The sequence below is a fragment of the Mytilus galloprovincialis genome, chromosome 10 (assembly GCF_965363235.1).
Source record: "Mytilus galloprovincialis chromosome 10, xbMytGall1.hap1.1, whole genome shotgun sequence".
Classification (NCBI taxonomy): Eukaryota; Metazoa; Mollusca; class Bivalvia; order Mytilida; family Mytilidae; genus Mytilus; species Mytilus galloprovincialis.
In genome coordinates, this window is record NC_134847.1 from 31,514,877 (window position 1) to 31,586,965 (window position 72,089).

The 72,089-nt window shown below is 32.4% G+C and overlaps 2 long non-coding RNA genes across 3 annotated transcripts; one reads left to right on the forward strand and one right to left on the reverse strand.

Annotated features, from left to right (window-relative positions):
* The first annotated feature begins 3,521 nt into the window (after positions 1-3,521).
* On the forward strand, positions 3,522-28,885 carry LOC143047377 (uncharacterized). Its single transcript, XR_012969531.1, has 2 exons — positions 3,522-3,611; positions 19,632-28,885. It is a non-coding gene; the product is annotated as an uncharacterized LOC143047377 (long non-coding RNA).
* Positions 28,886-38,029: 9,144 nt separating this feature from the next.
* On the reverse strand, positions 38,030-42,336 carry LOC143047378 (uncharacterized). Of its 2 annotated transcripts, none has more exons than XR_012969532.1 (3): positions 41,891-42,336; positions 39,692-39,903; positions 38,030-38,491 (listed from the first exon to the last, which is right to left on the reverse strand). It is a non-coding gene; the product is annotated as an uncharacterized LOC143047378 (long non-coding RNA). The 2 variants fall into 2 exon arrangements; XR_012969533.1 differs by having other exon boundaries at positions 41,862-42,336.
* Positions 42,337-72,089: the final 29,753 nt, after the last annotated feature.

Below are 72,089 nucleotides of genomic sequence, written 5' to 3' on the forward strand. Positions count from 1 at the left end.
TAAATCTGACAATGTATATGTAGTAGACCGTCTACGTTTTCTGAATTTCAGATCAATTTAAATTGATCAAATATTAAAAAAATTGTTAAACCCGATTTGAACTGGTTTATTATATAATAAAAATATTTTTTATTATTATTACCGACATGTCTATAGAAATGCGGATTATCGAAAATAATTTCAGGAAGTTTCAATACGATTATTATACATTCTGATGTTACACAAACATATATACTGGTCATTTCGATGTAAATATCAAATAAAAAGGGAAATCGAAACAAAAGTTCATTATCATTTAACTAGGAACTGAGATTAACAATGTTCATTGACCCTTAACTTGTTTGTGTTGTTGGTTTGAAATGAAATATAACTATTTTTATACATAAGATTTGTTCAAATTTTCAATTTATGATAATTAAAAGACTTCGCAAAAGAAGACCGGAATCAAGAAACTTGAGAAAACCAATTTATTATAAATTATATTGATTTGAATACTTTGAAAATAAATTTACTAGTTTCTGATAGTAGTAAAGATACGTATTTTGCAGATGGGGTTTAGAACATTAGATTCAAGAGCCATTGTCAAATACAAGGACTTAATTATCATTTTCGTAGAAACTTAGTCAGGTTTTTATTTATATAGAAGGAAATGTTTAATCAACATATAAGATTGGTATAATTACATATAAGAGCAGGCTTCGGCAAAATTAAAACAAAAACATTACTAATTTTAATGTGATACAAACTATCCTGTTTTCGATTTTTTTTAGTGTATTCATTGTTGATCTGTTCTCATCCTGGTCATGCCTGAATTTTATGACACTGAACCTTTAGCAACCAACAAAACATTAATCAATCGTGTATTGTTTTGGACATAAATCAGTCCGTTAGTTTTCTCGTTTGATTTGTATTATATTTGTCATGTCGGGGTCTTTTTTATCTTACTAGCTATGTGATATGGGTTTTTACTCATTATTGCAGGCCGTATGATGACCTATAGTTATTAACTTTTCTGTCATTTGATCTCGGATGACGTCAGAGTTGTCTCATTGGCAATCATTTAATGCACATCGTCTTTTCTTTAAACTAATTATCGAAATCAAATTACTTTAAAGTATTTCTTAACATATATTTTATGATGATGTCGTTTAAAGACACACACACTGAAAAATGCTATATTCAAAATGTCTCAACAACAAGGTCAGAATTTCTTCCGATGATCTGACAATATCAAAAAACTTATCCAATATATATATATATTATATAACAAGCACGTACCGTACCTATCATGACCACCGTTTTCGAAGACTTCAGACGAATGTCAAAGAGCTGATGATAATGGAAGTTTTTGACATAGAGCTAGATATCGATCCTACATCTATACCCCAATGATAGCCATACCATTCTTGAAGGTGGGGTGGTCTTCCAACGCGACTCACTACTCGTATTAACGTTTCCTTTGAAACACCATTCACATTTGACCAAATATATTTTTATGTTTTATGTTTTACTACAGTATATACAAAAACATAAATTCAACCGAACTGTAACTATGATAAACGATCTATCTTTTAACATACAATATCTACACTGCTGTTTTTTAATCTTGAGCGGCAATATCCAACCAGCAACCATAGCTAGCTTCCTGTAGAAGGGAAATCATTATGTTGATAGTTGCATTATACAAGTACAAAGGGTACGGTAAGTACGCACGTTAACTGGTTTTACTCCGTCAGTGTGTTAGTAGTACCACTCGGTCAATATATCTACTGGTGAACTGTTATCGTGAAGGGTAGTATAAGCCGATCTAAATACCTATACTTCGGGACTGGAATGAAAATACGAATAGTGTGTAGTTGATTTTTGTTGTTACAAAATTTGTGAAATTATCTTAAATATAAAATTATACAAATCTCTAATTCATTACATACCTTTGACATTGTTTAGGTTTTTAAATAGTTAGGCCTAAAAGACATTTTTATGCTCATCTGGTGCAGTAAAATGTTTAGATCTAGAGTTTATTTTATGTTATAAAGGAAGATTTCTTGGTTTGAAAACTTCAACGATAAATAATAACATACATTTATAAGTGTTGTTCCTCATTGCCTATTTCCCCTTAAACAATTGACATGGTTTATTTGATAATCTCAATTAGTCACTAAAAGCTTGTTGATAAACTTAAATCTCTCTGCTGACACTATTAACATACGACGATACTAGTTGTCTCATTGCCAATCCCACAACATCTCTTTATTATTTCTATCTCTCAGAGATACAAAATTAACTAGCAATAGCCTCATACTTTGCAGCTATCATGATGTATATATGCATCTTATCTTACTAAATCAATTTAATTAGCTTGGTGGATAGGGTGTATTTTGAGGGAATCTCATTTCGCCTTGAATTTCAGTCCTGTACATTTCACTGAAAATATGCAATCCTTCTTATATACGGACTTCTTAAATAGAAATTCATCCCTGCTAAAATCTGCTCCAATTCATGTATTTTCTGAAATTAATCGATAAACGTTTTGCTAAAATAATATAATAACAGCGTTATTTTTGCCCTTAAGTGATTTGGAAATTAAATTCAATGTTATAGAAAATTAAATTGCGTCCAAAATCGTAAATATTGCTGAATTCCTACAATCAAATGTCTAAACATGCATTAAAATACAAATGTGTGCTACCGTAAACATGTGTACGTAAGATGCATGCATGATCCGTCATCAATGACCTGTAAATAATAAAACCAATAGTGATCGTGTTTCTCCGACTAATACACACATGTGCTCTGATCAACGGTCTCCCCTGAAAAGATTTCGTGTAAAGACGCCATAAACTGTCAGGGGACAACATGACCTTATGCAATGGCAAGATACAGGTATTGACAAATCGTAGATCAATGAATTTGTATATGTTATTAATAACATACAAAAAATATTTAGTTTGCTTTTCATTTGCTGATAACGAAATCAATATTTATACCAATAAAAAAAAGTATTCAATGATCAAAGTACAGGGTCGAATTGGTAACCTTTTACATTAAGTTTATAAAAAGGATCGACAAGTTTACCAGGATCTGTCAAAAGTTGCATTTAGTTAAGTTCTGTTAAACATTCAAAAGTGTTAAAAAAAATAAAGATACTCCATTTCGCCGTACAATTTGTAAATTAACTGTGTACCAAACTTTCATTTTTTGAAATGCTTAGGCTTTTCTACCTCATGAGTAGATTACCTCAGCTGTATTTGGCAAAATGTTTAGGAATGGTTGGTCCTCAATGCTCTTTACTTTCGTACGTTATTTGGCTTTTTTTTTAAATTTGTTTTGTCCAGCGTCACTTACAAGTCTTTTGTAGAAGAAACGCGGGTCTGGCACAAATACAAAATTTCAATCCTGGTATCTATGATGAGTTTATTTATTGTTTAAATATAGAATCTCACGGCGTTACCAATTATATGCACTTCCTTTAATGATGACATCACATCATTTCTAAGAGCATCAGCCGGATGCTATGTTAATTGTTGTCACATAGATTTTAAAATCCATAGAAATTACTTTTTGCAATACACAGTTAGAATGAGATCCATCGGATAAGGATATAACATTAGGTAAGTTTGTGTTTTTCAGAAATGTGAAAAGAATGCATGTTGAAATTGACATAACTGGTATACCAACTGATATCAAACTACATGTACAAAAATATATACTGCAATTTATGATTATAAACTAATGCTTCATTCCCCAAGAGATATCATGGGCAAGAATATTAATATTACGTTTGAAATTATTTTTCATGTTATTATTCTCAAAATCGTGTGCATAATTTTTACTTTCAAATCTGAGAGTTTAAATATTATACCGTTTTATAACTAAGAAACACGAAAATTAGAGAAAAAAAATTGTGTTTTTCTATCAGTACGAACCAAAAAGATATTGAGTAATACATTAAAAAAATATAAAATTTTGGAAAGTCAAAGTAGTTTTAAGCATCGACCCCTCAGTCGTTCAACTTCTATCAAAAGTATTAGAAAGTAAACACTAATACTTAGAAACATTGAAAAACATAACACTTAATGTAATGACAACAAAAACAATGTCAAAAGACGATTTTTACTCGATTGTACCGTGTGCTAGCAGTTACCGGAATCAATATACCTCACTCCTTGTCTCAAGCTATGACCTAGAATAGGTTAGTCTAGTATGTTTTTTTAACTTTTGGTTCATTTATTTGTTGCGGAATTTATAGTGTGACGTCCATTTTCACTTAACTACAACAGATTTTTGCCAACTGAAGCCCGCCTCCGTCAAAGTTATTTTATATTTTATTCAGAAAAAATGTGTCATTGTTCGGCTTTCTTAATCAATATACAATACCAATCTTATAATGTTTTTTGCAGTTTTATCAGTAAGCAAACAGTCATATCTTGATGAAAATGAAAAAAAAAATGTTATCTCTACACTACAAACACTGACGATATTATATCTTAAACTTAATATAAGAGATTGCATTTTTCTAAATTCTAAACACTTTGTAAGGTAGCCAAAAATCAAAACAAAGAAAGTTAACAGTACACTTTCTAAATGTAATAAGGAAGTTAAGAATGCGAGAACATTTAGGTAAATCTGACAATGTATATGTAGTAGACCGTCTACGTTTTCTGAATTTCAGATCAATTTAAATAGAACAAATATTCAAAATTTGTTACACCCGATTTAAACTGGTTTATTATATAGTAAAAGCATTTTTTTTATTATTACCGACATGTCTATAGAAATGCGGATTAAAGACATTAATTTCAGGAAGTTTCAATACAATTATTATAAATTCTGATGTTACATTAACATATATACTTGTCATTTCGATGTAAATATCAAATAGAGAGGGAAACCGAAAGTTCATTATCATTTAACTGGGAACAGAGATTATTACATGTTTATTGACCATAAAATCGTTTGTTTTGTTAGTTTAAAATGAAAAATGACAACTTTTAGACATACGATTTGTTCAAATTTTCAATTTATGATAATTAAAAACTTCGCAAAAGAAGACCCGACACAAACAACTTGAGAAAACCAATTTATTATAAATTATATTGATTTGAATACTTTGAAAATAAATTTATCAGTTTCTGATAAGAGTAAAGAAACGTATCCTGCGGATGGGGTTTAGACAATTAGATTCAAGAGCCATTGTCAAATACAAGGAAATAATGTTTTTTTTTTTGTTTTTTTTTGGCTTTAGTTGATATAGAAGGAAATGTTTAATCAACTTATAAAATTGATAATTACATATAAGAGCAGGCTTCGGCAAAATTAAAAAAAAGTATTACTCATTTTAATGTGATACAAACTTTCCTGTTTTCGATTTTTTTTATTGTATTCATTGCTGATCTGTTCTCATCCTGGTCAGGCCTGAATTATATGACACTGAACCTTTATCAATCAATCATGTATTGTTTTGGACATAAATCAGTCCGTTAGTTTTCTCGTTTGATTTGCATTACATTTGTCATGTCGGGGACTTTTATATCTTACTAGCTATGTGACATGGGTTTATACTCATTATTGCAGGTCGTATGAAGACATATATTTATTAACCTTCCTGTAGAATGGAAATCATTATGTTGGTAGCTGCATTGTACAAGTAAAAAGGGTACGGTTAGAACGCACGTTAACTGGTTTTACTCCGTGTGTTTTAGTAGTACCACTCGGTCGATATATTTAATGGTGAACTGTGATCGTGAAGGGTATTATAAGCCGAAAAGCCTTTACCTCGGGACTGGCATGACAATATGAATATTGTGTAGTTGATTTTTGTTGTTACAAAATTTTCGAAATTATCTTAAATATAAATATAAAATTACAAATCTCTAGTGCATTACATAACTTTGACATTGTTTAGGTTTTAAAATAGTTAGGACTAAAAACATTTTTTGTCGAAATGCTTATCTGGTGCAGTAAAATGTTAAGATCTAGCGTTTATTTTATGTAATAAAAGAAGCTTTCTGGGTTTGAAAACTACAACGATAAAAAATAACATACATTTATAAGCATTGTTTCTGATTGCCTATTTCCCCTTAAACAATTGACATGGTTACCTTGATAATCTCAATTTGCCACTAAAAGTTTGTTTGATAGTCTTGAATCTTCTGTTGAAACTATTAACATACGAAGATACTAGTTGTTTCATTGCCAATCACACAACATCTCTATATTATCTCTACCTCTCTCTCTCTGTCCCTAATCAAAATTAATTAGGCCTTTCCACGTTTTCCAAGTAAAATGGTTCGTCTTAGCAGGGTGAAATGCAAAAGCGCATGAACTATACGAAACAATACGAGAAATATCTAAGAAACAAACATTATCTTAAGAACAAAATTTGGCAGAAGAAGAAAAAAAATAAAAATAATAATTGTAAGAATTATATTTGTTTATATTCTTATTTTTAATATTTGATAGAAGATACATTTATATATAAGCACTAATAGTGTATAGATCGTCACTTGGCTGTCACTTTTTAATCTATAGGTAAGCTTTTTGTAAAAGCTATTTTTTCTTTGTAATAATTGACGTTTACGGCGCTAAATATATTTGCTGTATTTGCCGTCCGTCTTTATGACGTTATGTTTTCCTATGAATGTTATTTCAATTTGTTTACGGCAGTTTATTATTTGGATTTTATTTGGACACACAAGATGTTTTTTATAAGAGAGCATAATCGGTAAGAATATATTTAATCCGACTTTATCATTCATTTCTTTAGCAAGAATTGTAACAATGTTCCGTAAATGAAATATATTGATTTAATCATTTGTGCAAACTTTGTACTTTTATCAGGAAACATGTTTCTTTATATTTTTATGATTGAGAAGTAATTAATGCGCTGTATATTATTTTTATGGATAACGGAATTTAGTTTCACTGTTATTTATGATTTATAATTTATGTATTTGCAGAGAATCGTATCGTATACAACGAAATTAAAGAACTGATTTGATACGCATACTTGACTTTGTTTTTGATTTACTGTGTGGTCCAAACAATTCTCGATTATGCTCTCTTATAAAAAACATCTTGTGTGTCCAAATAAAATCCAAATAATCCAAGTACAGCCGTATCGCTTCTCTTAATCCTGTACTCGATAATGAGCTTATCCGAGCAAAAGGACGCTTAAGTACCTCAAACCATGATGAATACCCCATAATCCTACCAGATAACCATCATGTTACTTCGTTAATTGTTCGTTTCTATCACGAAAATCAGGGTCACGTAGGAAGACAACAGGTGCTTGCAGCCACACGTATGAAATACTGGATTTTAAAAGGACCTAGTCTTGTTAAGAAAGTAATCGGATGCTGTATTCCATGTAAACGTCAACACCGTCCACTTTGCGTACAACAGATGGCACCTCTTCTTGATGAACAGATAATTGCTGACAAACCCCCGTTTACATTTGTCGGAATCGACTATTTTGGACCCCTTTTGGTAAAGTTAGGTCGTTCACATGTAAAAAGATATGGTTGCCTATTTACATGTCTCACAACAAGAGCAGTTCATCTAGAAGTGGCCCACACCTTAACCATGGAGTCGTTTTTATCCGCTTTTCAACGCTTCATAAGCCGACGAGGTGTACCAACAAAGATGTACAGCGACAATGGAACTAACCTTGTAAGCGGAGACATTGAACTACGTAAATCAATTAAAGAATGGAACCAATCAAAAATTGGAAGACACATGTTACAACAGGAGATTGAATGGCATTTTAATCCACCTTTAGCAAGTCACATGGGTGGTTCATGGGAGCGTTTAATTCGGTCCACTCGTACAATTTTGAAAGCGTTAGTAAAGGAACAGCTTTTAAATGATGAACAGCTTTTAACGTTGATGGCTGAGGTTGAAAAAATTTTGAATGACAGACCTATTACGCCAGTGAGCGATGATCCCAACGACCCATCTGTACTTACACCAAATATGTTACTATTAATGAAGTCAAATTCCTGTATTCCTAGTGGTATCTTCAAAAAGACAGATATTTATGCTAGACGATGGTGGAAACAGGTCCAATATCTCGCAAACGTGTTCTGGAGAAGATGGATTCGCGAGTATCTTCCAACATTGCAGATGCGCCCAAAATGGCAAAGACCGAACACTGATATACGAAAAGGCGATATCGTACTTGTAGCTGAGGTTAATGTGCAAAGAGGACAATGGCCGTTGGGCAGAGTTACCGAGGTTAAAGTGGGTCGGGATGGGCATGTACGTAGCTGTGTTGTCAAAACTCACAAATCAGAATTAGTAAGACCAATAACAAAACTATGTTTACTAGAAGGTTCAGATTTATAGATTGTATATATATTTTGTTTGTGTGTGTTAATATTTTTTTTTATGAAATTATAGAATTTCATGGTGAGGAGTGTAAGAATTATATTTGTTTATATTCTTATTTTTAATATTTGATAGAAGATACATTTATATATAAGCACTAATAGTGTATAGATCGTCACTTGGCTGTCACTTTTTAATCTATAGGTAAGCTTTTTGTAAAAGCTATTTTTTCTTTGTAATAATTGACGTTTACGGCGCTAAATATATTTGCTGTATTTGCCGTCCGTCTTTATGACGTTATGTTTTCCTATGAATGTTATTTCAATTTGTTTACGGCAGTTTATTATTTGGATTTTATTTGGACACACAAGATATTTTTTATAAGAGAGCATAATCGGTAAGAATATATTTAATCCGACTTTATCATTCATTTCTTTAGCAAGAATTGTAACAATGTTCCGTAAATGAAATATATTGATTTAATCATTTGTGCAAACTTTGTACTTTTATCAGGAAACATGTTTCTTTATATTTTTATGATTGAGAAGTAATTAATGCGCTGTATATTATTTTTATGGATAACGGAATTTAGTTTCACTGTTATTTATGATTTATAATTTATGTATTTGCAGAGAATCGTATCGTATACAACGAAATTAAAGAACTGATTTGATACGCATACTTGACTTTGTTTTTGATTTACTGTGTGGTCCAAACAATAATAATAATCAGAACAAATACAATAGGTCTTTCCACAGAAAAGTGGAAAGACCTGATAATAATCAGAAAGAATACAATAAGTCTTTCCACAGAAAAGTGGAAAGACTAATTAATCAGACGAAATACAACAGGTCTTTCCACAGAAAGTGAAAAGACCTAATAATAATAATTATTATAATCAGTACAAATACAATAGGTCTTTCCAAAGAAAAGTTGAAAGACCTAATAATCAGAAGAAATACAATAGGTCTTTCCATAGAAAAGTGGAAAGACCTGATAATCAGAAGAAATACAATAAGTCTTTCCACAGAAAAGTGCAAACACTTAATAATAATAATAACAATCCGAACAAATACAATAGGTCTTTCCAAAGAAAAGTGGAAAGATCTAATTAAAACCCAATTGTTCAGAGAACAATTGAAGGTCTTTCCACATCAAAGATATGTTTAAAAAGAAGCTAGTTGCTTCATACTGATGAGATGAATAAATGGTTTCGATATACTTTTAAGTGAAATAAGGAAGATAATCTGCTACTTCCGGTGAAGCCAATGTCACTTCCGGTCTCATATAATAATTTTTTCACACTGATTCCAGAAATATATAGTTTCTATATACTTTTGCCTGTAAACAAGGAGATAATTGGTCACGTCCGGTTTATCGAGAATCACTTCTAGTCGTAAGTGATAAGATTATGTATCTGAATTACAGAATACATTGATTCCGAGTACTTTTTCTTGAAAAAAAGTGCAAAAAGGCTACTTCCTGTTTTATCAAGGTTACTTCCGGTTGTCAATTTTCAAGGTCATATGTCACCAAACCTAGTGTTAAAAGTCATATGGCTTCATAATTATATAATGAACCAAGTTGAAGTAATAATCAATAAATCTTATAATAAGACATTTCAGGGGCAATTACTCCTATAAGATGCCATTAGATGGTATCAGACCAAATGTATCATATCTCCATATAATATATATACTTATGTGATGAATAAATGGTTTTGATTTATAATGTAAGAGAAATGAGGGCGAAAATTAGGTACTTCCGGTGAAGTAAATGTCACTTCCGGTCTCACTCCTTTCACACTTATTTAAAAAATATATAGTTTCTATATACTTTTGCCTGTTAACCAAGAGATAATTGGCCACGGTTTATCAAAAGTAATTTCTAGTCTTAAGTGATAAGTTAATGCATCAAAATTATAAAATATATGGATTCCGAATACTTTTTTATGAAAAATTGCAAAAAAGGCTACTTTCAGTTTTCTTAAGGTCACTTCCGGTGTTCATTTTTCAAGGTTCTATGTCATCCAACCTTTTGTTAAAGGTCATATGGCTAAATAATGAACTAAGTTGAAGTTATAATCAATTAACCTTATAATTAGACATTTCAAGGGCACTAACTCCTATAAGATGCCATTAGATTGTATCAAACCAAATGTAACATATCTTCATGACGATCCAGCAATCATTTTGCAATTGTTCTTTTATACATATCTTTTAAAGTGTGGGAAAAAATGCAAAAACCCTGAAAAGTCAAAATTGAGAACTTGATCTTGACCTTTGATATTGACCTCATTTTCTAAGTTAGGACCTAGGGGCCTCAAATAAAAACATGCTAGGGTTATACGGTTAACGATTTATCATTTTAAATTACATGCCGACAAATTTATTTGATAAAGGTAGATAACTGTTATAAAATTTTATCGAATTGCTTCGATCCAAATCAGCAAAAAATTTCTGAGAATTGAACGAACAATTTAGAAAAAGAATGTTTTCAATATCTTGTTTTGTTACCAAGGAGATGCACACACTTGATAAACAGTGAATAGGGAGATAACTCTTACAATGAAAACTGTTTGAATTGGAATGGGTGAAAATAAAAAGCGCATAAACTGTATGATACTATATATAAGAAATATCTAAGCGACATATTGCGAAACAAAAATATTATGTGATAATAAAATTTGGCGGAAGAAAAAAAAAAGCAATTAAAAACCAATTGTTCGGAGAACAATTGAGGTCTTCCCACATGAATTTTCAACGTTATTGAAAAAAAGCTAGTTCCTGTTTACTCAAAACTAAAATTGGCATGCAATCATCTTTTTCTTTATTCTGATGCGAAAAACAAGTGTTTTCTATATCAGGTGGAGTAAATGTCACTTCTGGTCTCATATGATAGCTTCTTTTACAGTGATTCAAAAAATATATAGTTTCTATATACTACTGTCTGGAAACAAGGAAAAAATGGCTACTTCCATTTATCAAAAATTACTTCTAGCCTTAAGTGATATGTAAATGTTTTTAAATTACAAAAATATGGATTCCTAGTACTTTTCCATGAAAAAGTGCAAAAATGGCTACTTTCGGATTCCCAAAGATCACTTCCGGTTGTCATTTTTCAAGGTCATATGTCATCCAACCTTTTGTAAAAAGTCAAATGGCTTTATAATGTTCCAAGTTGAAGTAATAATCAATTAACCTTATAATGAGACATTTCAGGGCACTAACTCCTATAAGATGTCATTAGATAGTTTCGAAACAAATGTAGCATATCTTTATAACTATAAGGCAAACATTTTTCACTTGTTCTTTTATATAAATCTCTTAAAGTGTTGGAGAAAGTTCCAAAAAAGGGAAAATCAATTTTGACTACTTGACCTTGACCTTTGACCTTTGTCCTCATTTTCTCAGTTAGGACCTCTGGGCCTCAAATAAAAACATTCCAGGGTTATACGGTTTACAGTTTATGAGTTAAAAAAACATACAGACAAATTTATTTGGTGATGGTAGATAACTCCTTTTAAAGTTCATTATATCGCTTCGATCCAAATAAGCCAAAAATTTCTGAGGAATTATGAACAATTTGTAAAAAGAATTTTGTCGATATCTTTTTTTTATTACGAAGACGATGCACACATTTGATAAACAGTGAAAAGGGAGATAACTCTTACAAAGAAATCTGTTTGTCTAAGCAGGGTGAAATTTGAAAGCGCACAAACTGTATGATACAATATAAGAAATATCTAAGCGACAAATTGCGATTCAAAAATTTGAAGATGTGGCAGAAAAAAAAATAATAATTAAAAACCAATTGTTCAAAGAACGATTGAAGGTCTTTCCACCAAAAACATGTATTCAAATATGAAAGAAGAAAAATTAGGGTTTTAAATGTCATTTCTATCGTCAAATAATAGCTTATTGCACACTGATTAAAAAAATATATGGTTTCTTTTCAATATGGTTTTTAAATAAGGGAGATAATTTGTTACTTCCGGTTTGAAAAATGTTACTTCCAATACTATTTGAATATTTCCTTGACACTGATTCCAAAAATCTCTGATTCTATATACTTTTATTTTGATAAGGTATGAAAAATAGCTACTTCCGGTTTACACAAGGTCACTTCCGGTTGTTTTTTCAAGGCTAATTAGGAACGCTATTGCAAAAAGTCCCATGACTTTATCATGTATACATATGAGATAAAAGCAAAGGTCAAAATCCAGAACGTCAAATCAATATATGACCTTGAGGTCAATTTCAAGTTTATAAACCAAGGATCTCAAATCAAAAGGTCTTAATTATATTTGGTTTATGAGTTATATCACACAACGTGTATTTTTAAATACAAGAGGGGAGAAAACTCCCTTTTGAGTTCAACATACTCTTGCAATAAAAATTTACATGTTAAGACATGTCGCAACTAACAATAAAGTAAAAATAATTTGTCGATATCTTATACAGTTTTTGGATGAAGGTGAAAATAAGCCAAAATCAAAATGGAGACTATGACCTTGACCTTTGACCTTGAACTAATTTTCATTTTTTTTTACCAAAGACCTCAAATCCATCGACCCTAGGTCTATATCACCTATGGTTCACCAGTTAGAAAAATGTAAATCACTTACTATGGTTTAAAAGATAGAAAGGCATATCACTTATATCAAATGCATCAGGGGAAATAACGCTCATATGGAATGTTCATATCGCTTTGATCAAAATAAAACAAATCATGCCAAAGAGATGAAATAAATTTGTCGTAATCTTTTACGGTTGCAAAGGGGTAGTTGACATAAGAAAAACTCCTACAAAGAAAAGTATTCGGTTACGCAGGGTAAATGCCAAGGCGCATACACTGTTCGATATCATATAACAAATATCTAAGCGATATATTGCGAAATAAAATTAGGCCGAAGGAAAAAATAATCAGAAAAAAACAATAGGTCTTTCCACAGAAAAGTGGAAAGACCTAAAAATCAGAAGAAATACAATAGGTCTGTCCACAGAAAAGTGGAAAGACCTAATAATAATAATCAGAACAAATACAATAGGTCTTTCCACAGAAAAGTAGAAAGACCTAATAAATAAAAACCAATTGTTCAGAAGACAATTAAAGGTCTTTCTACATCAAATAAATTTTGAAAAGAAGCTAAATTCTTCAGACTAATGCAACATGTGCAATATAAAAAAAATGTTTTTGATAGGCTTCAAAGTGAACTAAAGAAGATAATGTGTTACTTCCGGTTAGGTAAATATTTCTGCCGGTCTCATATGATAGCTTCGTTCACACTGATTCCAAAAATATGTAGGTACAATATATTTTTGCCTGTCAACCTGCATATAATTGACCACTTCCGGTTTACAGAAAGTCTTGAGTGATAAGTTAATGTATTTTAATTAGAAAATATATGGATTTTCTGAGTACTTTTATTAGACAAAAGTGCAAAAATAGCTACTTCCGGTTTTCTCAAAATGTCATTTCCGGTTATCATTTTGCAAGGTCATATGTCACCTTACCTTTTGTACAATGTCACATGGCTTTATAATGAACTTAGTTGAAGTTATAATCATACAACATTATAATAGGACATTTAAGGGGCACTAACTCCTGTAAGATGGCAATACATTGTATTAGACCAAATGTAACATACATTCATTACTATAGAGCAAACATTTTGCACTTGTTTTTTTATACCTATCATTAAAAGTGTTGGAGAAAATGCAAAAACAAGGAAAAGTCAAAATTAAGGACGTGACCTCGACCTTTGACCTTGACCTAATTTTCTTATTTTTGGACCAAGAACTTCAAATCAAAAGATCCTAGGTCTCTATCACTTATGGTTTACATGATAGAAAAAGATATTACTTATATCACACGCATAAGGGAAAATTATTCTCATATGGAGTGTTCATATTGCTTCGTCAAAATAGTGGAAGGTAAAAGCAAGCAAAATCGAGAGAATTGTGCAAATGATGATACAAGCATGAAAATTAGCACGAAGTATCATTATTATATACATTTTAGGAAAAAATCGCTGGCCATAAAAAAATCATGTTTTCAAGATGGCCACCACCTTTTCTAAAATGGCTGTTATTCAAGGTTTAAAATCTTATTTTTCTGGCAAATGTTTTCTATTACCTTCTTTTAGAATAAAGTATTATCAAATTTGGTAGCTACCTTCTTTACATGTGACATATATACTAGAAATGAATATTTGACATGTTCTCGTAGCTGCTCTACTTTTCTGCCATGCATTTTATGGATGTTACACTGTGTCGGCATTTCATGGTAAAGCGAAGAGGTAAGTTTGGCACCCATGGAAAGTATTCCCAGATGTAATGGACGTTTTTACCTTACTTCAGTATGTAAACACAGACACATACATTGACAACATAGAAACATTTGCTAACGAGGCACGATTTGAATCGTTTGCAAGAAAGCAGCGGCGGCTTAATTATGCTTTTCTGCCTACCAGAGGTTCTCTTCCGGATTACATCAAAAGAGAAGCATATCAAGGTCGACATGTTTGAGTTCATTTGGATTTATGCATAAGACAGGTCTTTGTACCAAGTCATAAACACTCGAGTTGGATGAACGAAAGCAGTGGCGTAGCTTGCATGTATGCTCAGATGCTCAAGCATCCACATCATTTTGACCAAAAAAAAAATACAATAGCAGCAGTTTAACTCGGAATTGTCCAAATGTAACAAGGCTGAGGATATGGGGATAACGTCCAGTCATTTTCGAAGCAGCATGCCCGGTCTTTCATTTAGGATAATTTAGTTTATGTAAACAAGATAGTTGAATCGCAATATAGTGTTTCAAGTTACATGTAGCTTTTGTTCGTAAAAAAAAAGTCATCGGCTAAGGCAAGCGGAGAGGACTGATACGCAGACCCGTGGTCATGTTTCATCTGAAATTGAACCTAATGGAGAGATGGCTTCTCATTTGACTATAGCAACTAACAACTAAAAAACCATATCCTGATATCGTTTCTTGCGATATGGTAAACGACGTGATAAAAAAAATAAATTTGTAACAGATCGTGATAAGTCCTAGGCTTATGAATTCCCGTTTCTATCTGGGTTCAAATACTAATTTTATTTTCAATCAGTAAAGAACAACGATTGAATGTTCCCCGCCATGCACAATTACATGTCATATTTTATCTATCAAAGGGCAAGGAACAAGAGAATCACTTTTTTTTCTTTATCCTTTTTATTTTCAATATCTTAAGAGAAATAAATGCATCACAGAAAATGGGATTTTCATTACAATTTATATTTCAAAGGGTCATAACTGGTTAACAATATTTGATTACGACTTATTTTCCAAATTATCAAAGACATTGCTTATGATATGAGTTTCACTTAATCTGACAAGAATTGTACACATGAGAGATACAATGTAACAAGACCGAACGATCGGATGCCCGGTATTTTCATGTCTCCTGCAACGCGTTTAGTTCAGTAATCAAAAATCAAAAACCCAAGGTTGTAGACTCAAATTCCTGGAAAGAGAAAGCACATCAGTTCCTATATTCCGAAGTTCCTAAATTATACAGAAGTGCCGCTGTAATGGGATCCGTTTTTGATATGTCAAATATGAGATTGGGTGGGAAACTTTACATCAAATGTTTATGAATTGAATGATGGTAGTTTCTAGGAAACAATAAAATTTGGTTAACAATAAAAATATATGAACTGGTGCCCGTGGGTATTTTGAATTTAAACAAAAATCTAACTAGTGTCGGATTCTGGGGGAGTACATGTGCTTAAATAAAAAATAATTTTCTGCATAAAAAGGTCCAAAATATTTTTCGCCTCGCTCCGCTCGGCGAAACATCCACATCATTTCAACCCTGGCTACGCCTCTGGAAAGGAAAACAATGACAGTTGTAAACCAAAATTGATTTCTTTGGCTGCCGTAACATCCTCGTGTAAGGATTTTTTGAAATACGAATGCAAGTAATCAAGCTGTGTGGGTAACTGTAAATGCTACCGTTCTGGTCTTCCTTGTAGAGGTGTGTGTATTGGTAACCGTCAGATAATTATGAAATAGGCAATTGTATAAATGCATTTGAACCGAACAAAGACCGTGATATCTCTAGTTAAGTTGATAGAAATGATAAAATTGACATTTTCCACGTTGTTGCAGCTATTTTGGATCCGGAAGTCACCTTTTCTTCATGTATATATTGCTTAATGGTACTCAAAGAACTTCAATTGAAGTTTTATCAAACTTTACATTGAATTATACCTATTAAAACTCTTTTAAAAGGATTTACGAAATTTAGCCAATTGGATATGATGCCATTTCCAAATGAGCGGTGGCCATTTTGAAAAAAATGATTTTTTTTATGGCCCGCAGCTGAATTTTTTAAGTTATCATTTAGTTAACCTATATACCAAATTTCATGCTTGTATCACGATTTGCACATTTATGTCAATAATATCTCCCACTCAATTAGGACAAACCATGCGAAGGACATAATGAGCAATTTTACAAAATAAATTTGTTTCTTTCTTTTACCGTTACTGAGCAGATGCAGTCACAAGGAAAACGGTGTTTAGGGAGATAACTCTCTCAAAGAAAACAGTTCGTGAAATTTAAAAGCGCTTGGACTATAAGATCCAACATGAGAAATATCTAAGCGACATATTGCGAAACAAAATAAGGCAGAAGAAAAAAAAATTAAAAACCAACTGTTCAGAGAACAATTGAACGTTTTTCCACATCAAAGTTTTTGAAAAGAATTTAGTTCCGGCTTACTCAATGTAAAAATTGGATTCAAATTATAAGTTTCCTTATACTGATTTGATAAATAAATTGTTTCTATATAATTTTGAGTGCAATAAGGGAGATAATCTGCTAATTCCGGTGAAGTAAATGTCACGTCCGGTCTCATGTGATAGCTTTTCACACACTGATTCCAAAAATATATTGTTTTTATATACTTTTGTGTGTAGAACGGGAAATAATTTGACACTTCCGTCATTTGTAGTCTTGAGTGATAGGTGTATATATCTATATTACAAAATATATGAATTCCGAGTACTTTTATATCAAAAATGTGCAAACATCAAGGTCATTTCTGGTTGTCATTTTTCAAGGTCATATGTCACCTAACCTTTTGTAAAATTTATATTGCTTTATAATGAACTAAGTTGAAGTTATGTTCAAAGAACCTTATAAAGACATTTCAAGGGCAATAACTCGTATAAGATGCCATTAAGTTGTATCAGACCAAATGTAATTTATCCTTATTACAATAAAGCAAACATTTTGCACTTGTTCTTTTTATATGTATCTTTCAAAGTGTTAGAGAAAATGCAAAAAGAAGCAAAAGTCACAATTTAGAACCTTGACCTTTGACCTTGACCTCATTTTCTAAGTCAGGACCTAGGGACTTCAAATAAAACAGTCCAGGGTTCGACGATTAACTGTTTATGAGAGAAAAAAAATACTGAAAAATTTGTTTCGTAAAGGTAGATAACTCCTATAAAATTTCATCGAATCGCTTTGATCTAAAAGGTTGAAAATTCCTGACGATGTAACGAACCATTTGTGAAAAGAATTTTGTCGATATCTTTTTTTGTTACAAATGAGATGCAGACATTTGATAAACAATGAATAGGGAGATAACTCTAACAAAGATAATTGTTCGTCTTGGTATGGTGAAATTTAAAAGCGCATAAACTCTATGATACAATATAAGAAATATCTAAGCGACATATTGCGAAACACAAATTTTAGAATAAAAATATATGTCACCTTACCTTTTGTAAAAGGTCATATGGCTTTATAATGAACCAAGTTGAAGAAATAATCAATTAACCTTAAAATTAGACATTTCAGGGGCCTTAACTCCTATAAGATGCCGTTAGATTGTTTCCGACCAAATGTAACATATCTTCATTACCACGAAGCAAACATTTTGCACTTATTCTTTTATATATAGCTTTTGAAATGTTGGAAAAAATGCAAAAAAAAGGAAAAGTCAAAATTGAGGTTTTAACCTTGAACCTTGACCTTAACCTGATTTTCTAAGTTAGGATTTAGAAGCCTCATATAAGAACATTCCAGGGTTATACGGTAAACGGTTTATGAGTTAAAAAATATATCGACAAATTTATTTTGTAAAGGTAGATAACTCCTATAAAATTTCATCGAATCACTTCGATCCAAATTAACCAAACATTTCTGAAAATCTAACGAACAATTTAGGGATAGAATTTTGTCGATATCCTTTTTTGTTACAAAGGAGATGCACATATATGATTAACAGTGCATATGGAGATAATTATATAACTTTTACAGAGAAAATGGTTTGGCTTAGCAGGGTAAAATTTAAAAGCGCATAAACTATACGATACAATATGAGAAATATCTAAGTAACACATTGCGAAACAAACTTTTACCGCTAGAGCAAAATTTGGGGGAAGAAAAAAAATTAAATAATCATAATAATCATAATTATCAGAATAATCAGAATAAAAACAGTAGGTCTTTCCACAGAAAAATAGAAAGACCTAATAATCAGAAGAAATACAATAGGTCTTTCCACTTTCTTGACCTTGACCTAATGTTCTTATTTTTGGATCATGGACCACAAATCAAAAGATCCTAGGTCCCTATCACTTATGGTTTACAAGATTGAAATGCATATCACGTAAACCAAATACATATGGGGAAATAACTTTCATATGAGGTGTTCATATCGCTTTGGTCAAAAAGGACAAATCATGCGAAGAATATAACGAGCAAATTTGTCGATTTCTTTTACGTTTCCGGAGGAGATGTAGTCACAAGGAAAAAAAATTCCAAGGAGATAACTCTTACAAAGAAAATTATTCGTCTAAGTAGGGTGATTATAAAAGCGCATGAATTATACGATAGAATATGAAAAATATGTAAGCGACATATTGCGAAACAAATATTTATCGCAAAAACAAAATAAGGCCGAAGAAAAAATATTAATCAAAACAAATACAATAGGTCTTTCCACAGAAAAGTGGAAAGACATATAATAATCAAAACAAATACAGTAGCTTTCGCCCCTCTTCTGACATCCATGTAAGAAACTATGATATTAAACCGGAAAACAATAGTTTGTTGATTTTCTAACTTTTGGAATACTATGATTCAAATATAATATAGCTTAGTGTGATGTGCAATTGTGGTTTGTTTATATTATTTTTTAAAAGTCGATATATCTGATTTTTACATCGGTAAACTTGTATTACCTGAATTAAAACACAACTGTTTGTCCTATAATATATATACATTTCAACTTTCTATAGGGCTCCAAGACCATGGAAAATGTGTTGGCCGAGGCAACGCTACAGGAAACAAACACTTCAAGTGATCCGACGTTAGAAAAGTCCAGCAACTTAAAGAATATACTGGAAAAGGCTGGATTGGAACCGGATAAATGGTCGAAACTTTTTAATGATGTTCTTGATATAAAAAACAATTATCAATTGCTACATTTGCAAGAAATTGACTTTTTCAAAATGTGTAAGCATGCTAAACATGAATGGGAGAAAATAGCGTTACGAAGTTTATTGCAGAATGAAACTGATAAGGTTGAAAAATTGAAACAAGTAATGGCGGAAGCAACCGAAAATTACAAAACACTGACACCAGACCGAGAGGAAGCAATAAAATGTATTTCAAAAATAGGATCAATGCTCAGAATTCCTGAAATTAAATGGGAATCTGAAATTAAAAAACAGGACCTGTTACAAATTGTTCAAACTCTAGAATGCCAGTCGTCAAAATTGGATGCAGTAATTCACCGACAGTGCCTGACTGATACAGATGTTATTCGTAAGGCATCTGGTGGTCTGGCACTTATGGGCGTATACGATACCGGAAATTTACGTGATATCTGCGTCCATCGAAAAACTGTCATCGAACTTACAAAGGCACTGTATCTCACACCACCGTTGAATGAAAACGAAGATGAAACTGTTGATTTTTCTTCTCAGGAAATGTGTAACAACTTCCACCAAGCCATGAATGTGATAGGAGTAAATTTATCCGGTTTTGTTAGAGAAGCCGGTTGTCAACTTGGCTCAATGTTTGAAAGAAATAAAAGCTCTGAAAATATCTCGAACAGTCAGGTTAAACGAACTTTTTTATCAAGCATAAAATATTCTTCAGTTCCAGTAAAGTCGTGTGAATTATCTTTGGACAGTATTCGCTTCGTCCCGGAAGCTTCCCGTGACCTTCTTCGTATTGACAATCTAATTAGCTTCTGCTGCAGAAAACAATTTATTGTTTTTGAATGTCAGAAGTTTTATGAGATATTTGGGTCGCATATTAACCTAGGATCGTTAACCTTCGGTGGCACTTATAAATGGGTTGCAACTTATAACAGTGAGTCCGAAAAAGATATTAAAACCACAAAAGAAATGGTTGAAACATGTTTGAATGCATACATAGCTGTACATTTACCTGTTCGAAACATTGGATCAGAAATATCTGCTAAAGCTTTCAAAGAAAGTGGAAAATTGTCAAATTTATATTCAGAAACAGATCTTGCTTGCACAAAACTGAAAATTTTGAAACGTGGAGGACCACCTGAATTAGATGATTATTACATATGGAAATATACTCTACCATCTTGTAATGACACATGGGCACTCATAGACAGAGGTAAATTTGTTCCTATATGGGAAATTGTTCAAAAGCTGGATTCTAATATTACAAATGGAAACAAACTTTCGAAGTACATGAAAGATGCTTTAGGTTGTGAAAGAATAACTAATGATTTTGCTCTAGACAAAATGCTTGAAGAGAATATGATGAAATTGTTTGATAACCTACAAAATTGGGTTTCTCATCCTACTGAACAGGATTGCGTACCACTTTTACAGAGCATTATACAGATAAAACAATTGAAGGTTAATATAGACGGCGATACATCTTTGTGGAAGGATTTAGTTTTGTTGGATAATAGGCATAGTCAATTCTTAAATTCAACCATGGAACAAGAAAATCTATTTCAGCAAGATAAACAAACTTTTATTAAATACCTGATTCGCGAAATATTCTATCCACATTTAAAATCTTCCATTTTAAGATCACATTCTTTGGATGCAGTTGCGAAATGGGTATTGCCAAATACGTCTGATGATTCATTATCATCGCATGAAAACGAAAAGATTCAAAGTGTTAATGATTTGATAAATAGTATAAAAGAAGATTTATGTAAAACTACAAGCCCGTTCCCGTTAATTGCTAACAATTCTAGTATGAAACAGGAAATGTTAACATGCAAACTGGCAAAGCTAACGCGTCAATGCTTAAATTGCTTTGATTCAACGGGTGAATCCTATAGTATCGTTTTTCTAAAGTCATTGTTAAAAGGGCTAAAGTATGACGATAACCATCATTGCTTTCCTGTTTACTTAAGCATTCAACAAGTAAATGATTTTCTTTTAGAGACAGAACATAATTTAAAAGAATACGAAGGGCACAAGCAGTCGATTATAAGGTTACAAGCCTACCTCATCTGCCTAATTTTGAATAAAACAAAGAATACATCTTTTCAAAGAGAACGAATATTCAATGAATTATTAAACCCGATGGACCGAATATTAGAAGACGAAATATCTACTCTATTAAATGAATATACACACTCGGTTCCATATGATTGGCTTGGTCTCGAAGAAGGCATGTTAAAATTAAAGATTGGTAATAAAATAGCAGTGGATAGTTTCACTTTTCCAGGTATTGATAAAGTGAAATCAATAAACACATTAGCGGATCCCTTGAACCAGCCTTCAAATGCGACGTGCAATCAAACAAATTTCACAAGGTGCCTTGATCATCTGGGACTAACTGAGTATTATCCAGAAAAAATTAGAATGACAGATATATCTACAAAAAAAATTGAGGAAAAAAATCCAAAAGTTGAAGACATTCCTTGGCTATATCTAAAACACATTCTGATGTGCAATAGTAATTATTGTTCTGTTTTAAAAGACCACTTTGATGTTTTGAATCCAATCGATTCCTTTTCAGATGATGAAAGTGATAGTGATATGGAAGATGAAACTGCTAACATTAAAAACCCGTTGGATATCACTTTCGCTGTCTTTAAATGTAGCTCACCTGTGCTAAAGCAACGCATTGCTGTTAATTTGTTTTTGTGTAAATTAGCAGTACCTTTAATCTTTCCTGACGAAAGTCAATGTGATGCTTTGACAATATCATGTTGGCCAATCCGTGGAATAATAATAGACAGAAAGAGTGGAAATAGTAGTGAAAAAAGCCCTGCCTTAAATTGTCCTTGTCGTATTGTTTCGTTCATGCGATATGGAGAACTTGGTAATAGTATTTCAAAATCGACGATTATAAACCACATGCTTTTTGGGGAACAGAAACAGTATCATGACACATTTGTTAATAGCGAGAGTATTTTAGGTAGAGAACAACGAGAGATAAGTAGCGGATTTGTTGAAGCTGCTTGGTTTATACCATCTAAAAAATATGAAGATGTGTCTCTTTTTCTCAACCTAAGAGGTGATGCAAAAGATCATTCCAGTCGGCAGGATTTTCTACAAAATATTTCATCTGTATTAGTGGTAGTCTTAAAAAAAGAATCAGTAAATGAATTTGTAGAAAAAAATCTTTCGAATTTGCAAAAAAATCCAAAAGTTGTATTAGCTGTTAAAACGGAGAAATCAGGTAAAAGCTGTCAAACATCTACTAAATCCTGTCTAACGATACACGTCATTAAGTTATATCGTAAAGGTCAACGTAAAAGCTACATCGAGATTGCCGAAAAATTATGGAATTTGATTTCCAGCATTAAAGTAAATGCAACTAATTCACTTTTGAACTTGTTAAGAGATAACCAAAGTCTGGACATAAACATTGACGAATCGTCTTATATGTATTCTTCGGCAAAATTAAAAAGTAAAACATTAATTGGTGAGACTGAAAAGAAAAACAAAAGTGAAATTCTTCCATTACAGCACGATCCATGGCATAAATTGACACGTGTAGAGAAACAGCTGTATAAATCAAGTGAGTACTGCTCGTATGCAGAAAAGGGATTGTTGCAGCAAAAAATGACTAAATACCGTCTTGTCCAGTTACAAAAACTCCAAAACGTCAGCAGATTCATGCAGACATTTGTCAATTATATCATTAAAAGTATATACTCTGAACGGGATTCAACAATATTTTATACCGACCTCAAATTATGTCTTAACGAAAAAACCGAAAAAGAACAGTTCAAAGTTGAATCTGAATATTTTTCAGCTTTGTCATCTCTTAAGTCTGAAAAAAAGAGGAACAGTTCTAAAGACATACATATCCTTCAAGCAAAAGTCAAGCAGTATGGAGAAAACCTGTCGCATGAGGTATTTGGTATAGAACATTTATTTCGTGAAATGGCACAGATATACGAAGCAATGACATATTCTTTGTTAGAAACTAAAATTGATGATGAAGGAAAAGCATTGGCTTTACAGCTACCACAGATCTTCGCAAGACTAGTCCGATTTGGAGTTCCACTTGAAATTATGGACGGTGATACCGCAAATGTACCTCGAAGCTGGGTAAAAGCAGTTCTCTCTGAGCTAGAAAATCAGCTAGGTGAAAAGAAAATGTTCACTTTGTCAGTTTTAGGGATTCAAAGTTCTGGAAAATCGACTTTGCTTAATACAATGTTCGGTATTGAATTTCCTGTTGGTGCAGGGAGATGCACAAGGGGAATATTTATGCAACTTATACCTTTAGCAGAAGATTCCGAATATGATTATATGCTGATAATGGATACTGAAGGACTCCGTGCACCAGAGCTATACCATGATAAATTTGACAGTGATAATAAGCTTGCAACTTTTGTTCTAGGATTAGGCGATATAACTATAATTAACATTAAGGGCGAAAGTTCGCATGAAATGAAAGATGTTCTTCAAATTGCAGTTGAAGCATTTTTAAGGTTAAAACTAGCACAAAAAAGCGTGCATCTGAGACAAAGTTGTATATTTGCTCATCAAAATATTTCAACAGGAGAAAGAAACAATTCTCGTCTCCCACAACAGCTTTTGAACCAACTTAATGAAATTACAAGAGATGCTGCACAAAATGAAAACATTTATGACATTCACTCCTTTGATGACATAATCGAGTTCGAATTGGAAAAAGATATTTGGATTTTTTCAGATGTATGGGTTGGGTCTCCCCCTATGGCTCCTAGAAATCCTGATTACAGCAAAACTGCTTTAAAACTTAAAGAATCCGTTATTCAGAAAGCAGTACAACTAAATTATACCTCATCTTTTTCCGGAATTGCCTCAAAAATAGACGACCTTTGGAAAGCTATACTAACAGACGATTTTGTGTTTCGATTTCGAAACAGTTTAGAATTGAAAGCTTATACATTACTGCAGAAAAAAGTCGGTGATTTAAATTTTGAAGTTAAAACTTTTGCGTCTAAATTTGTAAACTCTGATGCAAAAAGTCAGTTTGCGAATTGTAAAAATAAGCAAACATTGGACATTACTTTGACTTCTGTTATATGTAAATTTGATACTAAATTAAAACAAATGGTGGGAGATCTTCAAGAAAAATTACGGAAATTTGTTAAAAACCACCTGCTTAAAGATAAAATGAGTCAATATGAACAGAGCAAGATTAATACTATAAACTTACAATCAGAAGAAACAAAATTGATAACAAGAAATAAAATTCTACATCTTAAGGAAGAAAAACGAATCGAAATATCATATAATTATGATAAAGATAGACTAGAGGCAGATATAAATCAATTAGCTTCAGACGTATCTTTAAAGTTCAAAGGTCAAAGTCCTGATAGAAACGTCGTCAAAGAAGAGTTTAATAACATGTGGACGAAGTTGATGACAAGTTTTGCATCTGAGTATCAAGAGGAAAGTCAAATATCGATTACAGATGAAATAAGCCCTCTGGTATACAAAAGATTTCCTGAAATCGCCAGTTATTTAGAGCAACAACAACCGTTGTGTAAAGATTATGTAAGCATGGAAAAACTTGTGGGTAGCATTGAGTTTTCAGATCTTCAAGAAGGATATGTTACTTTCAAACATGATACAGAACAAACTAGGAAAGATTCTGTTAATCTGGAATATGAGTGGAAAAATAACGCAATTTCTTTCACCGATAAACTTTTCTGTCAAATTGATGATGAACTTAAAGATATGCAGATAGGTGATGTCGAAAATAGTATAACCAAAGCAGACACGGTTTTCCATATTATGGCCAAGGCATTTGATAACGAAAGTGATTTTAGAAAAAAATTAACATTTCAACCTCAGTTTAAATCGGTTTTAATAGCTCATGTCTTAAAATATATAATTACACTTTTTGAAAATCGATATTCAGTTTACATGGCCAACCATACTCCACAAGCTAAAATGAAAATACACAAAAAGACAGCTTTCATTTACTTCGAATGTCGTGTTCATGCAAAATCCAAAAACGTAACTGTAGCTAAAACATTTCAGGAGACGTTGAAAAATACAATGATAGGGCATATATCGGAAGATATGCCTATGGCATTGTGCTCAAAAATAAAAGAGCATTTTCCAAACAGAAAAAGTAGCCTGATAATTAAAATATTGTCAGACCTAGCTAAAATGCAATCTTTTGTTAATTTTTTTCAGTACATAAATAGTCCAAAAGTATTTGTGAAAAAATGGTTATCTGACCATATACGATTAACAATGTTCAAAAATAGAGAGGGTGAATATTTCAAAGTTGCAAAAGTACGAACGGAAGAAATACTTACCAATATTTCTGACCTTGTAGCAAAAACCAAACCAGAAGGTAGTGTTACACAATGGATACAAACTTTCCGCAAAGATGTCAATGATTCGTGTCTTTTACCGATGTCAGGTGATTGTTTTGGGGAAGTCTCCAATGGAAAATCTACTGATGTTCAACATTTCAAGAATATTGTCATTGATCAATTGGATGATCTTAAATTAAGCGTTTTAGAACATTTTGAATCCGAGTCTGATTTAAGAGACGACTTGAGAGATATCACAATAGACATTTTAATGGAGACACTATGGGGTTGTGATGCAACATGCCCATTTTGCAACGAACCATGCAAACACGAACATAAACTACATTTTGAAAACGATAAAATACCACACGAATGCTTACAACATCGGATACCTGCTGCAGCTGGTCATTACGAAGTACCCCGATGGTATAATTTATTTACAAGCAACTTGCTAATCTTAGAAATGTGCAATGATCTTGTTAATCAAAAGCGAACGTTTTATATTAACAAAGAGTATATTCCCTGGAAAAAATACACTGAATATTTTCCTCAATGGGATCTAGAACAGAGTAGTGGAAGTAATAAATACTGGCAGTGGTTTGTTTACACTTACAAAGATAACATTGAAAAGGATTATAACATAAAATTACCAAAACTACCAGAGGAATGGGGAATTATTTCAAGGAGGGATGCTATAAACAGTTTAAACGCTTAAAATAGTTTTCTTCTGTACACAACAGTACAAAGTGACAGAAACTATGATACGTATTTCATTTGAAAGTAATATTAAAGATATCTTGTACAAACCTAAAAGAGCTAATAATATATACATTTTAAGGGACTGTAAAAGATCGTATGATCATTATATTCGTCCCTTTGTCCTCTAATTTTATCTTATTTCAGATACATTGATGACATATAGCACACATTGCCTAAAGGCAACGTAAGTTTCATAAATTGGCGTCCGTTGTCTGTCGTCGTTAAGTTTTACAAAAATATTTTCCTCTAAAACTACTGGGACAGATTTAACCAAACTTGGCCACAATCGTTAGTATGAAAGATATAGTAGACAGAGAAGAACTTAATGACGAAAAGTGATCAGACAGACAAAGACTACAAATAAGTCAACATAGCCGAAATCGTCAGAGGACTCCTTATTGGAATTATTGTCTTTTATGACGAATTTTACCATATTTTGGCGTTTTTTATCAATTTCTTGCAAAACACTATTTTATGAAAATATTGGGCCATTTAACCCAAGGCTGGCCACAATCGTCATTAAGGTATCTATATTTAATACGTGTACTTTGAAACTTTCGCACTACAAACACGGCCAACAAGGCTCAGAACAGGACCAGACACAAGTTGTTTCCTTTTTCCTTTTTCCCTTTTCTTTTTTCGATAGTCCAAACTTATTCGGTTTCTTTTTCCTTATTCGTATTCTATTTCCTTATTCGATTTTTATTTGCTTAATCGGTTTCTGTTTGCTTATTCGATTTTCATTTCTTTATTCGGTTTCTGTTTGCTTATTCGATTTTCATTTCTTTATTCGGTTTCTGTTTCCTTATTCGATTTTGAATCCCTTATTCGGTTTGTATTTCCTTTTTTTTTCCAGTAAATTCATATATAACATGGATATAACTTGGTTTTAGCTTCAGAGCTTAGTTAAGGTTACTAAGTTCGTTTGTCATGTTTTGGGATTTTTGTCAGATTTTCGGAAGTCTCTGGTTTTATTCATTTGAATGCCTTAGAAAAAATGGCCATTGACCCCCATTTTTCTTTTTATAAATCTTTTACATGTATAATGATAAGCCATCTGTAAAAGTTTTATAAAATTTTAATTATTCTTTATTCATAGTTTTTGAGAATGTAAACTTGTCAATGATAAAGCTATGAAAAGTCAAGAAAGAATATTTTCCCCGCAAAAAATTTAAATGGCTAATATCTCGAAAACAAGCACATTGACTTGTATATTTTGTTAGCTCTTTTGATTCCTTTATTAATCCTCTATCGATATTAACTAGTGTTTTGAAAAGTTAATTGATTTGAAACTGAGAAGCGAAATTCCTTAAGATTGCAGTTCAACCGAGACTTTTGGATTTTTTGTTAAACTTAAATATACAAAAAAACACATATTTTCATTTTTTCTGAATCATGGAGTTTTGTGAAATAATCAAATTTTCTCATGTGTGTTTTTTTTTAATTGAAAAGTGTAAATGAGTAAAGCATAGCTAGGACGGGCGCAATACGTTTGCGCGCATTTGGGTTTTTTTTTTTTACGTTTGTGCGCAGCTTTTTATTACATTTGCGCGCATTTATTTTACATGTAAACTCAGGTAATAATAAAAGTAACATAAATAAAAAATAATATAAAAATGTAAATACGACTAATTTGTTAAAGTCATAAGAAACCTCAAATAAAAAAAAATAATGCGTATGTTTTTTATAACTCAATGGATAGTTTTCATAATAAAACTTATGTACATATACTTTTTTCTGAAGAAAATTCTCGAATTTGTTCATATTTAGAAGAAGTTTACTTTATTTTAATTGCTTCCTTCTAGGAAGCAATTCTCCGACATATTTTCCGTATGCAAAGTGACCTCAGTGTGACCCATCTCGTAAAAATCCGGTGATCGCTATACGCATGGATGTCCTTAAAATAAACTATTATCTGATTGTACATGTAAAACACGTGCTCAATTTCCATGCTTTTTTGTTGTTTGTTGACAAACAGGTGACAATCAATAAACTTCGGCTTCAAAACACGAACTTTAATTACCTGCCATATTTTCACAACAACAATGACCGATTGAAAAAAAAATTGACGATTATACGAAATTTATGCTACAAAAATGATAAAATCGTGCACAGAGGACTAAGTTTATGATGTTTGTATGCATTGGTTCAACAATTGGAATAACATTATTTTTCACCGTTCACTCGTTTATTATGACTTTAATTTTCTTTGAATATAAATTATTAATTTTGAGAATATTTGTTTATTCAAATTATATATTGTTCATATTGAATTCTAAAACAAAATATAACGTGATGATGATAAATCCTGTTCTAGCTTGAGGCTAATCTTACTTCATTGCCAATATTTCAGAGTGAATAGTGTTTCACCAAATAGTGATTGCTTTTAAATAAGTAAATAATTTAAGCTAGTCTGTAAAGTTGTGTCAAGGCACAAGCATAGAGTTCATATTTTCCCCAAGTCTTTGGGCATCATTACCAAAGAAGAATCCAGGCGTACTACAATTGGCCCGGAATCATTTCATGCTCACTATAATGATTAAACGGACTCATCCTGCTCGAATTTCCACTTCCACCTCCTCATTAGTAAACAAGGGACTTTGACTTAGTCTAACAGTAAAAATACTTATACTTGTAAATAATTGAATGAATTAATTATATATTATTATTATATATACATTCTTATTTCATTTACCATCCACAAATTTCATTTTGATTTAATACGGAATCATATAGAAAAAATGAGATTTAAGCCTAGCACTTAAGATTCAAGATTTCAAGATTTTATTCATAACCTCAGACACATACTTGTGTACAAGAGGACAATATATACAAACATTTTAAGAATATATATATATATGATCTAGTATCTCAGTTCCGTTAAATAACACGTAAAATAAAGAAAAAAACGTTACCCTATTCCTTTACCAAATACTCCTTGGAGAAGAAATACCATTTGAAACGAACAGAAAAGATAAAAATGTAGTGATCCCTAATATCTCAATCCTTTTTTTCCGGCTGTAAGCACGCTGTTGCAGCTAACGTTTTCTAATGCGTTATCGAGACAGCTCTAGTATATTCAAACTACTGCAAAGTATAAAAATGGCTTTCATAAAGTAGCAACCACTTAATTTAAAAAAAAAGGGGGAGGGTTATTTTTTTTTTATCTGAGTCAGATTTTTTTTCGCGCGTTCATTTTTATTCCTTTTTTTTTCGATGCTGGTGATCAAATACTTTTTTTTCAATATTTAACACTATAATGTATGGGGAAACTCTTGATTCAGAATAATTTTTTTTATCATCTGTATGACCATTTTTTTTTTATCAAATTGGGGATCGGAATATTTCCATTCCCATCCCCCACTCCCCTTTTGAAGTCTAATCGTTGTTTCCTTACCGCTAGAAAAAATTTCCAAAAATTTTGAATTCAGTTCTACGTAATGAACATTTAAATGGCATATAGTTTACAAGTGGGAACAAATCTTATGTACAGGTAGCTAAACAAGGTGTATAGATGTGAACAAATGTAATGTGAAACCAGTGTACACTACACTAAACTAATTGTAAACATGTTTACTCTACACGGCGTTTGGTGTGAACACGGCCTAAGTTTGTCTCTCACCTTGACTTATATGTTTAGACATTGACCATGATGGCCGATTTCAAACAAAGACTTGACATAAAAGAGATGATGGCGTCTACCTAACTTTTCATGTCTTTGAAAAATATCTTAGCAGCTCTTGTGTATAGCTTGTATAGCTCAATTTGATACAATATTCCGGAGCTTGTATGTCCTCACACAATTTCTGTGGTACTATTGTATTTGACTAAGGTCCAGGAAAAATGTGTCATGCATTATCAGGATGAGACAAATTAAAAGTAAATCTATACAATAGTTAGGTCAAGAATAGGGGTTATACCGGCATGGTGCCTGGCAAGTTGGAATTCAAATTGAAAATATTGGTATATGGAAAAGGAACATTTAAATGACATATAGTTTACAAGTGGGAACAAATCTTATGTACAGGTAGCTAAACAAGGTGTATAGATGTGAACAAATGTAATGTGAAACCAGTGTACACTACACTAAACTAATAGAGATTATAAAATTTTTATATGTTCAATAATCTGGTTTAATTCAATCGAATATTTGTGTGGGTGTTGCAGTCTGTAGCTCATTGCCATATTCGGCATGGCCATAGATGGCGCTCGCAGCTTGAATCAGAATTTTGGAATTGCCGTATCAGCTTGAATTAGAATTTTGGAATTCCCGTATCGGGCACTTGTTAATTTGCTGTCGACTTGAAAGCAGGTGTTTCACAAATAAGTTAAACTATTTAAAAGAAAAAGAAAAGATGCCAAACAAGAGAAATGCCATATAGGATCGCCATCCAGGGCCATGGTAAAGAAGAGAAGAACGGCTAACAGGACAGGCGGACAGAGAATGCAGAACGAGGAAATCCCACAAAAGAAGGACGGAGCTGGACGGAGAAGAACTGCAAAAAAAAACACAAGGGGTCGGACACGTGGTGGCAGAAGGACCGGTGGAAACTACTGATTTCTCATCAGGTAATGAGTCGGGGGAGGATGCACGAGCGTTCCCCTCTTTAAGGCACGACCCGTTACACCAAAACTTTAAAATTGCAAATAATTCCATTGATTTCACTCCGTCACAAGAATCTAGCATTCATGATACAGTGGGGGAACACGTGTCTTTTAAAATTAAGAAAAAAATTTGGGAGGGAAAGTTTATTGAGCTTCATTCTCTTTTGAGAACGCGAAAAGCAATGGAAGAGGTGGACGAGGGCGATTTGAAATTAAAAAGGGGGAAAATTTGCATTGAAAAAAGATCGTCGAGTGTTTATTTGTCCATTAATGAATGGACTTCAGCATTCATGGTTTTTATGAGTGTCTACATTGAGAAATACAGCACACGGGCACAGGAATTGTTAAAATATATGCGCGATATAAGACTAGCGGCAACGAGGTCAGAAAACTGGGCCACCTATGACGAGCAATTTAGGCTAAAAATAGAAAAGAATCCAAATTTATCTTGGGGAAATATACACGGTGAATATTGGCTATTACACATCACATCTCCCATAGTACAAAACAGTGTGTCAGTGCAATCATAGGGTTATAAATAAATTTGGTGATTTTACTGTCTTCTGATAGGTTAAAATTATTAGTTTTATTTTCAATGTTGTCAATTTTAATGGCGACACGCCCACTCTGACGTTGTGTATTCATACGCCAACATGTGTGTACGTTGTTATTGTTAATATAAATAATATAAAAAGTTCTTTTAGCCTTATTTTTGATAGAAATTTATTTATAATGAATGGCAATAATTTATTTTGATTTTATTGAACCATAAAACTAATTTATGACTCTTCACATTTTACATAATCCGCTTCGCGGATTATTCAATGTGAAGAGTCAAAAATTAGTTTTATGGTTCAATAAATGCAAAATAGATAATAGCCATTCATTAAATAGAACAAATACACCACATCCGCTAATCTGATGATTATAAATTCCTAACTGTCAGTATTAATTATAAGTCAATTCAACTATAAAAGTGATAACGAATAATGTTAACATAACAATCCTCCCTCTTTTAATTTAGAAGATCAAGATAAACAATCAATTGAACTAAATAACTACAAGTTTTACTGTCTATATTTTTAATGTTCAATTATGAAATCCTAAACCTACAGTGATATCACTACACTAACTTAACCACAAATATTTACAGTCATGTGTTTCTCATAAGTCTCTCTGGTGCCTTTCTTACTATTTCTGTGCGGTGCATAACGATAGTATCATTAGCATTTTCAACTGTTTTATTTTTAGTTATTTTAGTTTGTTCGGAATTCATTGTTATTTTCAGAGTTTTCGGTATCGCAATTGAATTACATGTTGGTATTGTTATGAATTCAGTGTCAATATCAGATATGGTAATTTCAAGTATGTTTGGTATGTTTTTATTTTCCTGCGGTACGAATTCACGAATCTGATCAACATGTCTCTTCCATACTAAATCTCCAAATTGGACTTGATAAGTTACTGTTCCGAGTTTATAACGATAGTTCCTTGTTTCCACTTGTTATTGTCTCTATAGTCTCTTTAAGATTTGGACTCCCTAATGGATGCAAAAAGAATATTTGTTTTTTTACCATCTCCTCATTTTATTATTATTCTCTGTGGAGCTAATGATTTGACAGATTTAGAATTGACAGGGAATGGTTTAATTGAAAATGTAAAAATGGTCTACCCTACGTTACCAGGCTTTATTTAAAAAGGTTATTATAATATGGTCTTTAATGCTACAGTGCGATACTGGCATGTTGCCCCCTTGAATGTCGGTGCAATAATAGAACAGAACAGAAAAAGAGAAATTTAGTGGCCAAAAACTTTGTTACAGAAAATGGGGGTAAAGCTATATTACATGAGAACATTAAGGCAAGTGAAGTGTCGTTATACAGAACAAATGGAACTTATTTGTCACAAACTGGAAATCAGGTTTTCTTGAATAATATACAAGGGTGTGGGGTTGAGTCTTTCCTACGCACACCATAATCAACTTTTCCTAAGATTCAATAATGAAATTTTGTGGAGGTGAGAACCCATGTCAGATTTGGTAGCTGACTTGGGCTCTCATGTGGCGGTCCAGGGAGACTGGTAGGGATTGGGGGATTATTTCACTCGGCCCTTGCTCTGGGCCTGACAAGTTCTAAAACTTGCAGGTTTGGAAAATGTGGTTAGTGGTAACGGTGGGGTCTACAGATGGGTGACTCTGGGACCTCCTCCACCTCATCTTATAGAGGGGAGGCCTACACCTGCCAACAGGTGGGGCACTAATAACTGGAACATTGGTAATACGAGTGTTTTCCCCGGTCACTCCCCATGGTAGGTGGTGGTGTAACCGTGTTCAACTACCAGGGGTTTTATGACACTATGTCAACATAGGTCAGCTGATAGCCATTGTGTATAGGTAATCAGTAGTCACCCTGGCGCCTCAACAAAATATTATAGAATACTCTGTAGCCAAAGTAATGCCACAAAGTAAAAATGTATATTCTAGTCATGAAAATGTAAATACAAGTTGGTGTAATAAAATGTATTTTTAATTCAAAGGATTGTTTTTGCATAAGTTGTAAATGAAATACAGAGGATGGAACCTCTACACAAATGAGTATAATATACATTAAGTCTGTATAGTATTTTAATTTTGGTATTTGTGAATTACAATTAACAACACACAAAGAGAGACAACTCTAGTTTAATTTTTATCATAGTTTAGAAAATACGTCAACAACTCTTGATCGTTGTTCTTCGTCTCATTGTTTTTCGTTCAGTATTTATATAGGGTCTTCTTATATGAGTATTGCAATTAATAGAGATTATAAAATTTTTATATTTTCAATAATCTGGTTTAATTCAATCGAATATTTGTGTGGGTGCGTGGGTGTTGCAGTCTGTAGCTCATTGCCATATTCGGCATGGCCATAGATGGCGCTCGCAGCTTGAATCCGAATTTTGGAATTGCCGTATCAGTTTGAATTAGAATTTTGGAATTCCCGTATCGGGCACTTGTTAATTTGCTGTCGACTTGAAAGCAGGTGTTTCACAAATAAGTTAAACTATTTAAAACCCGCCCACCCTCCCTATGAGAATAGTTGCTGCTGTTTTTGTTTTATATTTTCAGGCACTTGTTTGATGTATTTGATTGGAATATTATGGTTACCAGTATCCAGGCTGACCTTCATAGTATTGGACCAATACAGGATAATTTCGAATAAACTTGTGTTTCTATGAATTGGACATTTCAGTTATTCAGCACTTTTTAACATATTATGGACTATTGTGATTTAAGCATCCAGAATTAATTTTAGTTTTTAGTAATTAACAATTTTAATAATTGGAAAGCAAACAAGACACTTTTTAGAAATTAATCATCTTCTACTATCCTAAGGCGCAGAGTCAATTTTGAATGGGGGGAGGTCCAGGGAGACTGGTAGTGATTGGGGGATTATTTCACTCGGCCCTTGCTCTGGGCCTGACAAGTTCTAAAACTTGCAGGTTTGGAAAATGTGGTTATTGGTAACGGTGGGGTCTACAGATGGGTAACTCTGGGACCTCCTCCACCTCATCTTATAGAGGGGAGGCCTACACCTGCCAACAGGTGGGGCACTAATAACTGGAGCATTGGTAATACGAGTGTTTTCCCCGGTCACTCCCCATGGTAGGTGGTGGTGTAACCGTGTTTAACTACCAGGGGTTTTATGACACTATGTCAACATAGGTCAGCTGATAGCCATTGTGTATAGGTAATCAGTAGTCACCCTGGCGCCTCAACAAAATATTATAGATTACTCTGTAGCCAAAGTAATGCCACAAAGTAAAAATGTATATTCTAGTCATGAAAATGTAAATACAAGTTGGTGTAATAAAATGTATTTTTAATTCAAAGGATCGTTTTTGCATAAGTTGTTAATGAAATACAGAGGATGGAACCTCTACACAAATGAGTATAATATACATTAAGTCTGTACAGTATTTTAATTTTGGTATTTGTGAATTACAATTAACAACACACAAAGAGAGACAACTCTAGTTTAATTTTTATCATAGTTTAGAAAATACGTCAACAACTCTTGATCGTTGTTCTTCGTCTCATTGTTATTCGTTCAGTATTTATATAGGGTCTTCTTATATGAGTATTGCAATTAATTGTAAACATGTTTACTCTACACGGCGTTTGGTGTGAACACGGCCTAAGTTTGTCTCTCACCTTGACTTATATATCTAGACATTGACCATGATGGCCGATTTCAAACAAAGACTTGACATAAAAGAGATGATGGCGTCTACCTAACTTTTCATGTCTTTGAAAAATATCTTAGCAGCTCTTGTGTATAGCTTGTATAGCTCAATTTGATACAATATTCCGGAGCTTGTATGTCCTCACACAATTTCTGTGGTACTATTGTATTTGACTAAGGTCCAGGAAAAATGTGTCATGCATTATCAGGATGAGACAAATTAAAAGTAAATCTATACAATAGTTAGGTCAAGAATAGGGGTTATACCGGCATGGTGCCTGGAAAGTTGGAATTCAAATTGAAAATATTGGTATATGGAAAAGGAACAGAATTTAGGCCTTGTAACTGACCAACACCTTTCCTCTCACAGAATTGATGCAAGGGTTCATACTATAATAAAGTATCGGCATCTTGTAACGTAACGTTCTCTTTCTGACCGGACGAATTTATAAATCACACACAGTCCAACTTGTCTTCTGTGGTGAAAAGATGACCAAGAAATAATTATGTTTCTAGACCCCTGCCGACAAATAGGATCTATTTTGATAATAAGAAGCAAGCTATAAACCCATGGGTTCCACGTAATGTAATTATAGTTATCCTTTCGAAAAGAGGGACAAAAGATACCAAAGGGACATTCAAACTCATAGATCGAAAATAATATGACAATCTGAGCTGCTACGAAACAATCTCGTGTTGGTTACAATTCAGTAATATTTATATCACAGATAACCAGCAATATGTTCCTTAGAGTATTGCATGTTTTGATCGTCCTGTTTGCCTTGAACGTTACATCTAGGAATGAAACTTGACGGTTTCCATATATGAAGCATGATCTGCATATATATCTTTAAGGAGCCGGAACATTTTAGTTCATTTCTTGGAAGCACAACGCTTATTGTTATATACGTATTGTTATTTGAAGTTAATGTGAATTAATGGTACAAAATCGTTTCTGTCGATAAATATTGTAAACTGATAGACAATGGTAATGTTAGCTTGTCGGGCAGAGGCACCATTGTCTCAGAAAAAAAATTCTATTTATACCTGTTACATTAAGGTATATAGGGAAAACAAATTCTGAGACAAGTGCCTGTGTTGTCGGGCCCTTTTATTGCCGACTATTTATACGGTATTGGTTTTTTTTTGTCATTGTTAAAGGCCGTGCAATTGCTTATAATTGCTTAAATCCTCTTCATATGAACGTTGGTGGATAGCTGTCTCATTGATAGGAATACCACATACATGTTTCCTTATGTTTGTATTGTGATCTTCGTTGAGTATAAATACACCTTCCTCGAGAATAAGTTTTTGATTGCAATTCTTAGTGGTGTTCCCAAAGCTATCTTAGGATAATTACGTGTTCTCTCTTATGACATTTCTTTGTCTAACTTGATATATCGCATTGATCGTCCTAACCTTAGGACACCTATTTATATGGATTAAAATGCATTAGTATTTAATTAAAAACACATATACTAGATTCTTATCTACATATTCTTTTAGAACTTACATAGTTCTCATTAATCTTTTATTTTATATCATTGGTTGAACATTATTGATGTTTATGCCCTTCAAATTAGAAAGATAATATCATAGGACGTTTCAAGTTGACTGGACACTTTAAATTTGCAAAACACTCATTTGCAAATCCGCCGCCGCCTCAAATAAGAGCTACAGTGTCATGTATATAACCAAAATGTGCGCAATTACATGGGATTCAATAATTTCATTGGTTTTCTACTGTTACTATTATATTTATTTTTCTATTTGATTTATAAAAACATGGGATTTTCAATATCCCATGGGACAGGGCAAAATCCCATGGGATTTACCATTATCCCATGGGATTTTGGTTAAATCCCATGGGATTTTTTTTGGTCCCATGGGATAATTGTAGTCCCATGGGATATTTGTTGTCCCATGGGACAAAAAAAATCCCATGGGATTATTATTATCCCATGGGATTTTTAATATCCCATGGGACAAAATAAAATCCTATGGGATTCAAATTATAAATATATAGATATAAATATACAGTAATGTGTATGTTACAATGTATCCTATTTGGTAGTAAATTGTTATAAGATGAATCTTTTTAATTGAATATCTTTTTTCTTTGGAAATGTTAATTCAACATATTGTTCTATAACTGTTCAAAACTAAACTTTTAAACAACAAAGTAGATAATGTAAGTATCAATATATGTGTATTTATGAAATATAGAATACTTTCTTGAAACACTATTATTTACCATTTGAAATCAATGAAAAACTCTAATATAAGGCTGAACATACTAGTACTGTAAATTCATAAATTATTGCGTGCATTTATTATTGGATTTTTGTCATTTAAGACTAATATGAGATTTTAATTTTTTACGATTTTGAGATCAGTTTAATTCATATAAAATATTTCTAAATGGGAGTTTAAATTATTGCGTTTACATCTGTGTTGCAATTTTTGCAAATATAAACTATCACAATAATTCTTGAATTTACAGTAGCTATTTAAGTAAATCTATTTTTTTCACAATATCCCTCCACACAAAACATTAATAGTTTCTTATCATCCAGCATTGTGTGATCTTTTAGTCCACTTTTTGGTCATTCAGCGCACAGAACATTGACATTATTGTGGTTTCAATATCTTTGGTATTTAAAAGAACTTCAAATCATTGACTGAGTGATGAAAATAATAGCTGATCCAACTTTTGTCTTTGAATTTATTCTGGTCTTGTTTCTATGTTTTCTCCATTTATTCTAGATGATGAATTTCAATCCTTCTGAAAAAGAACCAATAAAATCTGAAGTATTATATAAATTTTTTTGCATACATGTAGCAATAATATGATTTTTAATAAAAATAGCTATGCGGTATGGGATTTTACTGATTGTTAAAGGTTGTCCAATGTCATCAGTTGCTAACCTCTTACATCCTTTGGTCTCTGATGGAGAGTTGTCAAATTAGCAATATACCACATCTTCCTATTCTAATACTACCGGTATATAATAATCAATTAATTTATTCTGCTTTATAACATTTGGGTATTTTCCTAAGTTATATATATCATATATAAAGATCAATGTTAAAACTTTAGGCAGTTATAATAACATATTCCATTATTCACTAGAATTTGAATATATTATACAAAATGCAGACAACAGAAACAATATATCTTTAAGCTTTTGAAGTTCTGACAGAGTTCAATTTGTGTTTTATTTCAATGTAAAAATACCTTGAAATCTTCGGACATATTGGAAATTATAACATTGATACAAAAAAATATATTGTTTTATACTTATTTTTTGTGTTGTTGGCTTGCTGTCTCATTTTACAGTTATACATACATCAATAATCTTCTTCTTTATTAAAAGTAAATATGGGATATTTTTTATTTTTATAATCTGAAAACATTATATTTCTATAGAATAACTTATTACCAAGTTCACAAACACCAACGTGTTTGTCAGATACTAATTTTAAGACATGTATAAATGTTCTAGACCATATAAGTATTTGGACCGTACGTTTACGGTCCCAAACATATAAGTATACTCTTACAGTCCGACCATATGCATACAATCAGACCATTTGAGTATACCCGGTACTTGTACTGTCTAATACCAGAGCTCAACCAAACATGTATTTTTTTTTCTACTGCAATTAAACTTTTTGTATTAATCTATTAAAGATTTCAGTTATGTTGATCTGTAATGTATATTTGTTTCTAATAAACTTGACCAACTTCTTAAAATTGGGCAGACGTACGCGTAGCCTAAATACTCATATGTTCTGGAACATAAACATGATTAACAAGCATTCGACAGGATGTCATGCTAAAATCCCTTAATATTAGTACTAAATTTTGAGTATATATATGTAAATCCACAGGCTACTTACTGAAATTAAAGAGGATACAATTTAGAGGAAGGACTGGACAGATGAATGCACAAACACTATTAAAACAGAGTATAAAACTTACCAAAAACAAGATGTTTTACATTTATCCTTCAGAAGCATGAAAATTGAAAAGTTTTTTTTTCTTTCTCTGCTGCCCATGGTATAAACTTTAAATTCATTCATGCAAAATATGAAAATCTGCAAAAGTAGGACCTTGAACCTCAGCTTATCCACATTTTGACTTTTGAGCTGCATATTTTTTTTTCTTTTCATCTTGCTGACAATCTACATGATCTAAACATAAAAAAATGATAAAAACATAATTCTAGATTAACTTTCTGTTTTTATTTTTGTTGATACAAACAATTTTTCCCAGCTTAAAAGGAAAACATCATCACAAAAAAAGGAGGTCATACTAACCTCCTAAATATTTAAACAAACCAAAATAATTACTTGATTAAGATCTTGTCATAAATTAATAGCATTGATACCCTTATTTTTGAAGACCATATATATATATATATATGTCTTTTGCATACTTATATTCCTTTGTACAACAGTATGCATATTAAGATTGATTCCGAGGACTTAAATGTTAAATTAGCATGATTAATTTTACAGTTTCTCAGCTCCATGTGTACAATATGAGAGTATCTTGCAATACTGTATATTCTGATATTCAGAACATATTGTGAGGTTTTTATTAATGCAAATGAGAGCTGTATATCATTCTCATTTCTGAGACATATTTATGAGCTGAAGACCAGTGCCAAAATTTCCTCACTGCATTGAAGACCCATAGGTGACCTTCGGTCGTTGTCTGCTCTTTGGTTGTCACTTGTGTTGTTGTCTCTTTGACAAATTCCCAGTTTCTACTTCCCATTTTATAACATGTATACAGATTTTTCGTAAATTACAATAATCAATCACGCAATTCTGTCCATTATTTATTTGTTATTGAAAATAAGCAAAAATAAATGCACACAAAATTTAACATTGTTAATAAAGGCTTTTTTTTAAATTCAAAACAGTTGCCTACACCGTTAATTTCCTTGTTTGATTTATTTCATATTTTTAAAGCCTTAATAGCTAGGTAGATGGTATGCCTGGATGGATCCAGTCATTTTATAAAGGGGGTTCCCTGTTCCCAACCCAAGATTTAGGAGGGGTGGTTCCAACTATATGTTCCCATTCAAATGCATTGAGTGTCCAAAAAAAAGGAGGGGTTCCAAGTTGAACTTCCAACCCCTAGAATCCTCCCCCTGTGATCCGGAATTTTTTTCACTTAACCACTGGGGATCTCAACCATTTAAAAGTTTTTCAAACATGTGAGGGTGGGGGTGACCCCCCATGGACTCTCCCTATATTTCATTTGATGTGTTTTATTGTTCCATACAAGAATATATATGGTTTAGGGGTGGGGATCTTGACCGTTTACAAGATAATAGCACATTCTCAAATTGAACGGGACGGGGTGACCCCCAGGGACTTCCTTTTAATTTTAATTGATTTGTTTTATCGTCCCCTTCAAGAATATATATGGTTTAGGGGTGGGGATCTTGACCGTTTACAAGATAATAGCACATTCTCAAATTGAACGGGGATGGGTGACCCCCAGGGGCTAACCTTTAATTTTAATTGATTTGTTTTATAGTCCCATTCAAGAATATATATTGTTTAGGGGTGGGGATCTAAACCGTTTACAAGATAATAGCACATTCTCAAATTGAATGGGGTGGGGTGACCCCCCAGGGACTTCCCTTTAATTTTAATTGATTCATTTTATTGTCCCATTCAAGAATATATATGGTTTAGGGGTGGGGATCTAAACCGTTTACAAGATAATAGCATATTCTCAAATTGAAGGGGTGGGGATTACCCCCGAGGGACTCACCCTCCCTTCTTTCTTCCCCCCAAAATACCTGATCACCATCCACCCCCTTTCCTCATTTCAATCATCCTGATATGATCTGATAGTTTTATCACTTACAATAGGAATTGGTTTAAATTCCCCCAATTAATTCTAGTCGGTCAAATATATATATGAATAAATTGATTTAAATTTCATTTTTGATAAAGAAGGACAAAAGTTTTCTATGGTTGATAGTTGATAATTTGGGAAGCTTTCAAATTCATAGCATGCCGGTGGTTGTGTTCAAAGTGCTTGTTTTTTTTTTATCACCCTCGTTGTTTGCGGACTAACGATTTAGGCCTGTGGTGGATAATAGTGTGCGTGCATTAATTTTCTATACCTTCTTAATTAATATTTTCAAATGCTGACGGCAAGTGTTGTAATGTATCAGTGTCTTATTTGAGACCAACGTGCTATTTACATGTGCGATCGAAAATGCAGGGGAAGGAAACTTGTCAATTGTGTTTATTTTTAATCCAAAATAAAATAAGCCGCCGTAAAATTAATCTTGAGTAAATTCCTCAAATTGATGCAAGAGGCTTCTTTTTTTTAAGCCATATTTTTAATGACTTACACTTTTTACCATTATTCTCTTTCTTTCACTATTCTTTATTCCTTTTTTTCTTTGCCCGTTATTCTCTATATCCTCTTATGTGGACTTTCGGTGGTTTATTTTTTTAGTTCTGTGATAAGTCAATATTTCATGCAGGTTCATGAAATAATGGTTTTATGCATATCAGCCAAGATTGTGCGTGGAATTTTAATAAACAATTCAACACCACATGTTATGTGAATTTGATTAAAATCGATGAACATGAATTTGAGGGGGAGGACAGGGGTAAGGGAGACAGGGAGAAAGGGGGTAGGAGAAAGGGGGTGGGAGAAAGGAGAAAGAGGGTAGGAGAAAGGAGAGGAAGGCTGGGAGAAAGGAGAAAAAGTTGAAGAAAGGAGAAAAAATAAAATATCTCTCCTTTTAAAATTTTTTCTAATATTTCAAGAAAAAATATCTCAAAAGGAGATGTTTTATTCTAATGGGAGAAAGGAGAACGGGGTAGGAGAAAGGAGAAGAGGGGTGGGAGAAGGGAGAAGGGTACCCCCCTGTTCTCCCCCTCGAATTTGACAGCTAGTGACCCTTTTACAGGTAAAATTCAATTAACAAATTCTGACCTACTGGCATTCAACACCAAATTACCTACTTGCTGTATATTGATAAATGTGATTGTATGTCAATACCTCAACATCGTGAATACGCCATGTGAGGTGTTGGTTATGTGTGCTACGGGGTCACTGGTGGCGCCTTCAAAACAGAAAAAAAAATCCCAGTAAAAAAGTGTGGAATTTTGTTGTTGAAAATTTAAGTTGTAAATTCCTGAAAAATGTACTTAATTCCGTTCAACTGCTAACATGTAAGTTCGATACGAAAATAGGATAAAAAGCATCCGAAAAATTTGTGATCAGTAATTGAAGAGCAATGGGTAAAAAAAAACTGAAGAAGAAAAGTAAAAAGTAAAAGAAAGTCGTTGAATTAATTATTTTACAATTGTTTTAATATATGAGAGAATGTTTTAGGCAAATTGTTTTTATTTACAAATAAATGAATTTAAGTTCAGGAAATGATTTATTCTTCTGGCGGCTTCAAATATTTTTTTATCAATAATTTATACACAAGGAGACATTTTTTACTTTTGACAGCATGAACCGCAGTTAATTAGCAAACACAAATAAAGACACAAAATCGTTTACAAATAAATTTTATAGAAGGGAAAAAAGGGGGGGGGGGTAATACGCTCACATACTTCTAAAAAGATTTGCATATGAAAGCTGTCTAAAGATCATTTTAAATTATTTCAGGAGTTTTGAAAAAAGAATATATATATACAGTTTAATTTTCGACGTCTATACTGTTACAAAAAAAGGTGATTCTTTTTAAAGATTTGGTACTTCAGTTTCGACTCAAAATTTCTTTTTGAATTGTTAGATGGCAAACTATTTAGGATAAGATTGTATATGTTCTCTAAGTATTTATGGTGATATTGGCGACGAGTTTCATTATATTATAGCAAGAGCTTGTACAAATTTTTTATTAAAGAATTTCAGCAATATAAATAGACGAAAGTATGCAAACAATTATTAAGATCTCCAAGCGGGCCAAATTGTACATCGAAAAAGATCTATATTTCTTAACGTTTTTAAATGATATAACTTGAATAGAAAATTTCCCAACTATGTGAAGATTTTTTATATTTCTAAACGTCTTCGATTATTACATACCAAAGAAAAATTTATTTAGCATATTCATATAATTTTATATTTTTTTCCAAGTAAACTTTTTTTTGTAAAGTTTACTTCTATGTGTTTATAACCATCAACAGAGACACATTCTTTGCCATCACCAATCAGTCCTAATCATTAAAGATCAATTGACAAAATTCAAATGATGATTGGTATTGAAAATGATCATCGGTCATCCGTGACGTATTCTAAAATCCTAAATAACGGCTCATGTCGATAGATAGATAGTTTATTAATTATCGTCTCGCCATTCAAATTTCACCAAGGGGTTGAAGCAATGAAGGACTTTATAAAACCAAGGATGTGTATAGTTACTATACAAATCCTTGATAAAACTATGTACATGTACTTATTAATATTTCTATAACAAATTATAAAAACGTTTAGTGTAAAAATCATCGATTTATAAATGTCTCTTTTTGCCTAAAATATATTTGCAGGTTTTGGCATTTTTGTAAATAACATTAATGTTTTGGCATCCCAATGCAAAACACAGGTGACAGCCGATTCAAACTTGAATAACTTCTTTAAAGTTGGTTTTATTTTATCAGAGACATATAATACATGTACTATATGTCTCAATACATGTATTTATGTCTCAAATTTTATCAAAACAAAAATTACAAGATTATGAAATAAGTTATGAATCGAATGAATACCCTCAACACTAAAATACATGTCCTAAGTGACATTTTATGTCTTGCGTGCACCGAGGAGATCCTTAACGGTTTTTAGACGTACCATTATTATTTATACATATATTTGAAGCATTTTGTACATAATAGGTATTTATATGTGTGTGACAAAATGACTTCCCAATTAGCAGAGGCGGATTTAGGTTTTTTTCCAGCCCCACCCCCACACACTAATCTTGGAAAATGGGAGATTATATAGGGAATCACTGAAGCATGACTGGCAGGGACCCCCTCTTAGGCAGTCAATGGGTCCCCACTTGTGAAAATTTCTGGATCAACCACTGGGTCCGTAGAAATACCGCAAAGGACCTCCTTAGTGCACTAAGAAGAAAAATGTGCACTAGAAACCTGATGGAATGATACAACTGTCACAAAGGACATGACATATAGAAATAGACTTTGTAAAAATACATAATTTCAAATTTTATGATCATATCTTTTGTAATTAGAAAGTTATTTTATGTTTTATCGACACGCGCCTCAATCAGATGACTGTCACCTGTGTAATCGATAGAAATTCATGTTTGCTCAACCATGACCGAATCCACTTTGTATACTGATTACACATGTAAAAGTGAAGATGCGAAACATGTTATATTAGACTGTCCTTTATGTGCAGATTTACGTGAAAGTTTATTTTATGAAGTTAAAAGAAGTAATGGTGATTTTAGTATTTTATCTAATGATGATAAGTTTATAGATCTTTTTAAAAGTACTGCTTTGGTGTGGTTGACGAGACCTGATGAAATATTCTAAGTAGAAGAACTTGTTTTTTATATGCTTGATTGATAGTGATGATTTAACAGACCTGAAATATTTTTATAGACATGATCAATGCAGTTATATGGTGTTTTTTGTATTTCTGGCGGATATATTTTTTACTTCTATGTATTTGCGTATTTTCTATTCTTATTGTAACTCACTTTTCGTCCGTCGTCGTTAGCTCTTACAAAAATCTTCTCCTCTGAAATCTGAAATCTGGGCCAAATTTTAGTTAGGTATACAACAGTAATTTTGTTCAACCGAAATACTAATAAAAGGGTATTATCAGGGACATATATGTCTCTGGTATTATTTGGATCTCAAAACAAAAGAAAGAAAATCAAGAATCAAAGACCTTTCATGAGCTATTAAGTCTCATATAAAAAAAAAAAATGGTTGTTATGGGGCAAATTGTTTTACCTTGTATTGTTTGGAAAAACACCAAGGAGTCCGAACATTTGACACGATTGATTGATTGTCGGTTGCTTAACGTCCAGTGGCAAATATTTCATGCATTTTCAACGAGAGCAAGTTAACAATACATATAACAGGAAGGCCTTGTTATGATAGAGGCCACCCGGGATGATGGGCGGGGAAATTTGGACTGCCACTGGAAAACGACGGTATATTGGATAGGGGCAGACATTTTGCCTTGCAACAGGCTACCTACGGACCCCTCAAATAGTTGTTGCAAGGGTTCTTAACGTGCAAAGAGCGTGGCACTCTCTTTACGTCTTTACACGAGGCATCGGATTTAACGTCCTTATTCTGACCGGACGGGATTGCGAACTTGATACATCCCGCACAGCCAAACGGACGCCCCCCCCCCCCCCCCCCCCCCAAGCCATCGTTTTACTTCCGATCGGGAGACATCCAAGTGATCATGTTTCGTTTCCCCAGTCACTTTTGGGGTCATTTGACACAAATTCTAAGAAGTCCTTTGCGGTACTTCTACACACCGATCAACCACTGCTTAGTTCTAGTTATTTAAGGTCCTAGTGTGAAATATAACCAATAGGAATTGGTCTTTTTACACTTTTACATAGGCCTACATGTATACGTTTTGTCAAGGGTTGGTTCATTACCGACCGTGCAAGGGCTGTATAGCCAGTCAAGGTCGTTAAAAACTTCCATTTGTTAGTTCATGCAATATTGAAATTATGATTACTCAATGCGCAGTTACTAGTTACTGAAGTTGATATTTGCTACTTTTCTTCTTTATTTCATATAATTGATTTTTTTATTTTTTTTTCTTCGAAAAATTTGTGGTGTTGAAATAGGGAATAGACACAGATACCTAAGCACATTTAACAAAAGAAATTTTGTGTAATGTCATCAATCTGTATTACACGTAGACAGGATGTTCTCTAGAAACTTTACGTTATACACACCGGAGAGTACACGCACTGTCGTAATGGAAAATTGCTGTATGTTACAATTACCTGTAATCAGCTTTGCAACAAATCAGTTGACTGACCATGTCATTACAGTTCAAACAGATTTTCCTCAAATCAAAATAGAATAATATATATGTTGTGTACAAGTTATCATTTTGTACAAATTATAATTTGTACAAAAATATTGTACAAATTGTAATTTGTATTTTGACTTTGTACAAATTGTAATTTGTACAAAAAGTGCTTGTACAAATTATAATTTGTACAAAATTTGACTTAAATTCACTTATAACTTGTACAATAATTTATGGTATGGATCTTGTTATATAAAAGCCTTGATACACACCAAAGAAGTTGTATTCCATGACCACACACTCAACCTTTATATTAACAAAATACAGAAATATTTCTTTATCATTTGTTTGAGTATGTGAGTGAATTGAATTATGGCAATGGGAATAACTCTTGAATCATTTGCTTTTCACATTCGTAAATGTCCCCAAAATTTAAAAAAATCCTTTCCTGCTTTTATAGCGAATATGGAAGTGCACTAATGTTGCTGTGAAAAAAATTCCTATAGCAGTTCAAATACTGTACCAAAATTCTCCAGATTCAAGTTTTAGACAAATATATAGAGGATTAGTTGTGGTACGATCATACTGACATTATACACTATAGCAAGTTCTTATAATGTCTGTTTCGTTTTCATGGTGATTCGTCTTGGATCTGTTAGTCAGACAGCGCACGGTTCCTGGCACATATGATTTGTTTTTCAACGTTAGTGTTATCCTAATTGCTTCAATTTCTATGATACTATCAAAATTGTCACTAGGGCAGATATCAGAATTGTCACTGAGGCCAATTTTTATTATTTTGTCAGAATTGTCACAGAGGCCAATTTCTATTATACTATAAGAATTTTTACTGGGGCATATTTCTATTATACTATCAGAATTCTGAGAGGGGCCAATTTTTATAATACTATCTGAATTTTCAATGTGGCCAATTTCTATTATACTATCAGAGTTCTTAGCGAGGCCAATTTCTATTATATTATCAGAATTTTCTCTGAGGCCAATTTCAATAATACTATCAGAATTCTGAGTGGGGCCAATTTCTATAATACTATCAGAATTTTCAATGAGGCTTTTTTTATAAGTCTATCAGAATTGTCACTGAGGCCATTTTTTATTATTCTATCAGAATTATCACAGGGACCAATTTCTATTCGGCTATAATAATTAACTGGTATGCATGTACCAATTACATTTGCTGTCTCTGGGTGTTTCTGCATTTTGTAAATACGGTTTAGAAGGTTCTATAGTGTGTATCAATTATTTTTTATAACACAATCCATACGATAAATTATTGTACAAGTTATAAGTGAACTTTGGTCGAATTTTGTACAAATTGTAATTTGTACAGGCACTTTTTGTACAAATTACAATTTGTACAAAGTCAAAATACAAATTATAATTTGTACAATTTTTTTGTACAAATTATAATTTGTACAAAATGATAACTTGTACACAACATATATATATATATATATTCATTTTTATATCTTTAAAATTTAAAACTTTAAAAAGTACACTTTGACAAAATTATGAAATATAACGAATCAGGGGCGGATCCAGCCATTTTAAAAAGGGGGGTTCCTAACCCAGGACAAAGGGGGGGGGGTCCAATTACATGTCCCCATTCAAATGCATTGATCGTCCAAAAAAGGGGGGTTCCAACACCCGGACCCCCCCCCCCCCCTTTTTTTGGATCCGCGCATGCGAATTGAACAATTTAAAATAGTATTTTAACAAAGTTTAAGATATATAATTTTACAACGATCTTAAAAATATCCAAACAAACGATAAATCTAACGATATGAACCTACACAGGTTTATATTATAAGACTGACACACACCAGTTTGCTAACTCAGTGTGCTGGGTGAGGTGTTGGAACTTGATATACATGTATCATTAAGTTACAGTTCTGTTAAGATTTGACTGTCTTTTTACAGGGAATTTCTATTCTTACTGTTAACAGTTAGTATATACTGTTCCTGGCTTAGAATGATTCTCTGCTCAGCAACTGGTGCGTAATTAGCATTTTATTCACGTGATTTTATTCAAATATCTTGTAGCAGTAAAAAATACAAATTAATGTATTTTTCAAATAGCTTTATTCAGCTTTAAATAATTATAGCGAAAAACAGCGAACATGGGAAAATGAAATGTTTTTAGTAGCCTCATTATTAAATCTCCCGGTGAGTGTGATCAAATAAAGAGGTTCTCCGTAATCAATACTTGGGAAATCTTATCTGATTCGGGATCAATTCATCGGTTACACTCCCCTATCACCAGTGATTCTTTGTTTTTAGCTGACATTCTGAAAGGTGTGTAAGTGTTGACTCGCAATTTGCATGATTAATATCGACTCGTTACACGGACTACTGCAAAAAACAATTATTCAGTTTACTGATTTAGATGGAAGGTAAACGGACAGAAAGTCGCAGGACAAAAAGTCACACTCACAGGACATGAAGTCACAAATTTGATAGGACAAAAAGTCACAAACAAATTGTTGACAATTGGTTTGAATATATATGAAAAAGATCTTGAAATATTTTCTTTTTATTACATATATTCATTTTTAATTTAAGGAAATTCCTCATAGAGCTTGATAAACACGATAAACATGATAAATGGAAATGTATTAGATTTTAATCTTGCAAAGGATATATTTATGGGGCCATATTTATTGGCAAATTGAAGCCATTTAAGTACATTGTACCAAGCGACTTTGAAATTTTGTTTTCATAACAATTATTTGATTATTATTGATATTTATTGAATAAATTTTAATTAATAAGTTGCTTCTTATATAAAAAAAAAAAACTTCAAGAAAAGTACAAAAAAAAGTGTTTTCTTGTTCAAAGAAAAATAATCTCTAAACTGAATTGTGACTTGTTGACCGTGACTTTTTGTCCTGTGACTTTCTGTCCTACATTCAGATTGAATAGGGGTTTGGTTGACCCCGTCTCCCTCTATCTGAGACTACTACAATGTATCTCAGTGATGAACTTAATGTTTTATGTATTGTGCTTGTCATATATGTATGTTGGATAAAAGCTCTAGAGCTTATGTTGTATTGTATGTATAACCAACTTTAAATAAATCTTTTTTGTTAGCCCATAACAACTAACAAGTAAGATTTAGGTTTCTTCTTTTTGTAATACAAACAATTATTACGTAATACAAACAATTATTACACCTTGAAAGGATTTTTTTTTACTATGACAGCGTCCAAGAAAAAAGTTGAAATAGCTAGACACTAACTTTATATTGGACCCTAGTAGCTTTATATGTGCTTGTGGTTGCAAATGTAAATGCATGGATGCCTGCTACACTATAGAATACATAACAAGGAAGCTTTGCTTTGCTCTTCATGGGGTACGAACTCGTCTTCATAATTAAAAACCTTCAGCCAAGCAAGCGTAAGGGTCTTTGACAGTAACCAACACTTATCTCACAAGGCGTACCTAGTATGTCTTTTTAGGTATATATATATATATAAACATTTATTCGTCATTGTGCGAAGTGCTCCTTTGAAGGAGGGATTTTCTAAACCAGAACAGAACAGAATAGCCATGCAAGACTTTATTATCATTTGGACTACCGGTAATATTATGGCACATTTTGTCTTACCACAGGGATTTGTGTCAATTTATCTGGTTTTTGTCGAGCCTGCAACTTTTGTTGCAGAAAGCTCGACATAGGGATAGTGATCCGGCGGTGGCGGCTACGGCGGCGGCGGCAACGGTGTTAGCTCACTTTTTAAAAGCTATATATTTTAGAAGGTGGAAGACCTGGATGCTTCATATTTTGTATATAGATGCCTCATGTTACGAAGTTTCCATCAGTCACATGTCCATTGTCCTTGACCTCATTTTCATGGTTCAGTGACCACTTGAAAAAAAAGTTCAGATTTTTTGTAATGTTAAATTCTCTCTTACTGTAAGTAATAGGATAACTATATTTAGTATGTGCGTACCTTGGAAGGTCGTCATGCCCGTCAGACAGTTTTCACTTGACCTCGACCTCATTTCATGGATCAGTGAACAAGGTTAAGTTTTGGTGGTCAAGTCCATATCTCAGATACTATAAGCAATAGGTCTAGTATATTCGGTGTATGGAAGGACTGTAAGGTGTACATGTCCAACTGGCAGGTGTCATCTGACCTTGACCTCATTTTCATGGTTCAGTGGTTATAGTTAAGTTTTTGTGTTTTGGTCTGTTTTTCTTATACTTTGTGCAATAGGTTTACTATATTTGTTGTATGGAATGATTGTAAGGTGTAATGTGTAGCGGGCAGATGTCATCTGACCTTGACCTCATTTTCATGGTTCAGTGGTTATAGTTAAGTTTTTGTGTTTAGGTCTGTTTTTCTCATACTTTATGCAATAGGTTTACTATATTTGTTGTATGGAATGATTGTATGGTGTACATGTCTAGCGGGCAGATTTCATCTGACCTTGACCTCATTTTCATGGTTCAGTGTTCAAAGTTAAGTTTTTGAGTTTTGGTCTTTTTATCTAATACTATATGTCATAGGTCAACTATATTTGGTGTATGGAAATATTTTATGATCTATATGTCAGTCGTGCAGGTTTTATTTGACCTTGACCTGGTTTTCACGGTTCATTGCTCAGTGTTAAGTTTTTGTGCTTTGGTCTATTTTCTTAAACTATAAGCAATAGGTCAACTATATTTGTTGTATGGAACCATTGTTAGATGTACATGTCTGCCTGGCATATATATGGTTCAACTGACCTTGACCTCATTTTCATGGTTCATGTTAAGTTTATGTGATGGTCGTAATAAAGCTTTATATTTAGGAGTATCAACATAATATCAATGATTAGTAAAGAAGGCGAGACATTTCAGTGTGTGCACTCTTGTCTATCCTCTGACCTCATTTTCATGGTTCAGTGGTTATTGTTAAGTTTTTGTGTTTTGGTTGGGTTTTCTGATATTGTATGCAACATGTCAAGTATATTTGTTGTATGAAAATTTTTAGGGATGTACATGTTAGACTGGCATGTTTTATTCAATCTTGACCTCATTTTTATGGTTCATTGCTTAATGTTACCTTTTTGGTTTTTTTGGCCAGTTTCTCTATTTTATTATTTTCAAATTAGCAAAAGGTCAACTAGGTGCATATGTCTGACTGAGAAGTTTCATCTTACTTTATTTTCATAGTACATAGGACAATATAAAAAAAGAAGATGGGGTATGATTGGACAACTCCCCATGAGAGACCAAATGAAACAGAAATTAACAACTCAAGGTCATCCTACAGCCTTAACAATGAACAAATATAAAAAAAGAAGATGTGGTATGATTGCCAATGAGACAACTGTCCACAAGAGACCAAAATGACTCGGACATTAACAACTAAACGTCGCCGTACGGCCTTCAACAATGAGCAAAGCCCATACTGCATAGTCAGCTATAAAAGGCCCCGATAAGACAATGTAACACAACTCAAACGAGAAAACTAACGGCCTTATTTATATAAATAAATGAACGAAAAACAAATATGTAACACATAAACAAACGACAACCACTGAATTACAGGCTCCTGACTTGGGACAGGCACATACATAAATAATGTGGCGGGGTTAAACATGTTAGTGGGATCCCAACCCTACCCCTAACCTGCGACAGTGGTATAACAGTACAACATAAGAATAAACTATAAAAATCAGTTGAAAAAGGCTTAACTCATCAGATGGACAAAAATACAAGTGGACGTGGCCGGGTACTTGTACATCCCTACACAAAAAGACACAATGAACAGATCTGAGAGTACTCCCAGTTATACTGCATAGTCAGCTATAAAAGGTCCAGAAATGACAATGAAAACAATTCAAACCAGAAAACTAACAACCTTATTTATGTACAAAAAATGGAAAAACAGTTAAATGTTACACATAAACAAAGGACAATCACTTAATTATAGGCTCCTGACTTGGAACAGGCACATATATTATGAATGTGACAGGGTATAAGGAACTATGAAAATGTTTAGCTTTTGTGGTTTGGTTTATTTTCCAGATACTGTAAGCAATAAGGTCACTTTATTTAGGGAACGGAATGATTGTAAGATGCACATGTCTGTCTGTCATATTTTATATGACCGTGACCTCATTTTCATTGGTCAATGAAACACTGCATTGTTTATCATAATTAAGCTTAAAGTTACAGGTAGATTATATTTGTAGGATATGTAACAATTGTAAGGTGTGCATGTCTCTCTGGCAGATTCATAAAACCATGACCGCATTTTATGGTTCTTTGGTCAATGCTAAGTTTTCTTGGTTTTGTCATTTTATCAGATATTATAAGCATAGGTCTACTTGTTGTACGAAATGAATGGAAGGTGTCATATAAAAAAAGAAGATATCTGTTTGCCAAGGTTAATTTTACTAAGACCTCATTTTCATAAAACAATGATAATATTAAACAGCAAGAATGAGAATCAAGTCAAAGTTAAATACAAATGAGGCAAAATTTTCAGTTACCTACTTTTTATGTATTAATTAGTAGTTATTTTTGTCATTAAATGATATTGTTTACCCTTTTATGTGTAGGGCAAGAATATTAAAGATATAAAAGGGAAACTATAAACAGAAGAAATTATCAACAAAAATAGATTTACAAAGGTCACATGACAAAGCCTAAATGGTAAGTCCACTGTTGAAAAAAGTTTTAGCCCTTGAGTAATGATTAAATATTTATTAAAATAAGATGTGGTACGATAAATGAGAAAACTATCCATCAGAGTTCAATTAAGTGGATGTAAGCATTGTAATTACTTATTAGAGGCCAATGATGACCTGTTAGTAATGAAAAAACTCATACCCTATACATGATATAGTAATCTATAAAAGACAACGCTAACAAAATTTGAAACAAAGCATCAATTCAAACTTCAAATATACCAGACTAATTTATAAAAAAACAAAATATTATGAAAAACAAAAATGACGGATATGAACCAACATCAACCACTGAACTATGTACAAGCTCCTTATATTGGACAGGCATAATATGGCTGGGTTGATATAAAAATAAGAAGCAGTCTGATTTCAAATAAGACTTTTCTCCAATAGAGATAAAATGACATTTAACAATGTTTAAGGAGGCTCGAGGGTATAAAAATTTCAGAAAAATATTAAATATTTTTTTTTCATAACTAATTTTATTTATAACTTTATTAGTTTTTTATTTTTTCATATGGTACAGAAATCATTCTAAAAAATCAATTCGTTTTGGCCCCAGACAACTTTTAAAATGTATATATCATTGAAAAAGCTCCAAATTATCTCCCTTTGGTGAAGAAATGCCATTTTTTGACATGAGAATTGTAATATCTTTTTTAGCTCATCAGTGACCTATATTTTTTATTATCATTTTCAACTAACTTTACTTAAACTATTGTAAAATTTAAGCGATTTCTGTAATTACGGTTAGTTCTTTTTTCATTTCAAAATTACCTCTATTTCTCCTATTAGTTCAACAGAAAAAAAAGTACCTTTACAAAAATGTATATATATGCTTCTTTCAAAGGCAGATTGTGAGTGTGAATGAATGGTGTCCCCATTTTTTTAATTTAATATTTCTATTTTTCTATAAAGTATAAGATAAAGTTCATTTATAGAAAAATATAGCGTAACATCATATTACATGTATTAAGAAAAAAAATTGATTGAAACCTGTGAGCCCCCTTAATTTAACAAAAATAGTTCAATGTACAGCCTTTGACAATGAGCAAACGCTATACCGGACAGTGGTTTTTAATAACAGCACAACATTTGAACAAATTATAAAAATTTGTTGCAATGGGCTTAACTCAAAAGACTGCAACAAGGAACCAAACAATAACCAGTAATATGTAAATCATAGACACAAAGCACTGAAATAAGAGTACTAACAATAGATATTTAAATGAAAGTTTATTAAAATGTTCATAAACATGATAAAATAGTCATTTTATTGCTGTATTTCTCTTCACTGATAATTTTTGAGTTTTGTGTATTTGTAGGTCAGACATCTCCGTTTTCATGGTCATCATTCAACAGATCAATACTGAACAGAAAACTTGGAAGATGATATTTTTCTCAATAGTGCGACTTTTTTTATTAATTTGAAATGGAAAGTTTTTTTCTACATTTAATAGAAAAAGGAAATTTCAACATAATGACTATAAACAAAAAGGAGTCATATCATCACGATCATAGATGCTCAAAAACTTGATCATGTAAATGCAACAATGTAATTATCAATTGAAAGAAGGAACGAATAAAAAAAATATTAGTATGTTGTTGTCCAAATAAACCTGCTTTGTCTTCTCATTTGAATCGCTCCATCCAATAAAGATGTACCGAGGAGGATCTTTGAAGAACAGATTGGAAAATGTTTTGTCTAAGAATTGCAGGAATATTCTAGTGGATGAATTAATTTATTGACTTGACTCTTATATAGTGGACTGAATAATTGTACATAGAAAGCAGCGAAAAAGAAAACTAAAACTTTAACACAAAAAGTGTTTAAATTATAAATTTGCAAATATAAGCATAATATTATGTACACCACAAAGGTATATAATTCAAATTGTTTGCATATTCATGTATTGCAATGAAACTATAACAAAGAAAACATTACTTTATGAAAAGAGTAAACTATTCAGTCAGAATATGAAATATTTTTTTCAGTTCTATTTTTCATTATAAAATAAACAAGACAAAGATTTCAAAACAATATTTTTTCATTTATTCAAACATGTCATCATTTTTTTTCAGTGAAAGAACTTTACTCTTTGACCTTAAATTTTATTATACATTCCAAAATCAGAATTATAATCTTTATTGTCATATTAACAAATAAAAAAACATGTTTGTGACAAAATGAAAAAAAATTTATATATATATATATATAATAAAATATAAAAAAAACTTGTATACATTTAAAACTTTTTACTACCAAACAGCATTCATTGCAACATACACATACTGTATATTTATATCTATATATTTATAATTTGAATCCCATAGGATTTTATTTTGTCCCATGGGATATTAAAAATCCCATGGGATAATAATAATCCCATGGGATTTTTTTTGTCCCATGGGACAACAAATATCCCATGGGACTACAATTATCCCATGGGACCAAAAAAAATCCCATGGGATTTAACCAAAATCCCATGGGATAATGGTAAATCCCATGGGATTTTGGCCTGTCCCATGGGATATTGAAAATCCCATGTTTTTATAAATCAAATAGCAAAATAAATATAATAGTAACAGTAGAAAACTAATGAAATTATTGAATCCCATGTAATTCCGCACATTTTGGTTATATACATGACACTGTAGCTCTTATTTGAGGCGGCGGCGGATTTGCAAATGAGTGTTTTGCAAATTTAAAGTGTCCAGTGTTTAGACTTCAATGGCGGATCGTAGATAATTGATACTCTAAATTTAAAATCGATGGTGATCGCTTATCTAGCGGAATAAAACTTTAATATCTATGAATTTGAGCATTTTTATACAGAATGAACATAATATCAATTTTTGATTTTTTTGCGAAGTTTCCCTTTAAAACTTTTTGAGTTACGGCACTTCGTAACTTAAAAAGGGGTGGGTTTTTTTCACATGTCGCACCGTATCTCAAAAACGATTCTTGATTATGGCTTAAAACTTTAAACACTTCTTAGTTATATTAATCTTAATATCTGTATAATTTTTGTGATGATTCAAAATTTTATTTTTGAGTTATTGAGTATTTTGTAAAAAAGGGGGAGGTTTTTAAGCAGTTAAGCTGCTTTATGCGAGCACCCTAGATTTATGTTCTACCCAATAAAATCTGAAATATGTGCCACTTTTATTATCTGGCTGGCTATCATGTTATTTATAACTAATTGGACACTTTTGTCATACTTTTTATTCTGGAATATAAAAAATATTAACATAAAAACGTTAAATGGTGGTCGATTTTCCCAAAAGTTTTGAAGTTGCACATAGGAAGTAGTGCTCGATAGAAATCCTTCTATAGTTTATTATCCCCTGTGCTGTTGGCTAAGATGCCAAAGAACAATTGTATGAAATATTTGGTCGCCGAAAATCTATAAAGATGAGTCGTTTACATTTCCCAAATGGCAAAAGTCGTAGGAATATTGTTTGTCATCGATACGTATTACATACGTCAGTAGTCTATAATAAGTTGGCGGCAATTTCAAATTACATAGAAGACGAAATTTACGTACCTTTTAAATTGAAAGGATTCTGATGATCAGGGCTTTCGGTGGCTTCAAGTGCCGGCTACTTCACTGACAAAAATATAAATTTAAAAAGATAAAAAATATCTTTTTCAAATGTTTACAGGCAGCCGAGAGACGTATTGTCGCAAAGTCGCGGTCACGATAAAAAAAATAAAAAAAAATGTGGAATTTTAGGCTCATTCAGATTTTGAATTTTCCGTTCAGGTCCGAGTTTTGACACCCCAACAATATTTTTCACATATTTTTTTTTTATATTATCATTAAATTGAACTTTTTGTGTCACAAAATCAAAAGTTGAAAGATATCCATTGAATATTAAAAAAGTTATTGTAGTTAGAATTAGTCCGACATAGATTTTCAGGTCCCTTCAGGTCTTTTCATTTCTCCGTTCAGGTCCAACTTTTGGCATCAATTTTTTTTTTTTTTTTTTTAATTTTAAAATTTTAATGAAATATAAATATTTACAATTAATAAAATTTCAACTTGAAGAAATTCCATCCAATAATAAAAAAGTTATTGCAATTTGAATAATTTTAGTCGTATATTTTCAGGTCTTTTCAGGTCTTTTCAGGTGCACTTTCAGGTCTTTAGTGTAACCCTAAACAAAGGTGAAAGGTCAGTGTTTACCGTGGGCTAAATATAGTTCACATGAATTCAGGTCACTGATTGGTTGTCTATTTAAAGTCAGAATGCATCGTTTCTTTTCAAAGATAACAAGAGAGACGTTCCGGTGGTCATTAAACGATAACAATGGAGACGTTCCGATGGGCATTAACTCGTTTGGCTTTTTTTTTGGCTTTTAAAACGTGAAGACAATCAGATAGGATGACAATCTTATGTTATGGAATAATATCAGTCAAATTAAAGAAAGTGTAGTAGATCATATTGTTCAGAATCTGGAAAACAGTATCTTTTGAAGTTCATTTTTCAAAGCCCACGTGGTGTTCAGAGAATCAAGGTCAAAAACGAAAGTAGAATATTGTCGACTCGACCTCAAATAAATAACATTTCCAAATGATTTATGTATCAGACTTATTGAACAGTTTACAAAAAAAAAAGAAAATCAGAGGATATATCAATTTTCTGTCAATGCTTGAGAAATAATTGTATGATTTAAATACGCGTAACAGTCTTTAGAGAGAAGAGGGGGGTCATTTGTTTACAAATGCACGTAGTTATGCAAAATAAATCGATCAAGATTTATAACAAACCGGATTATTATATAAATAAAACTCCTTTAAAAGTAAATGAATTTTAAGCATAAGGTAATAAAAATAAAAAACTATAACATAAAAAAAATGAAATTTCTTTGAGATTTTTATTTCTTTCTTAAATTTCATACATAAAAAATGGTCAGTTGAAAGATGAAATTAGGTGCCAGGAGATTGCGAGAATGCAGGATTTCATTCTCTATTTATGCCAGAGCTTCTGGGGCCTTGAGGGGCCCCCAGACCCCATGCCGTAAGGCACCATCCAAGCTTACAGCTTGGTGGGCGTCTGGCTTCGCTGAACGCATGTTACAGCCGCCTATAATTTTAATTGAGCCTTCTACTTCAATTTCATGGGAAAGCCCTGCATTAGTGGGTTCTCACTATGGACAGGTGCATACAGAATGTGGCGGCTTAAACATCTTAACTGGCACAAAACTCTCCCCTAACATAGGACAGTGTATGTGTATAATCTCAAACATTGAATCTTTATAAATATAAATTGGAAATAACTTTTGAAAGTGGTAGGATTGCATAACATAAACATTACTGTACAAGCATTATTTGATACTTTAGAAATAGCCGAGAACAATGCCTGAGATAAATAATTGACTAATTCTTTACACTATTCATCTGAACTTTGCCAAGTTTGCCTTTGGGTTTTTGATTAACTGCCTATAGCACCCTTTGGTGCTTTGATTTTTACATGTCGCACCATATCTCAAAAACGATTTATGATTATTGCTTAAAACTTTACACACTTCTTTGTTATATTAATCTAAAGATCTGTATACTTTTTGGTGATGATTCAAAACTTTATTTTGGAGTTATTGAGTATTTTGTTAAACAGGGGAGGTTTTTTTTACATGTCGCGCCGTATCTCAAAAATAATTTATGATTATTGCTTAAAACTTTACACACTTCTTTGTTATATTAATCTAAAGATCTGTATACTTTTTGGTTTTGATTCAAAATTTTCTTTTAGTGATATCTTGTTTTTTGTAAAAAAAAAAACAGGGTTGGGGGTTTCACATGTCCCGCCGTGTCTCAAAAACAATATATGGTTATTGCTTAAAACTTTCTCAGAAACTATTTATGATTATTGCATAAAACTTCCACACAAGAGGTCGGGCGTATCATGCGCTCATGGCGCAGCTGTTTATTTTAATTTAATTTTTCTATTTTTATACGACCGCAAATTTTGAAAAAATTTTCGTCGTATATTGCTATCACGTTGGCGTCGGCGTCGTCGTCGTCGTCGTCGTCGTCTGGCGTCCGAATACTTTTAGTTTTCGCACTCTAACTTTAGTAAAAGTGAATGGAAATCTATGAAATTTTAACACAAGGTTTATGATCACAAAAGGAAGGTTGGTATTGATTTTGGGAGTTTTGGTCCCAACATTTTAGGAATTAGGGGCCAAAAAGGGCCCAAATAAGCATTTTCTTGGTTTTCGCACTATAACTTTAGTTTAAGTTAATAGAAATCTATGAAATTTTGACACAAGGTTTATGACCACAAAAGAACGGTTGGGATTGATTTTGGAAGTTTTGGTCTCAACAGTTTAGGAATTAGGGGCCAAAAAAGGGCCCAAATAAGCATTATTCTTGGTTTTCGCACAATAACATTAGTTTAAGTAAATAGAAATCAATGAAATTTAAACGCAATGTTAATGACTACAAAAGGAAGGTTGGTATTGATTTTGGGAGTTTAGGTCCCAACAGTTTAGGAATTAGGGGCCAAAAAGGGACCCAAATAAGCATTTTTCTTGGTTTTCGCACCATAACGTTAGTATAAGTAAATAGAAATCTATGAAATTTAAACACAAGGTTTATGACCATTAAAGGAAGGTTGGGTTTGATTTTGGGAGTTTTGGTCCCAACAGAATAAGGGGCCCAAAGGGTCCAAAATTAAACTTTGTTTGATTTCATCAAAATTGAATAATTGGGGTTCTTTGATATGCCGAATCTAACTGTCATGACTGTGTATGTAGATTCTTAACTTTTGGTCTGTTTTCAAATTGGTCTACATTAAGGTCCAAAGGGTCCAAAATTAAACTTAGTTTGATTTTGACAAAAAATCAATCAGTTAGGTTCTTTGATATGCTGAATCTAAAAATGTACTTAGATTCTTGATTATTGGCCCAGTTTTCAAGTTGGTCCAAATCGGGGTCCAAAATTAAACTTTGTTTGATTTCATCAAAAATTGAATAAATGGGGTTCTTTGATATACCAAATCTAACTGTGTATGTAGATTCTTCATTTTTGGTACTGTTTTCAAATTGGTCTACACTAAAGTCCAAAGGGTCCAAAATTAAACTTAGTCTGATTTTAACAAAAATTGAAATCTTGGGGTTCTTTGATATGCTGAATCCAAAAATGTACTTAGATTTTTTATTATGGGCCCAGTTTTCAAGTTGGTCCAAATCAGGTTCTAAAATTATTATATTAAGTATTGTGCAATAGCAAGTCTTTTCAATTACACAGTATTGCGCAATGGCAAGAAATATCTAATTGCACAATATTGTGAAATAGCAAATTTTTTAGCTCACCTGGCCTAAAAGGCCATGTGAGCTTTTCTCATCACTTGGCGTCCGTCGTCGTCGTCGTCGTCGTCGTTAACAATTTTTCAAACATCTTCTCCTCTGAAACTACTGAATGGATTTGAATGAAACTTAAGATGATTGTTCCTTAGTATATCCTGCACAAAATGTGCGCTTCGATTTTTGATCCGTCAAAAAACATGGCCGCCGTGACTTAAAATAGAACATAGGGGTCAAATGCAGTTTTTGGCTTATATCTCAAAAACGAAAGCATTTAGAGCAAATCTGACATGGGGTAAAAATGTTCATTAGGTCAAGATCTATCAGCCCTGAAATTTTCAGGTGAATCAAACAAACCATTGTTGGGTTGCTGCCACTTAATTGGTAATTTTAAGGAAATTTTGCAGTTTTTGGTCATTATCTTGAATATTATTATAGATAAAGATAAACTGTAAACAGCAAAAAAGATCAGCAAAGTAAGATCTACAAATAAGTTAATATGACCAAAATTGTCAATTGACCCCTTAAGGGGTTATTGTCCTTTAATGACAATTTTTCACAATTTGTTCATCATATTTGCTATTAACTTTAAAAAATCTTCTCCTCTGAAACTACTGAATGGATTTGGTTAAAACTTAGCATGGTTGTTCCTTAGATTATCCTGCACAAAGTGTGTGCTTTGATTTTTGATCCGTCAAAAAACATGGCCGCCGTTACTTAAAATAGAACATAGGGGTCAAATGCAGTTTTTGGCTTATATCTCAAAAACGAAAGCATTAAGAGCAAATCTGACATGGAGTAAAAATGTTCATTAGGTCAATATCTATCAGCCCTGAAATTTTCAGATGAATCAAACATCCAATTGTTGGGTTGCTGCCACTTAATTGGTAATTTTAAGGAAATTTTGCAGTTTTTTGTCATTATCTTGAATATTATTATAGATAAAGATAAACTGTAAACAGCAAATATGATCAGCAAAGTAAGATCTACAAATAAGTCAATTTGACCAAAATTGTCAATTGACCTCTTTAGGAGTTATTGCCCTTTAAAGACTTTTTTCACAATTTGTTCATCATGTTGACTTACTTTAAAAAATCTTCTCTTATGAAACTGCTGTATCAATTTCAGCCAAACTTAGGCTAAATGAGTTTCAGAGTTTCAGAGTATCTAGTATAAATTTTATATTTCATTTCCTTGTATGTCAAGAAACATAGCTCCTATGGCTAAAATAGAACATAGGAGAAAATGATTTTTTTTGCTTTTGAAGAAAATAGGACGATTCAAAGAACATTTAAATAAATTGAAAAGCCAAAATAATCATTGATGAGAGATTAAACCAAAAAAATTCAGGTGAGCGATTCAGGCTCTTGAGAGCCTCTTGTTTTTAATTAGAGTTATCTTTCTTTGTCCAGAATAGTAAGCAAGAAATATCTAATTGCAAAATATTGTGCAATAGCAAGATTTTTTTTTAATTGGAGTTATCTTTCTTTGTCCAGAATCAACTTAAATCTTTGTTATATACAATATACAATGTATATTCACTTTTTACTACCAACTGATAAATTAAAATAATCTTTACCATTCAGTGATAACAAGCAGTTTTTTTACATCTTATTTCCTTATGTTATCTAAAATGTTTTTAGATAATGTATGTTGGACATTTGCCAGAAATGACTATGATGTCATTTTCTATTTTTATTTGCCCATTACTTTATGTAAATAACTTCATTGGAAATTTGCCAATATAAAATGTTGCTGATGAAGTTTTTTTTATTGTTTTATACAATAAACAATGTATATTCACTTTTACTACCAACCAATCTTTACCATTCAGTGATAACAAGCACTTTATTTTACATTTTAATATTTTATGATGTATTTAAAAGAGTAGTTATTGTTGCAAACTCCATTAGAAATTTGAATTGATATCAGTTTTGGAAAAAAGGAAACGGGGATGTGAAAAAAGGGGGGGGGGGGTTAAATTTTTCTCATTTCAGATTTCATAAATAAAAAGAAAATTTCTTCAAACATTTTTTTGAGAGGATTAATATTCAACAGCATAGTGAATTGCTAAAAGGCAAAAACAAACTTTTAAGTTCATTAGACCACATTCATTCTGTGTCAGAAACCTATGCTGTGCCAACTATTTAATTTTAGATTTTAAAAGTTTGAAGAAGAAATCTTTAATTGTAAAATTTGTAAAATCTTGACATTTGTTTTGTGTAAAAAAAAACCATGTAATGTCAAAAATTTGATCACAATCCAAATTCAGAGCTGTATCACGCTAGAATGTTTTGTCCATACTTGCCCCAACTGTTCAGGGTTCGACCTCTGCGGTCGTATAAAGCTGCGCCCTGCGGAGCACCTGGTTCTATAAAGTATAAGATAAAGTTCATTTATTATAGAAAATTATAGCGTAACCCTATATTAAGAGAAAAATTTGATTGAAACCTGTGAGCCCCCTTAATTTAACAAAAATAGTTCACTGTACAGCCTTTGACAATGAGCAAACGCTATACCGGACAGTGGTTTTAATAACCATGATAACAGCACAACATTTGAACAAATTGTAAAAATGTGTTGCAATGGGCTTATGTTCTTATGTTGTACTGTTATACCACTGTCCCAGGTTAGGGGGCGGGTTGGGATCCCGCTAACATGTTTAACCCCGCCACATTATTAATGTATGTACTGTCCCAAGTCAGGAGCCTGTAATTCAGTGGTTGACGTTTGTTTATATGTTACATATTTGTTTTTCTTTCATTTTTTTACAAAAATAAGGCCGTTAGTTTTCTCGTTTGAATTGTTTTACATTGTCTTATCGGGGCCTTTTATAGCTGACTATGCGGTATGGGCATTGCTCATTGTTGAAGGCGGTACGGGGACGTTTAGTTGTTAATGTCTGTGTCATTTTGGTCTTTTGTGGATAGTTGTCTCATTGGCAATCATACCACATCTTCTTTTTTATATTAACTCAAAAGACTGCAACAAGGAACCAAACAATAACCAGTAATATGTAAATCATAGACACAAAGCACTGAAATAAGAGTACTAACAATAGATATTTAAATGAAAGTTTATTAAAATGTTCATAAACATGATAAAATAGCCATTTTATTGCTGTATTTCTCTTCACTGATAATTTTTGAGTTTTGTGTATTTGTAGGTCAGACATCTCGGTTTTCATGGTCATCATTCAACAGATCAATACTGAACAGAAAACTTGGAAGATGATATTTTTCTCAATAGTGCAACTTTTTTTATCAATTTGAAATGGAACGTTTTTTTCCTACATTAAATAGAAAAAGGAAATTTCAACATAATGACTATAAACAAAAAGGAGTCATACCATCACAATCATAGATGCTCAAGAACTTGATCATGTAAATGCAACAATGTAATTATCAATTGAAAGAAGGAAGGAATGAAAAAAATATTAGTATGCTGTTGTCCAAATAAACCTGCTTTGTCTTCTCATTTGAATCACTCCATCCAATAAAGATGTACGGAGGAAGATCTTTGAAGAACAGATTGAAAAATGTTTTGTCTAAGAATTGCGGGAATATTCTAGTGGATGAAATAATTTATTGACTTGACTCTTATATAGTGGACTGAATAATTGTACATAGCAAGCAGCGAAAAAGAAAACTAAAACTTTAACACAAAAAGTGTTTAAATTATAAATTTGCAAAGATAAGCATAATATTATGTACACCACAAAGGTATATAATTCAAATTGTTTGCATATTCATGTATTGCAATGAAACTATAACCAAGAAAACCTTACTTCATGAAAAGAGTAAACTATTCAGTCAGAATATGAAATATTTTTTTCATTTCTATTTTTCGTTATAAAATAAACAAGACAAAGATTTCAAAACAATATTTTTTTATTTATTTAAACATGTCATCATTTTGTTTCAGTGAAAGAACTTTACTCTTTGACCTTAAATTTTATTAAACATTCCAAAATCAGAATTATAATCTTTATTGTCATATTAACAAATAAAAAACATGTTTGTGACAAAATGAAAAAAAAATTATATTTATATATAAAAAATATAAAAAAAACTTGTATACAATTAAAACTTTTTACTTCCAAACAGCATTCATTGCAACATACACATACTGTATATTTATATCTATATATTTATAATTTGAATCCCATAGGATTTTATTTTGTCCCATGGGATATTAAAAATCCCATGGGATAATAATAATCCCATGGGATTTTTTTTGTCCCATTGGACAACAAATATTCCATGGGACTACAATTATCCCATGGGACCAAAAAAAATCCCATGGGATAATGGTAAATCCCATGGGATTTTGCCCTGTCCCATGGGATATTGAAAATCCCATGTTTTTATAAATCAAATAGCAAAATAAATATAATGGTAACAGTAGAAAACAAATGAAATTATTGAATCCCATGTAATTCCGCACATTTTGGTTATATACATGACACTGTAGCTCTTATTTGAGGCGGCGGCGGATTTGCAAATGAGTGTTTTGCAAATTTAAAGTGTCCAGTGTTTTTAGCTAATATTTTCGTAGGGTCCATTTTGAAATTAGTTGTACATCCTAGAAGTTATATGGGGACGGAGTCCCCAATAACAGTAGAAAATGCAATAAAAAAAAAAAAAATACGGGAAAATTTCCCGAATTTTTCATCGTACTAATGAACTCTAAATCGTTCAAACTTTTTTTATCGTGTTTTGAAATCCCGGACCTGCGCAGAAATGTACAATGTACTTCCTTTTTCCGGTCTCGTTTGTATGAAACTTTGAGTAAAATATATATTTATCAGTCTAGTATAAAATAGGAAGGAACGCGCAATACCAATTTCATTTTTAATAATTCCTTGATATGAAAAACGGTACCTAATGATAGCGTTTCTTTGTTTACATTGCATATGACGTCATAATTTAAATAACGTCACAACTAAATCCCTAACAACAGAACCAAAATCGGAAACGTTACGGTATTTCCGTTTCTTTTTTTTTTAACAAATATTTAAGTTACAAAAAAATAATTCATACAGACTTCGTCCCCATTTACAGGTAATGCCTGCCTCATATTATATACTGAGTGCCAATGAAAACGCAACACTTTGTTTTTCAAAAATAAAATTTATATTAGAAATGATAATCTTTCAAAATAAATTGTTCTTGAAAATTAACAATTTTAACAATAGATCGATATCAAACAAAAATGTTTCCTTGTCATCTTTCAGGCGCAATAGGTAAACGAAACATCCAATGTCGAATCATCAACTCACAGTCATAATAAAAAATGTTCCAACCCCGTGGTGCAGCGCAATCTCGACAACGCCGTGGAATTGATCATCCCGGGCGTTTAATGTAATCCCGAGGAATGTTTCTCCACTTGTCCCGCAAAGAAAACTCAAACTGACATTATGATATTGGTGGTGGTTTTCATCGTCTAAACCATGTCAAATCTGATGCAAAATTTGCTCGATCGGACTAAAATCCGACGAAAAGCATGACTTTTGGCCAAGGCGGGTGCTAATATACAATTATGGCCCGTTGAAGAGGTGAATATCCAAAATTGTCAACACGAGAAGGTTATTTCATTGAGGGTGCCGCCCGAAGTGAAATAACTTTTAAGGGTTGACAATTTTGGATATTCATCGACTCTAAGGGGCCACAATTGCTTTATTATACCGAACTAACATTGGAAAGGCCTTTCGAACACTTCTTTAGACTTTACACAACAGTCAACACAAACACACAAGCTGAAAATACCTTTACGGCTTTGTGTTCTAGAATTTCTCGAATTTACAACAAAGGTAGAATCTTTTTGTAAAATATTGATGGCCCTGAAAAGGACCGTTTATAAGAGACACGGCTGCTGGCACTCTTTTCATGACCACTGCCTTGTTTCCATTTCTCTCGGTGGGCTTCCAGTGTAACGTGCACGCTGCCATTTTGTTTATTTACGTCTGTGACGTCATTTTTATGGGAGGTAACTCAAGTACAAATCAACAAACTGAAAAGGTTATTCACCGGTGAATAATAGGGTTATTCACCGCTGGTGCAAATTTTTAGGGTTATTCGTCCTTCCTTGCAATTGAATGAAAAACAACTGAATTATTCCATGTCACGTGATAACGTTTCACCCAATAGAATTGTTTAAAATATATGTAAGGTATAATAAATGTCTATGTAACCACCACTGACGGTTATTTGATACATAATGCATGATTTTTGGTCTACAGAACTCAATATTTACGCCAAACGGCCGTTCAGATAACACTAAGGAAAGACTGCGGTGCTCTTTAACAATTTCTGCGCAAATGGTGCTTTACTGAAACTGCTCCAAAGGTTCTACCGTGACCACCATTGAACTCTTGTGACCTTTGGACAGCCATCAGAGTCGATATCGGATATGTTAAAGACCAAATGTATCGGTCTTGCTAAGCGTTTCTTTGCGTTTTGTACCCCGGGATGTGACTTATCATTAAATGATCCATTTTGGTTGAATTTGTGGATTGTAGACGCTACAACTTCAGTCTTCTCGTAATTGTATGCTGTGAAAGGCTTCATTGGATCATGCCCAAAACTGCATGTCGCTGGTTGTCAGAAAGTCCTGGCATTTACTCAGATGTTTATTGCAGTTTCTTAACAATAAGGGCGGGAAAATTCATGACATTAGCCAAGCTTTAAATGACAAAATCGTGAAAATGGTGCGTATGTTGAAAAGCGGTGAACTCGGTTTATGTCCGTTCAAAATAACCCTTACTTCGCATTTGTTCCAAAAATCACTCAACCGTAAAATCGTCGACAATTGTCTTAAAAGTCATTTTCAACCAACTATATAAAGTTCTAATATAAATAAAATAAAAACTTTAAGATTTTTTTCAAAAACAAAAGTGTTGCGTTTTCATTGGCACTCAGTATAATTAAAAGTTAAGTATACAAATGTAGTTATGATAAGAATATGTACAATGTAAACGAAAAAGACATTTTTCACTTCTTCCGTCGTTTCATTTCTTTCGCTGTAATCTTGTCATATAGCACTAATAACGAACTAAACTGCTAATAAAAGTACATTGTGTAACTCGCTTGGCTTTTGAGGTACACTTCTGAGATCACGGGTCTTAGGCCGTGTTCACATTAACCTAAACTCGGTGTTGTGTAAGTGTAACTCACACGTAAACTAAACAAAATTACGTTCCCATTGATAAAATTCAATGTTTACATGTAGTGTAAAACATGTTTTGTCTACATACAGTCGATACTCGATGTAGGCCTTGTGTAGATTAAGTGTACACAAAACTAGGCATTTAAAACATTAGTTTCACCGTGTATATTTAAGAAAGAAACATTTTTTGAATAAAATTGATATTTATAGCAATTATTAATAAAGATCTTCACAGAAATATTTGTCTAAACTTGATACATATATATATTTTTTTTTAAACTTAACGTAGCTTTATTAAGCCCTTATCAAGACTCAAAGCAGCATCATTGCCGAACACACAATTCATTTGAAAATTAAGGTCTTTTCGAATCGACTTGACTTGCACAGAAATGTTTGCCACTGGTCTTTACTCAAACAACCATTCACTCATAAATGCATTACTTAAAAAGTGTGAGGTAAATGTATTGTTTGTCTAGTACATGTATCTCGGATCCGTTAAATTACCCTTAAAACTAAAAAAAACATTACCCCTCCCTTTGACAAATACTCCTTGGAGAAGAAATATACCATTTGAAACAAACAGAAAAGATAGGAATATAGTGATCCCTAATATATCATTCCTTCGTCTCCTTCAATCTCTGTACCGATGTAATGCATTGGCTATATGAGAATAAAAATATATATTCTTCGCCTGTAAGCACGCTGCTGCAGCCTACGTTTTCTAATGCTTAATCGAGACATCTTTATTATTTTTAAACTACTGCAAATTATCAAAATGGCTTTCATAAAGAAGCAACCACTTAACTTTAAAAAAAAAAGGGGGGGGGTGGGGGGGGGGGGGGGTATTTTGTTAATTTATCTTAGCCAGACATTTTTCCGCGCAAACGTTTTATTCCGGTTTTTTTTCGATGCTGGTAATCAATTTTTTTTTTAACATTTAACACTATAATGTATGGGGAAACTCTTGATTTAGAATATTTTTGTATCATCTGTAGGACCTTTTTTTTCCCAATTGGGGTTCGGAATATTTCTATCGATACCCCCACCCCCATTTGAAGTCAAATGGTCGTTCCCTTACTGCTAGAAAAGTTGTCCGAAAACTTTGCATTCGGTTCTACGTAATGAACATTTAAATGACATAGAGTTTACAAGTGTGAACAAATCTTATGTACAGGTAATTAAACAAGATGTATAGATGTGAACAAATTTAATGTGAAACCAATGTCCAGTACGTTAAACTAATTGTAAACAAGATTACTGTACATGGCGTTTGGTGTGAACACGGCCTTAATCCACCACATATGACCAGGTTGTTGGTCACCTCTGTCATATTCCTTAGTTTCGGGGGAAACTATCGGTAGCTTAGACAAAGTCCAAGTCGCTTGAAAGTTTTCATATTTATTTCACATCCATATATTTCGAATATTAAAACATCACTCAATAACAACATAAAAACAAACATAAAATACAAATTCAAAAGACTGATTGACATACGGAACATGAACCAATCAAATATCTTTTTATTAAATAACACTAATTCGCGTTTTGCTGAAAGCGGGGATTACGGATTAAAAACATGTTTCGTATTTAAGTTTGTCAAGAATAGATTTCGGCAGTTATCACTTAGTGTCAAATTATCTAGACAAGACAAGACAAGACAAATACTTTATTAAAGTCTCACCACTTGTTACATATAAAATATACAGCTTTTTAAAACACAAATTAACAACAAGAGCCACTCTATAAAGAGTTATGAGAGACTATAAAACATTTTTTTTCTATGTTCTTTGTTACAGAACCTTTTATCGTAAAGACGGATATAAATCTTTGATAATTAATCTGAATGAAAGGATTATAGTTAAGTGTAAAATGCAAGTAACTTTTGAATACTAGCATAAAATACAATAAACTAATAAATTATTAAAACGCAATCAGGACTCGGAATAATAATAAAAAGCTAACATTTATTTAAGAATTGAATGCCCTTTTTTGTAAATTTATTGGGGTGTAAAAGCGTTGACCGAAGTACATTTTGTATGAAGCGCAGTTAAACTAGTTTCAAATAAATCATTTGACTAATTTGAAATTAAGTTATCCTGTGTGGTTTTAATTTTTTTGTCTGTGGCTTCATCTAGACACAGAAATCAACAGCTATAGGTTATCGTATGGCCTTCGACAATGAGCAAAGCCAATACCCCATAGTCTAACATGAAAGGCCCCAAAATGATAAAATGCAAACGATTCAATCAAGAAAACTACCGACATTTTTGTAAAAAAATTTATTATGAACGAAATACAAATTTGTTACAAAGCTACACACGACAATCACTGCCACAGGCTTTTCATTTAGGACACAAACAGAATGTGGCGGGCTTATACTCGTTTAAAGGCGAAAACCATCCACTAACCTGTGACAGTAGTTATTACTATACTATATATAAAAATATTAATTTTCGCGAACCATTTAGGTCACGGAAATTCCAAAATATGGCATCAGTAAGGAGAGTTGTGCAAATAATGTGAATACACAGAACCCCCATCCAAATTATCTTTAGCTAAAAGTATTCATCATTTTCCATTTTATATGTACTAACAACATTCCATTTTTCTATAATTTCGATTGAAATATTCCAAAATCTGAGTTAAAATCGATCGAATGCCCCAAATAAACATTGTCTGATTGGTTGAAGTACTTTGGCGTCGATGATTAGCATAATAAGCCTCGATGTAAAGAATAAGCCTCGATGTAAAGCACACGCTTCACATGAATAAGGAGAGTTTTACAAATAATGTGAGTACACAGATCCTCCATCCTATTTATATTTTGCTGGAAATGTTGCAGTATTCATCATTTCTGTTTTGATTCTGCTCACAACATTCCATTTTTTTCTATAATTTCTAGTAACACGTGTCTGAATTATCCTTTCAAAGTGTTATGAATCTTACAATCACTATTTTAAGATATTTTCCTTTTTGTTTTTAGGTTTGCATATCAGTATTGCAAGTGAGTTAGAAATAGTTCCGAGTTGTGTGTGTGGTTTTTTTTAATAGTCTATAGAATTAGAAGGTAAGTCTACATAAGTTATATTTACATGTAACTAAAGTCTTAAAAGATGACTCCACTTTCCCTCTATATTTAAAACCCACTTACCAATTTAAACAGCATTTGCTCCCCTTGAACGCTAATTTGCCCCTTCCCCGTCATTTCCCTTTAAATTTGCTCAACAGTCATACTTATGGTCCATTTACATTAACGGCTGATTTGTGATTTTACCATCTTAACTCAAATTTTCATATTTTACACATTTGACCATTCAGTATGAGTTCCCATGTTTTTTGTCTTATATGAAGGAGGTTTTAGGTCATGTTTTCCTAAACATCTTATTGCTATTTGTCTGTCTGGATCGTTAAAACCACAAAATCAGATAGTGATGAATATGCAAGTTTTCAACAATCCCGGAAATTACACCTTATTTAATTATCGCTATTTAGTCCAATCTGAAAAACAGTCATACATTGTATGTACAACTTCCTGTTTGGGTCATGCGGCCGAAAATAATGGTTTTTTAGTAGAGAGCTGAGGGAGGAAAAACTTTAAAAAGCGATCATCAAGAAACTTTAATAGAGTATGATCCACTTTTTTTCGAAATTAAAATTGAAGTAAAAAATTATTTTGTTTAAAGTATTTACAATAAGTTAAAACGGGTCTCATTAAAAAGTATTGTGCATGGTGAATTGTTTCAACGGCCCCCAGATAGCTTCAACTGGATGAAAAAGATGTGTAATTTTAGAATTTATCCGGTATGGAATAAATAGCGATTCGGTGTATTGACATCCATGAAAAAATATAGGAAGTAAGATACATGTAACTCCCCTTTAGGTTTTGATAAATATTGGATATGACATTAAGAAGTTATAAAACTTTATTCTTTGAATATGTTTCTAGCGTAACATGCACGCTTAGTACTGCTTTTTATACGTCCGTCAAAGACGGGACGTATAAAGGTATACAAATGTCAGGTGTCCGTCTGTCTGTCCAGCGTAAACATGTGGCACCGTAACTTGAGAACGACTTATCCAAATTTCATGAAACTTAATATATTTGTTTCTTATGATGGTCACATGATCTGTACTTTTTGGTGATAATTCAAAATTTCATATTTGA